Here is a 72,089-nt window from a genome sequence, read left to right on the forward strand (position 1 = left end):
CAAGACGTGAATCTCCACTTGACTATCAAGAAGCTGAGAAACCATTGAAGCCAACAATGGCATGGAAGAGTTGAATAAGTCTCCGCCATGATCTTCCTTCGAAGACTTATGCCCGAAGCATTACCAACGAAAATACCTCATGAATAACGATTCCATGTCTCTTTGGTTCACTCTTACGCACTGTTTAATCATGAAAGACATTGCCTGAAGCACACCATGATTGCGTCTATGAATGAGTAAAATTCTGAAGTTTATAAATCCAATTGAATTTTGACTGGAGAATACTTTTATCGTCCTTCCATGTTTCTAACTCGCCCCTAAAGCAGTAGTGTAGAAAGCAGAAGTTTACCAAAATCTTGAATCTGATAACTACCACAAACATAGGGTAGAATCAGGGCCTGCCAAGGTGTGACATCGTGCTCGAAGTGTGATCCTTGGTACCTAAGACCTAAAACTTCAAGAATAAAGGATAGTATTCCCGAACCTCAACCCTACAAAATCTACTTCCGTATTGATGGAATAGATCATTGGTTATGCACATGTTCATGCCCCTACCAATGTTGTTGAGGAGTACCATTCTAGTAGTCATTATGTGAGACTAATTTTGCTCCACCAAACATCGTTGGAAGAGCAGAATTTTGACATGGATGACCTTGTTTGCCGAATCCTCTTAGTAAACCATTTACTTTGTGAACATTTTTCCATGTTCTTGGATTCAAGCTTGGTGTATGTTTTACTTATGGATAATCTTATTGATGTTGTCCTCGAATATGAGTTAATTGAATCATGTTTCTTAATACATGTGATTAGGTTGGAATGTGGGAAAGTTAGTTGTCTGGATGAATGCGTATTATGCACACTAACTTTACACATAAATCACATCTCAAACAACGACTTCAGGTCTATCCAACCTGATTAAGAGCATTTGGCACGCTCCTCGTTGTATGGTACTGAATTACCATTTAAGGGACCTTAAATTCACCCTGACGTTGAGTTTTTAAGGATATTCGAGATGACAATGATCATAATGAAACCATTAAAGAAAATAGAGTGAAATATCTTTGCACCACCTCCAAAAATGAGCATGAAGCTTTTATTTGGGGCCAATGTGTTGTATTCTAACTGGGAATACACCACATGTGGCCGGCCTGAAGCCTGGTGATTGACTAGTTTACTTGCTTTGGCATGACCTTTTGGGACACTTAGGTCGAATAATGATACTACAACGTATCTCCTTATCTGAAGTAAGGATATTCTGCCTACAAGCACACTTTGCCAAGCATGCTCATTAAGGAAATTGATTTTCTATATCATTCATCGCAAAGATACGACACGACTCTATTTTCATAGTGGATTCAAGGGAATATATGTGGACTAATCCAACCAAAATGCAGACCATATAAATACTTATGGTTTTGGTTTATGAATTGACAAACTGGTCACATGTTTGTCCACACACATTACTGCTAAACCTCTTAGCCGATTATGGGTTCACCACCCTACTTATCCCTTAAAGTCCCAGAGACTGGATAATGCCGGAAAGTTTATATCAACGGTTTTCGATAAAGTATTGCATGTCGTTTTGGGTTTCTAATTGAACCATCGAATTCCCATGTTCACCCCAAATAGTCTCGCCTAACGATCATACAGCGCAATTTAAATGATCGCCCAAATTTTGGTAAAAGTATCAAGTTTTCGGTTTTTGCCTAGGGCTATGCAATCTTGTACGCAGTTATGTTGGTCCGCCTTGAGGCCCATTGCCAACCAACCTATATGACGTTACAATTGGTTACTAGGTACGAACCTGACGATTTTCGTATTTACGCATTTAGGTGTGCATTCCATGTGCCAAGTTGAGCCGCCGCAACGTACCACCATGGATCATCAAAGAAGGATGTGTATCTTTTGTTAATCATGATTCTCCTTCACATTAGCTCTTTTTGAGCCTTTGCATGCGATCTCTTTACCGCTCATTTGCAGGTTGTTACTTTAATGAGACAGTATTCCTTCCGTTAGGGGGAAATAAGAACGTCAATGTTCTTGTAGAACGGTGCGAAGTTGCATGGACGTTGCCTATTAGGTCTCATCTCGATCCATGTACCACACAAGTGTGATAAGCAAGTGTGATGAATTCTAGTTTTCAGAATGTTGCTCCAAACGCATTACTCTGATCTAGCTAAAGTGACGAGATCATATACCAGCTGCAAACATGCTTGCAAGGATAGACATACTTAACGGACATCGAGTCAATATCCCTAGAGGGTGTGCCGCCTTTGTTGGAATGTCCGGTACACTAGCGGATAACCAATCAATATGTCTTGGCCTAGAGCACGACATATCACTCGATTCGTAGGATTCACTTCCCTAGAAGAGGCAGACACGGCACCAAATGAATCTACACTTGATGGCTGTCTCAAATCATTTCCATCTCATGAGATTAATCCGGATTTCTCTCGAGACTCAAAGTTCTTGGTCCAATATACTAGTTTGGATGAGCTAAATGGAATTGAAATGAGATTATCATCGATGATATTTTCACTTATATGGTAGCTACAGACATAAATGAAAAGTGACGATATTGAACCGTGTTCCATTGATTAAGTGACAACGTGTAACTAATTGGACAACTAAAGTTACAATCCAGGTCAAATTCCTTACCAAAGTGTGTATTGGACCTGTCGTTCTTACACAACCTAAGGTAACCATGTTGTGTTACAAGTGGGAAAGGAAGCGTTATGAGATGAATGAAATAGTGCGATATGATGCACGCCTTATAGCGTAAGGTTTATCTCAAAACGTCCTGTGATTGATAGCAGCATTATGAAATGTGGTTAGTGTTTTCTCCATGGGGATATAGATACGGAGATTTACATGTAAGTTCTCGAAAAATTACATGGACTGGTTCAATTAGTTCCAAAACCATGGAACACCCTCTTAAACTTGTTTTGAGGCGTTCACTTATGGATTAAAAAATCCGACGGATGTGGTATACCCATCTACGTGATTATTTGATCAGTCAGGGATATGAATTATGCCCTTGCGTGTTAAACTATGAAGTTTTATTCCAAATTGCTAGAGTTACAGTTTATGTTGTTGACACGAATCTCACTAAGACTCTAGAAGAGCTTGAGAAAACTGCCTCGCACCTAACGATGGAATTTAAGATGAAGGATCTTGGGAAACTTGTTTATGCCTTGACTTGAAGTTGAAGCATTGTTCTGATGGTATTTTGGTCTACCAGTCAAAATACACCCGGAATGTGTTACCTTTGAGTATACCTTTGATCGTCCACACGTTATATGCAAATGAGACCCTTGAAGAGGTTATGGAATCTGAAATTCTATATCTGAGTTTAACTTTGAGATTCGTTGTACTTAGCTCATTGTATTTAGACAGGACATCTCTTTCGCTGTTGATCTTGGTAAAGATGCAGCATTGCGCCTACACGCAACCACTGAATTGGTATTAAAGACGTACCCTGAAAGTACCACGAGGGCAAATCCCAATGCATCTCGAGCAGATCCAACCCTTCTGATCCTCAGAAAGATGCTTGTTTTGTTTGTTATGATGACGCTGGTTACTTATCAAACCCGCATAAGGCAAAATCCCCAAATGGTTATGTCTTTACCGTTAGGGATATCGCAATATCTTAGAGGTCCACGATATGACCTTAGTTGCGAAATCTTCGAATCGTTCCAAGATTCACCTCACTTCACTATGCCACAAGTGAGACATAGTTAGGAGTTCTTAATGAGCATATTTGAAGTAGTTGATGTGTTTTCATCCATCGTTGAGTCCTAACGACAATCCATAAAGATTATGCCGCATGTATCGACCCGACCAAGCCATGATACATCAACAAAGTCAACGCCAAGACATACTGCGTCTACATCTACATTAGCAAAGCATCAGGAGATTGAAGTCATTCAAGCCGATCCCAGACAACCTTGTTGACCTCTACACAACGTCACTGCCGAAGTCAACCTTCTAGAAGCTTGTCCGAGGAATTGGTATGCCTAACTATTCATATGCAATGCTTGTAGTTCTCATTTGGAAGTTATGTCCAACTCAGGGGGAGTATCCAGAAGTATACTCACTTGATCTTAATGCAATCTTTTCCTACTGGGTTTTTGCTACCTAACTAGGTTTTAATGAGGCACCCATCTTGGGCTGATCATACCCTTGAGAGCTCTTCTACTTACATCCAAAAGACGTATAGTTTTGACTTAATGCAACTGCTCACTTTTTTCCTTAAACTATGGGGTTTTCCCCACCTTGGATTTTACCAAAGCGAGGTTTTGTGAGTTTTACTTTTTATACATTCTTCCATTGATTTGAGACTCGCATTTGCCTATTGTGTCAACGACTTTATCAATTGTACTTATTTCATCACTGAAGACCTGATGCGTCATTTACTTGAGTATTTATATATTCAAGGGGGAGTGTTGCAGTCCTATTAGATTAGGAATGTGATTGTGTAAATCCTAGTAGATATGAGAATGTATCTTATATTCTTATTAGGAGTAGATTACCTATTAAATGTTGTAATCCTAAAGGAAAAGTTTTACCTATCCTACTACTATAAATAAAGGCACAATGGGTGGAATAGAACACACCCACAATTACACATCTCTCTATTCTTCTTCTCTATTGCCGCACATTTCTCTCTCTATGGCCTCCATAATTGTTTAGTAAATTATGCCTACAACAAATTATTATTTTTCTTTTTGTTTTTTTGTTTATTGTACTTGAAGAAACTACTAGAACAAATGAAGTGTTGGAAATAAAATATGAGCTTATAAATAGGCAAAAGTGAGAAGGAGAACATTTGTTAGAAATCGAAGTGGAACATGAGCAACAAATACAGGTAAAGAGAGAGGAGGCAGATTGATATTATCACTTTCACTTTTGATCTTGTATGTTGTGCTAAAGATACAAACATACCTTTTATATATAGAGGTATTGATCCGACAATACTTTACATGCATGAAGAAAATTTTATATACTACGATAGTGAAAATCAAACTTATACCATTTAAGTCTACAATCTTATCCTACAAACTTGACTAAGTTGACTTCAGTTGCTTCCAATTTTAGTCCAATTATGTGGGCATTCACATTTTTACAACACTCCCCCTTGAATGCCCATATCAATATCAGTTGCGTCATTAAAAACTTACTAGAAAAACCAAGTGTGAAAAAATTGTAGCTAAGGAAAAAGAGTACAACTTTGCTTATATTATTGATATAATGTTAAGTACGCTGATGTTGTCTTGTTAAAACCTTGATAGGAAAAACCTAGTGGGGAAAAATCATAGTCCAAGGAAAAAAAGTACATCATGCATATGTCCTGGATGCTCCCCTTGATGTGTATTTCCCATTGATTATGCATTCTTCAATTTGACTCATTAATAAGTAGGCGTAGCCAACACCATGCAAGAGCTTCTAAAATGTACACTTTGGTAGATTTAGTGAACAGGTCTGCCAGATTGTCACTGGAACGCATTTGCCTGACTTCAATAACCTTAACTTTCTAAAGCTCAGGTGCACTGAAAAACTTTGGAGATATGTGATTGGTTTTATCCCTTTGATGGATCATTCCTTTGTTTGAGCAATACATGTAGCATTATCTTCATGAACGATAGTTGGAGTGTCTGTTTTTAAAGATAGACAACATGAATTTTGGATATGGTGGATCATTGATCTTAACAAAAAAAAGTTCACAATTGGCTTCATGGAGAGCAAGTATTGAAAGATGTAGCAACTAATGTTTGCTTCGTTTAGCGCCATGAGATCGCTGTATTTTCATCTGTGAACACATATCTAGTTTTTGAGAGCGCTTTCTGTGAATCAAAGAGAAAACCAACCTTTATATATCCAACAATATTTTGGTCATTTGTGGGTTTCTTGGAATAGAGGAGGCCTATGTCTATTTCCCCACAAAGTAATCGTAAAACATCTTCGACTCCTTTTCAATGTCAAAGTAGAGATATATGTTGCTAACAAGTTGACTGCATAAGGTTATATCTGGTCTTGTACATTGTGTTAAATACAATAAAGCACCTATTGCACTTAGCTATAGTACTTCTGGACCATTCCTTTTTATCATCTTCTTTTAGGTGAAATGGAAATTTCTTAATCTCAAGAGATCGATCAACCATTGGCGTGCTGATTGGATAAGCTTTTTCCATACCAAATCACTTTAGGACATTTCAATGTAAGTTGATTGATGGACCAAAATTCCATTAGCACAATGCTCAATTTGCAGGTTAGGACAATATTTTGTTTTCCCAAGGTCTTTCATTTCAAATTCACTTTTCAAATATTCAACAGTTTTGTTGAGCTATTTAGGAGTTCCAGCTAAGTTCATATCATCGACATATACTACTACTATAATTGAGACAATTATACCAATTCATCCAGATTATTTTAGCCTATATAATAATCACCTTAATTTGATTGAGAGCATATATGGTGGTCTGTTCGCCGTTTCAGGCAACTTAAGTCCTTCTGGACTTTCATGTAGATATTAGTATCTAATTCTTCATACAAATATGCAGTGATGATGACACACCTCGATCTCAATGTTCGAGGGACAACGGGATAGCCACGTGTTGGGCAACACCCAAGGGTGATGCAAGCCATTTAATGAATGCATATGCTGAGAACATGTGAAACATGCATATAAATTTCACGCGAACTACACAATGTAATATTCATAAATCCGTTAATGTGAAAATACACTAAATTTGGGATGGGGTTTCACAATCTACCTCCTATAAAAGAATTTCGTCCCCAAAATTATAAATAAGTACAAATACTGACTCCTCATCAGTTTTTCCATTTCCCAAGTCACTTCCTCGATTGCATGGTTCCTCCACAACACCTTTACTAACGGAATTGACTTTGTTCCTTAGAGTTTTATCCTGTCGGTCGATGATCGCCATTGGTTCCTCAACATAACTCACGTCTTGACTCACCTCTAACGGTTCTGGCTGAATAACGTGATTCGACAGGGACCAACGTATTGAGGGCTCAACTTCCTTGGCTTACCAAAACGAACCACACCCTTCCAGGGTGATAGCTTCAGAAAGACAAAGTCACCAACCTTATACTTATGATCCTTGGAATGTCGGTCCGCAATGCTCTTCTGTCGATCTTATGATGCCTTTAGATTCCTCTTAATCAACTGGATGTTAGTATTAGTGGTGTCAACAATTTCTGGCCCCACTAACACTCATTCACCTACCTCAGTCCAACACAATGGTGTCCGACACTGCTTCCTATATAATGCCTCAAATGGTGTCATGCTGATACTTGAGTGGTAGCTGTTGTTGTAGGCAAACTTGATCAATGGCAAATAGCTATCCTAACTACCCTTCCACTGGAGAACAGACACTTTCAACATGTCATCCAAAGTCTGAATCGTCCTCTCAGATTGACCATTAGTCTATGGATGATAGGCAGTGCTGTACAACAACTTAGTATTTATAGCATCATGGAACGCTCTATAAAATCTAGAGGTGAATCTTGGATCTCTGTTCGAAACAATGGTGATGGGTACACCATGAAGTTTAATGATATTATCAATGAACACTTGTGCCAACTTCTCCAATTTGTAGGTTTGTCGAACAGGCAAGAAATGAGCAGTCTTGGTGAGTCGATCCACAATCACCCAAATGCCATTAAACCTCGATCGCATGCTCGGTAAACCATACACGAAATCCATGGTGATGTCTTCCCACTTCACCAGCTGGCAAATTATACATCTCTTCACAGAATCTGCCACATCCCGTTTCATTTCATACCAGTAGTAGAAGGGACGGATCGTGTGATACAATTTTGTACTCCTTAGATGCATGGCATACGCCGAAATATGGGCTTCACCAAGCATTTAAAACGGATTGACTAACAGATGTATGAAATTGAAATAAATAATAAATAAATGTATTAGGTAGAAATGTTTTAAAGTTGTTGTATGAAGTTGCAATTATACTCATACTTGAGGGGGTAAACAGTAATTTACCCAAATAAAAACTTGAGGCTACATTGCGTTTTCGACTCGAGCGTCTCCTCTCCTGCTTCCTTGTGGTGCTGCCTCCACTTCTCCCTCAGTCGGTCAGTCCCTCTCCCTCTAGTCTTCCTCCTCCTCTTTGAGCTTCCTTGGACGGCTGGAATTTTCCATCTCCATCTGCAAGACTCTAATTTTTGTTTTCTTCTTTCTTTTTCTTTTCCTCTTCTTCGTCTCATAATTCAATTTTCAAATTCTAATTTAGGGATTTAGGAGTTGGGCATTTTTTAGAATGGATAGGTGTGCTTTATTTGTAATTTGTAAAGAATCTGATTTTTAATTCACATGATAACTGATGGGATTGTTATCTAATTGATGTATCATGTTTGAATTCTGTTGGCAGCTCAGTAATCTTTTTCTTGAATTCTAATTGATTATCAGACTAAGCTTGCAGATTTGGGGTTTTCAGGTCAGTAAGCTCTCTATTCAAAATTATTGTGATAGTCAATTACTAGTAGTAATCGAAATCAAAATCCCAAGCCAAGAAAAGAGTGATGGTCAATCATCAACTCAACAGTCTTCTCCGTGTGTCTATAAGTTTTTGTCTATAAGTTTGTATGCTTTTTGAGGGGTATAGCTCATTATGCCCCCCCTGACTAGTTGTATGTTCTTTTGCTGGTCATTGAAATTTACTCATACTGTCGAATTTTGTTCTTGTACAATTGGGGAAGTATGTTGGCTTAAAAGTTAGCCCTGTGAAGTTTTGAATCCTGGGTCTGTGATCATGTTATATGCATATGGAATGTCTTACTGAGACATAAAATTCTTTTCGTGGATTTAAATTTGCTGATAAGGATATGATATACTTGCATTTTTCGCAAGTAGTAAAGATGGTTAGCTCTTTTAAGAAAATATCTTATTAAACTGATGCGCAAAACAATTCTGATTTACATCATAGCTATCCTTCTTCTTTTTCAGGCGATCGGTCCTCAAGCTTTAGATCCTAACTCATCTGAATCAAGTTTTAAATGCAATTTGAGGATATTGTGTTACTCTTGGAAATAGAGTAGTCATATGTTTGTTAAAGGAACCACGGTTGAGATTTGATGAATGGTGCTTCAGCATCTAGTAGCTTAAGATCAGCTTTCTCATACTGTGTGCAGCAAGTCCGTAGTTATGATTACCATAACTACCTTTGCCTCCTCGAACTCCCGCCTCACATGCGGAAGGTTGCATTTGCAGTCCGTGCCTTAAATGTTGAAACAGCTCGTGCTATGGATGTTGCTTCTGATCCCAGGGTTGGTCTTATGCGCCTTGTCTGGTGGCAAGAAGCCATAGATAAGATCTATGCTAACAAGTTAATTGAGCACCCAACAGCTCAAGCCCTGTTGTCAGTGGTACGCGAGTACAAAATTAGCAAGGGATGGCTAAAACGGTCTGTAGAAGCTCGGATCAATGATGCAAGAAAGGAGGTTGGTGACACCCCAGAGAAAATTGAAGACTTGGAGAAATATGCTGAAGATACAGTATCGACTATTCTTTACATGACACTTCAAGCTGGTGGTGTCAACTCCACTGCAGCCGATCATGCAGCATCGCATATTGGTAAAGCAAATGGGCTTCTTTTGCTGATTAAGTCACTGCCATACCATGGTAGCCGCAACCGGCATTTTTCTTACATACCAATCGAAGTGGCAGCCAAGCATGGATTGTTGGTTAAGCATGGAGGTCAATCGGAGATTCATTTGGACTCTCGCGAGGGCTTATGTGAAGCTGTTTTTGAGATGGCCTCAGTAGCTAATGTCCATTTGCAGAAGGCTCGTGACTTAGCTGGTACAGTACCTGTAGAGGCTCGCCCGGTGCTGCTGCCGGCGGTGCCTGCCCAGATTCTTTTGGACTCACTGAGACAAGTGAATTTTGATGTGTTTGATCCAAAGTTAGCAAGAGGGATTCATGGCATTCCTCCTTTGTGGTATCAGTTGAAATTAAAGTGGCATTCGTGGAGGGGAAAATACTGAAAAGAAATTGCATTTCGCGTACGAGAGTTCTGCTACGGATTATATTCCTTTGCAAGAAGAAACTAGTATACTCATGAGTCCTTGCTAACCAACCTTTCAAGGTACCTTTGACTCCACGTTTTGCTAATAACTGGGAACGCACTGTGATTATTTTTTCTTAAATTGTTGATTTTGTTTTTTATTCTTCGAAATCCTATCATTTTTACTCGGTTAAAATTGCTGGTTGATTTATTTTTTATACAAGCTATGGTTGGGGAGGTGGGTGTTGTATTTTTATGCTGGAATTTCAACGTCGTAGGTGAAAGCGAAGAAACAAACAATCTCAAATTAAGAATACAAGAGATTAATGTGATTCGGCATAAAGTCTGTGTTCACGGGCGAAAGACGGCGAAGAATTTCACTAGACAAACGAATCACAATCCAAATTCCACAAATTACAAACCCTAAATCAAACGAGTAGAGAACCCAAAACAAATTGAGAAGAGTCTCCCATATTGCTCTTTAATTCACAAACTCACAAGTTGATTCTCACCAAAATACTAAACAAAAGGGCCATGAATTTGCCACAATCTCGTGACTTTAAATGGTGACCTCCACCAAAAATCTTTTGGAATTGTGTTCTAAAGCCAATCATATGATGATATTTTACGAACATTATACATGTTAAACTAATCTAGTTTAATGTAAAGGGAAAAAATTATTGTTTAAAGCCGTCTCATATAAATGTTATATGTTTAAACAGTAAGTTCAAGGAATATGTAATTGGAAGAATGTGATTTGAAGAAGTTAGATTCATGAGACCATTCTTTTTCGTATACATATCCTAAACGTTCATGATCATAGAATTGCCAATTAGACATTAACAGTCCGTTAAAATCAGTACGTGCTATGTCTTCTCTTAGAGAGAGTGACTGGTCTCGAGTCATTGGTGTGATTGACACCAAGACAAGCATGTAGGTGCTCAATAGAGAAAGAGTCCACTGAACGCGATCAACAAGGAGTTCTCATACTCATGTCACATGAAAACTCATGGTTGAGATAATGCAAAGTAGTCATTTGACTTGAGGCATTATAGTTGTCTTGTGGTTAGGTCTTTGATATTTGACTATGTAAAAGTCACTTCGTCAAAGGGTGTCCATGACATAATTGGGGTTAAGCCACTTAGCCATGGAGGCAAGTGAATGCACAACAAGGGATCTTTAACCTTCAAACCGTTTGAGGGAGAATATTCTATGATATGATTAAGAATATCTGGCCAGAGTATGAATGAGATTTATGAATTCGTTCCAAATCACATTCAAGGTAATCATATAAGTAAGAGAATCACATTGGATAGTAGACATGAATAAACTATCAAATCAAACAATGTGGTCAAGAGTATTGTATTAGAGAAAGACCGTATTGCATTGTAATCCCAAACTGAATAGGTTCTCACCTCTTCTGATTAGCTTGGGTAGCCATGACATATTGTTAGGTGTCACTCATGGTTTGTGGAAGCCCTAAAGGTGTATAATTACTAAAGGGAGAATTGAAAAGTAAGTTTCAATTCACAATTGATTTGAAGAGTTCTAATCATCCACTGCCTCGCTAAAAGGAAGCTAATAAATCGTACACTGTGTACGGTAGAGATTGAAGAAACAATGGAGATGAGTAAGGATAATTAAATGGTTTAATTATTTATGGCTAGGATTAATTAATATGTTAATTAATCAAACAAATAAGTTCGTTTTAGACCTCGAGTTAGTTTTGGGCCTCAAGGCCCAATGGGCTTCAAATGTTAAGTCTAATAACTCAAGTTGTATGACAACTTGAAAACACAAAGGGCATGAAAGCCCAAAGAACCCACATGGCCAGCCATAGAGAGTGTGAGGGAGAATTGGTTTTAATTTCAATTATGCCACTCAATGTAAGTGGCTATAGAAAGGAAATTATAACCCATTCCCTCATAAGGGTTTTCTAGAGAGAAGAGAAAAACACAAAAGCTCTCCTCTTAGGAGGCCGGCCGCCCTAGGAAGAATGGACTAGCATCGATTTCTTCCTAGGTCACTCATCTCTTCCTTAATGCTCTCCTTGGTATGGAAACTTAGAGGTTCCCTTTCTTGGGAACTTGGAGAATCCATTCCTTCATCCATATCCAAGAAGTCATGGAGCCAAGAAGCAAAGGTCCTCTATCCACATCCATGGAGCCAAGGAGTAAGGAGACTAAGGAAAGAAGGCCCTCACATGGGTGAATATCCTTTGCTAAGCAAAGAGGTGCTTCAAAGGTATAAAAGTTTCTCAACTCTTTTCTTTAATATTTGAGTTGAGTCTTGGTTCACCATAATAGGCCTTGAATTTCATGGGTAAAGTTTTGTTTTTGAGTGCATACAAGCATGATTTCGCCTTTAATTGTTAATTGTATGCATAGATGTTGCTCAAATGAACTTGTTTTCAAAAATTATTCCTTCAAAATCCAATTAGAGAAAACTCTCTAAATCAATGGTGATGGCACACAAAATAAACTAATCCTAAGGTCCTACTTATAGTGCATAGGACTTAGGTTACAATGAGAATCCTAATCCTAATTGGAAGCAAATCAAAATCCCAATAAAATAGGTAATTAACAAAATCCCTCTACTAAGCAAGGAATCCAACCAAGAAGTCAAATTCAAACTCAAATAGGTAACACAAACTTTATCCATCATCCTAATTTTGAGCCGTAAATTACAACAATGAAAACCGCAATTAGAACTTCGTGTGGAGGGGTAACTTCTCTTACAAGCCACTTTCAAATTGTTTGTTCACTTTTATTCTTAGCAAAACTCACTTGGAACAGTGTGCTCTTCCTTCTAAACTTAACAAACTTAGAAGTTTAAATTTCTATCTATGTAGTTTTCCTTTTGTCCTCATAGTTTGAATATCTTTCGTAGTTTTTCTTTCGTCGTCATTGTCATAAAATACTAAAACTAAAACTAAAACTACAACTAAAAAGCATTAATCCATCCTGTTATGTGCAATCAAATCATGACCCTACAAGAGCTCAAATAAAAGTTTATTAAATGCACAAGCTAGATTAATCATTGAAAAAAAATATTGCCTGCCTAATTTATTATATTGTTTTTATTTGTTGGTCAAAAGATATATATTTAAACCAACAGGTGGAAAAAAAAAAAATATTGCCTGCCTAATATAATATTAAAAGAAAATATTGCCTGCCCTATAATTCATGCACATCCTCCAAGTACCTTCTTTCTTCTTTACTAAAAGCACTGGAGATGAGAAAGGGCTATGACTTGGCCTTATAAAACAAGATTCCAGAAGCTCCTTGACACACTTCTCTATTTCAGTTTTCTGAAAAGGGCCATACTTATAAGGTCTAGCACTTGGAGGTTTGCTCCCTTCCAACAATGGTATCCTGTGATCATGGGATCTTGATGGAGGTAGTCCAAATGGGGTATGAACAATAAGCTGATATGTTGAACTTGCAGATCAATGGTTTCAATGGTTTCAATGGTTTCAATGGGTTAATTGCGTCTAGAATTATCCTAAATGGGAAGATTTTACAAAGATTTTCTGTAGGGAATTTGGTTCATTTGATTACTTTGATATCATCGGCCAGAATATCAAAGTAATCAAAATAATGCTCCGCCTTGTAAATCCACCCTAAGGGGTCATCTCCTTCCCGGAAGTGAGGAAAATCAAGTTTAACCATGGGAGGTCGTGGTTGAAACCCTGAATCGTGGAGGTGGAATTGTTGGGTTCTTAAATCGCCATGCAGATTGGTTTCCGATTGAGTGGTATCTGATGAATCTCCAAGAAAACCTATCTCACATTTTTCCAAAAAATCACGATGAAGCTTCTTAATTCGAGCGTTTGATGAATCTTGACGCGCATCCATAGCGTCGAACCTTTGGAGAAGGGTGTTAAGAGTGATGTTTATCGCAGCAAGATGATTCTGCAATTCCATGGCTTTCTTCGTCAATGCACGAGTCATACGGCAATCGAGAAGGGATTAAAGAGATCCAGATTGGCTTGATACCAATGATAGATCTTTAAATCGACCTTGACTCAAGAAGCATAGAGAGAGAGACTATTGAGACAGAAAGGTAATTGCAATTCAATATTATTTTTATCATATCCTTTATGTTACTTACAAAATAGACTATATAGCAACTATCCTAACTACCTTTTATCTAATACAACTGCTACTAACAACTCTATTACAGTATTACAGTTCACACACATTCAAATGATGACATCTAGCATAATCCCAACTGCTATATAACAACCTTTACTACTAATATTCCTATGAGATTCTTATCACATCACATCTCTTATATTTTCTCCGATGTACCCAACCCAACTACGATGAGTGGCAACATGTTCTCTCGGTGTTGTCGAAGGTCACTATCCTCTCCACTATGTTTTTATCGTTCTCCTCCACCTCCCCATAATCTATTTTTGGCAGCCCACCCAGTCGCAATTGTGGCCCTCGCGGCCGTTTCGACGACCCATTCGCTAATTAATATCTTTTTACACTCATTTTTTTAGTACAACGATATATTTTATATTAATGAGAGAGGAGATTTTGACTAAGACGTAACCTAAAATATCTCACTTACAAAGTGATGAGGAATACCATCTTTCTTTGAGGCATAATTAGAATATAAATTTAACAAAAAAGTTTAACAGACGTAGAGGATAAATTTACTGGGTCCAAATAAAATTTCTCAATTTTTATTCATCAAATCATTGACTATACATTTAATAATTCGGTTCGATCTATTCGGTTTCGGTTTGGTGTTCGATTTGATTTTTTTTCTTTCAGTTTTTTGTTTTTTGAACCCACCCCTACCTATAAAATCCCAAATGAGATTTTTAATAACACTTTTTTTTGAAGCTCACTTCATAAAGGATTTCAATAATAATCTGAATCATCTATATTTTTAATTCATCATTCATACATGATCAAAACAAAATATTATGCAAAAATAAATAAACATTTATTTGAGAAGAAAATGAACGAATACGTTTTTGCAAATAAACTCTAACATGATTGTCATTTAATCGAACAGTCATATGGTTTCCGACCTGGAGGATTTTTGGTACATTTGAGGGAAGAGTAAAGAGATAGGCAATCAGACTTGGTGAACTAGAATTGCCAAGGATCTTATGAGTTTTGATATGACATGTGAATTATTTTGAACATACAATTATCTACACTAAAAGGGTGGGGGAGTGGGCTAACCTTACAATGGGTTAGCAATAATGTAGTTCAAATTTTCCTTTGGTGAGAATCGAATATAAGATCTCTCACTTATAAGTGTAGATGAATACCACTAGAGCGTACACTAGTACAAAAACATGTTTGCGCGACGGAAACTTGCACGATGCAGGAAATTTCATTGCGCAAAGTATGTTTGCACAACGATAAGCACAAAACGTCGCGCAAATGGCCTTTGCGTGACGAAGAATGCGTCGCGCAAAGCTGTTTAGTGCGACGTAAGTCAACAATTGTCACCAAAAACAGCTTTGCGCGACGCATACCTTCGTCGCGCAAAGTGCCAAACATCGTGCAAGATTTTGGGGTCAAACAAAGAATGATTTACCGTTTTTTTTCCCAACTTTGCGCAACGCAGGTGTACCTCCGTCGTGCAAAACCGCTTTGTGCGACGCATGACTTCGTCGAGCAAGGTATCGTCACGCAAAGGAGGTTTACGCGACGTTTTATGCGTCGTGCAAGATTTTGGTGCCAAACCAAGAATTTTTTCCTGCTTTTTTTCCTAACTTTGCGCGACGCAGGTGCACCTACATCGCGCAAAGCTGTTTTGCGCGACGTAGGTGGCGTCGTGCAAAGTCGATGACTTTTTTTTTCTGAAATAACCACACATAAGCCTTTTTCTTCACACTCAACCTCTCTCTTTCAGATTCTCTATCTCTCTCAACCCTCACCATCTTCACCTTCATGTATTGTATTTATTTGATTAATTAATTAACTATTTGTTGATTACATTTATGTTTGGATTTTTTTATTTTTGTGTATTTATGTTTTTCTTTAATTATCTTTGTCAATGCTTATTTTTAACAAGTTGAGTTTTGGTTTTGAACAATTGAATGAGTAGAATGAATGAGTACGAGTATGAAGGATTTTGATAGGTTTAGGGAAACAAAAGCTAAGAAACTGCAAACTACTGAGTTAACTTGATCTAATTTTAGGGATAGGTTGATGTGTGCTAAAAAATGGATAGATTTCATTTCTCACCAAATTGGGAGGAGGAAACTAGAATGTTAGAGATTTAGAGAAGAAGCCTGTTTACAGCTTTGTCAAACCACTGTTCTATTACATGGTTAGTAATAATTTTAGGTTTAGTCTCTACCCTTTACGATTTAGAATATGTGGTCTCATCATACAGGTCCTTAAAAAATAATTTTAAGACAGGAGTGGAAGGGGTAAACAAGAAGTTAAAACTATGGAACATAGAAATTTTGGGTGATGTCAATATGGAATTGTCCCATTTTTTGGTTTAGAAGGATTAATAGTTTGTAGCTATTTTATTTAGTTTCATTAATTATTGTGATTTAATTTATTTGTATGCACATATTTTTGTACATCAAGTACAAAATTGTTTTGTGTTTTACATAGTTAATACTACTTAACTTCGTACACTTATTTCAAGAAAAGCTTAGTTTTCCGTTTGAGAATTAGTTGGATTTCGTGTAGTATGATCGACAGGAGGATGGTGAGTCTTTTCTTTTCTGTTTGTAGGATTCTTGAAACTATGTATCAGTTTTGGGTTGGTTGATTCTCCCAACTCCTATTAGAATATTGGCCTCACTAGCTGAAATGATATGTACCAATAGACACATTCTTGTGAATCTTGGGTCAGTACAGGATTTGTTTATGTGGCAATATAGTTTGCCTGCTAGAGAAGTTAGAATGCCATAACTCACATGTCTTTCACTTCGATCTCTTAGTGATTTTGTGGAAAATTACTTGATATCTAATTTTTTGTGGTTTGGCCTTGTCAATTGCATCCATAATTTTCCCAACTAGTCTAAGGATACCTTATAATTAAGTGAACCAAATCTCATGCATTTGCTTGATTTTTGGACAAGGGATGTATGGTTATCCAATTGAGATTCAAACACTCTTCTACTTTGCATTGAGGTGTGCCCGGCAGCTGTTGAATCCAGAACGTGGTGGCAAGGAGTTCCTTAAGCGGATAGATAAGCGCATCTCAGCTCTCAACTTTCACATCCAGACGTAATACTGGTTTGATTTTACACAGCTAAACAATGTGTAACGCTACAAAACTGAGGAGTATTCCCATACTGCCTACGTCCCTTTGTGATGTTGATGAACGAATTATCGGTGCTATGTATGCACTATGCAATGGTCCTAGATTCCACTCCGAAAAGGTGGTATGTTTGTGAGAAAGTTTGAATGCTACTATTATTCAGGGTGTATATTAAGGCTCTAGTCCATATGATAATGTGGGAGAAGAAGAGATATGCTGGGGGATGTCGTTAAGTTGTCTGTTGAATTACTTGGTAAAACGAGACAAAATGATTTGGTTAAGTCCTCACACCAAAATAACTGGATTGCTTTCAACAATGTTGCATGCGAGCGCAAACTTATTGTTCATGATAGTCAAAACTCTTAACATCTTATGGCTTTGCTTCACCTGGCTTTTTCTTTTTGGTCCCTTACAGTTTGTGCTCGTCTCTTTAGCTGGATGGGGGGGGGGGGGGGGCGGTTATATATGGGGGTTACAAGCTCTTCACAAAAGGCAAAGAGGACAAAAAGGAAGAGGTACTATGTCTATTTCATTTTCATGTTATAATCTCATCAAACTAAATAATCAATGTGTTTAGTGTCTTGGGGCCGCATCTGAACTGTCAATTCTTAACCCTTGCATTATAAGTTAGGGGTGTGATATCCGCACACCTCTTTTTACTTCTCTCACACCTTTTTAATTTTCAGCCGTCGGATAGGATGAATTAAAGAAGATCAAAGGACATAAATTAGTAAGGGGTGTGAGAGAAGTAAAAAGGGGTGTGTGGATAGCACACCCCATAAGTTATAGTATGAATGCAATGTAGGAAGCTCTGTTTGTTGTTGAGAACTTGGCCGCATAAAATGATTTGAGTTGCGTGAGTTGGGTGGATTGTTTGTATGCTGTTTATGCGATGTCTTGACGCACGTTTCACCTGCTAGAGGTGTTTTCTTTTGTTCATCAAAGCATTTGATTAGTTGTAGCTCTTGTTGGATGACTTGCATATTTTTGAAACTTTGAAATAAGTGTGCATTAGATGAAGTCTTCCTTATCTGCTTCGTTTTTCTTGCAGAGAGTTGAAGAATGGCCACACTAACTTTCAAGGGACTTGAATATATGTGCAAATAAATAAACCGTGTTTTGGCGTAGGAATATTTGACAATGAGGATGTAATTTCTGATGTTACAGGACACCGTACTTTTTTAGGCAGTTTTTGTTGTACATGGCAACTTTGTAACTACACAGTGCCTATTCACTTTATCAAATGTTGGTTTTGCTTATAGTGGATATGTTCCGCCCAACGCACCCAAATTTGAATCCTCCTCCACACCTCATAACACTAAATGGGCAAAAATGGCTGGTTAATTTCTCACCTGCGCAAGCATGCATAAGCTCTGGTTCTAAAGTATAATTTATACACTGGAATTAGCAAATTAAACTGTTTTATTTATGCTTTGACTATAGACTATTGTCTATTTGTCCGTCCTAAATCAATATTTTGTTATACATATGATAATTTTTTTTTTCTTCTCAAAACTGTTACGTATGTGATCAATTCAAAAAATCACTACAATTTAGCTTGTCAAATGAAAAGTTTGATGCGGTAGGTGTTAAGTTCGAGTTATATAAACGATGAGTTTGATATCTAATTATTATAGCTGAATTATTTTGTGATTTAACCGATTCTGTAAACCATTAGGGTTTATTGTTTATGAAGAAAAAAGGTTGTTGTTGGGCTACTTAGTGAACTTGCTATATCATCATGTTCATGTGCCATATTTTGTTATTGCCTAATCACCTGTTCTTGTAACAGTCGTCTTGTTTATCCAATGATGGACCCTGAATTTCAAAGTTGTCTGAGTTAAATGTACCTTACGTACAATCAAGATATAAAGGAGAGAAAATTACTTTGTCACGGCTTGAACTGAAGGTTTCTCTATTAAGTTACTTCTCTTTATTTAGTTAAGTTACTTTCCAACCATCTGCGTTTCAAAACCTCTTCCTCCTCTTAGTCTAGTTTAAAGCAATGTCACTTGTAATAAAGAACAATATAAAACCCAATTAGTCAATATTTATGACATGTTTACTTCAAATAAAGATACATAAATCGTTGGAGCAAGGGAATAAGCAAAATAAATCTGTTCAACTATGAATAAGCAAAATAAATCTGTTCAACTATGAATAAGCAAAATAAATCTGTTCAACTAGCCACCTAGTTTATATAATTCTTAATTTTGAGATATTAAATTATAAGCTTTCAGGTAGTAGTTGTCCACACCTAGACGGATTTCATTTGCATTAAAACAACAAAATTTAAAAAATTAGAATGACTTGAATTCCCATATACATGTCATTAACTCCAAGGGGTTAAAGAGAGAGATTTGGTTTCTGGTTGTAGTGAGTTATCTCATAACCTTATATGAAATAAAGTTGAGTGAGCAATTTGCAAAAACTTAGAACAAACACAATTGGTTCCGTATGCTTCATCAAGCACAAGGGCAATGCAAAAGAAAGCAAAAGGAAAAGAAAAAAAAAAAAAAAAAAAAAGCTGCTTTGCGCGACGCATGCCTACGTCGCGCAAAGCTGCTTTTTTTTCTTTTCCTTTTGCTTTTCTTTTGGGGTTCTTGCATTGCCTTTTTCTTTTATGGTATCTACTTGTGTAAATGTTTTAAATTGAAGATCGAATTAGTTCATTGTATTCATATAGAGTCAAGCAGTGTAGCTTTGAAAAATCATCAAAATCGGAGTTAAAACTACTATTAAATCGTGCTTTTTCATTTATAATTGTCGAAAAGTTTTGTCCCGTTACTTGATATCTGAATGTTTGTTTTTTGCGATTTTTGGCGTACACGACCTTGAAGCATGTACAAACAAATTTAACGGTTCGATCATTGAAACTAGTTTTGTACAATGCGTTTCCCATCAAAACAATACATTCACCGACATTTAAGAGTTTATTTATACTTTCATCAATTATAACATAAGATTTTGTGGTATCCATTAGTGTAAATGTTTTAAATTGAAGATAGAATTTGTTCATTGTATTCAAATAGGGTCAAGGAGTGTAGCTCTAAAAAATCATCAAAATTGGAGTTAAAACTACCGTTAAATCGTGCTTTTTTGTTTATAACCGTCTAAAAGTTTTGTCCCGTTACTTGATCTCTGAATGTTTGTTTTTTGCAATTTTTGGTGTACACAATCTCAAAGCATGTACAAACAAGTTTGATGGTTGGATCGTTGAAATTAGTTTTGTACAATGCGTTTCCCATCAAAACGATATATTCATTAACATTTAAGAGTTTATTTATACTTTCATCAATTATAACATAAGATTTTGTGGTATCCACTAGTGTAAATATTTTAAATTGAAGATCGAATTGGTTCATTGTATTCATATAGGGTCAAGGAGTGTAGCTCTAAAAAATCATCAAAATCGGAGTTAAAACTACCGTTAAATTGTGTTTTTTTGTTTATAACCGTCGAAAAGTTTTGTCCCGTTACTTGATATCTGAATGTTTGTTTTTCGCGATTTTTGGTGTACGCAATCTCGAAGTATGTACAAACAAGTTTGATAGTTGGATCGTTGAAACTAGTTTCGTACAATGCGTTTCCCATCAAGTTCAATAGTATATATATTTACTAAGTAGATTTTAATTTATTTATTATGTACTTATAACACTTAAGAAATTGAATGATATATATGTAAAAAAAAATTATTGCGGGTTTTTGTTAGATAAATATATAACTGTGGGGTTGATGTAAAAAAAATTGAATTTGAAATGAGTGAAGTCACATTTTCAGTTATTTTTATAATAATTTATTAAAAAAAAAAAAAAAACCTTGCGCGACGTCTTAACGTGGTCGTCGCGCAAAACCATTTTGCGCAACGTCAAATTGTATACCTACCTTGCACAAGTTGTGATAATTTTGGCGGTACCATAGTGAAAAATAGGCGCTTTTTTTTTTTTTTTTTTTAATTTCCAAGAGTTTCCCGTAGACCTCTCTTCCCTCTCGTGCGCTCATCTCTCCCTCTCCATTTCCCGTAGACCTCTCTTCCTTCTCGCAAGCTTTCGTCTTCACAATCTCAAATCCAACGCGAATCTCGAAGTGGACGCGAATCAAGTTCCAAAATCAAGGTAAGGGTTTTTGATTTTCAATGGGTTTTTGTTATTTAGGCTCAAATTGCATGTTATTTAGGGTTTCTGATAAAATTAGATGTTGGTTTTGGCTTGCAGAGGGGTTGATGGGTTACAGGTAGAGAGACGGATCACACTCTCAGTCACTACCAGTGCAGCGCCTCAACTGAAGGTCCTTCTTCTTCTTCGTCTTCATTCTTTGGCCGTAAACTTCTCAAAATCCCCAATTTTTGTTTTGTTATATGTAAACAAGGTTTCTGTAAACAGGGTTTAGTTGAAATCGGGTATTTGGATATGAATTTTTTTTTGCCTTTATTCTTCTTCTCTTCCCCTATACTTCCCAAAATCCTAATTTTTGTTTTTTTATACGTAATTTTTTTTTTTATGGGATTTCTCATAATGTCAAATTTCAATGTAATTTTTGTGTGAAAATTTTATTGCTTTTTTATGATGTCGTCTTGGTTGATTGACATTTGCTTATTTGAAATGGGTATGACATTTGCTTATTTGAAATTAGTATAACATAAAAGCCTCAAATTGGTTGTTGCAAATGCGAGGAAGATGGAGTGTTGTTAACTTTGTAGCAAGTGACTTCTTTTGTTTGAAATTTAATCTCATGTTTCTTGTATTTTCAGGTCAACATTAACAAACAGAAGAAAGAAGCATTCCAGATTCTTAAACCTGAATTGGATGTGGATCCTGAAAAGAATCCTCATTTTGATTCGGATGTGGGCATGAGTAAAAAAAATTTTGGGCCAAAGAGGATGGAAAATGGACAAGAGATGCTGAGCTTTTAAAATAAAGGTATTTATGGACGTCTAAACCATCCCTCAATTACAAAAAATCCCATACTGTATGTTTGCGTATTTCTAAGGGAACTACTTGCATGCCTACAATTTCAATCACGTATATTGAAGAATTTGATGATACTGATTTATGAATAAAGAACAAGATATTAAATCCATGCAACCAAATCCTAAAAATAGTCCCAGTTTTCCCTTACTTTAGGAATTCCAATGAAGATATGTACTTTACGAATTCCAATGAAGATATGTTGGGGCTGCACGCTTTTGTGTCGTTCTCAACACAACCACTTCAACATATTTCCCTTTACTTTTTTAACCCATTTGATCATTTTTTGAGTTATGTACCTGTCCTTTTGTAAAAAAAATTCCCACCTCTGTACAGAGTAAATTTGGAGAAGCACAAGCCAAAGAGCAAAGCAGTGCTGGATATAAATCCAATATGATAGAAGTAGGAGAGAGAGTTATCACCAAAGAAAAATCAAAGGATCCAATTCCAGAAATCAAGTAGTGGTAAGTAGATTGCCTTTTCATTTGTTGTGGCATCTGTCTGGTTGAATGGCTTGTATGAAGTAAATTGTTTTTGTACGGTACTTTGATCATATCAATTAGTCTAATGAAGTTTTGATACCTTTGATTGATTACAATGTTTGGTAATCCTAGTGTCGGATTACCCTTTTTTCTTTTTTTGTTTCACTTGATGTACTTGTTGGCTGTGAAAATGGATAGGTAGTTTCCTCATGTTTTGAAATTAAGAACGTTGGTAACCTACTTACTACTTTGGCTGCTAATTGATTAGTTTCAAATGCAAGAAAGGATTAGTTTCTAATGTTATAATTTTATGGTTCAAAAGGTGTATAGATGTCGCGGTTGATCACTCGTCGTCAGAGTGTGACCAATGAGCCTCCTGCATTATCAACATCTACTGCTCTAGGCGTGAGTGCTCCATTGATTGGGGAGCCTACACCCCTTACTGAGGCTATTCCTATGGCGTCCCAGGTGCCTGTCTCAGTGACATCATCAGTGTCGGTTCAGCCGCTTAGTGCACGACTGCCTCACTGACGCCGCCACGAGCCGGAGCCTTCTGATCACACTTCCTTGGCATCTAGAGTCGAGGGTAAGGCCTCCCAGCCAGGTAGTTTTTTCTAATTTTCAATCACTACGTTGTATTTTTCTTTTATCATTTAAAAATTATTATTTTTATGATGGTGAAAATTTACTGGAATGTGAAAATGTGATGGGGGTTATGAATTACTGTTATTTTACTGTTTTAAGGTTTTGGGAAATGCTATACTATTAGGGGAGGTTATGTCGAATTTTCTGTACAAATTTAAGCTCAGGGATTTCACCATTTAATTATTTTTGGCCAGCTAAAAAAGACGCCAGAGGGCCTAGTCGAATGTTGAAGGAGGCACAGAGCGTACGTCTAACCGGCTCCAGGATCAAGATTGAGTATGACCCGTGACATCATGGAACGGCTACCTCACAACAGCATAACAACGTCGCTAGTAGTTGTGGTGTTGTTATTAAACAAAATTGTCCTATGCAGTGGGAGTCTTGGGCAGAAATTCCCGAGAGGACGAAGAAACTAGTGCGAGAAACCTTGTCGGTTAGTGTATTAATTTTTAGCCTTTATCAATTTTTAAATTTTGTTTACAAATATTAAAAACCAAAATATATTATCTTAATATTATTAAATTTCTTACTATTATTTTATTATTTTTCATATTCGTAGGTCGATTTTGATCTTGACGACATATCCCCTGAGGTCATGGCCTACTTAGAGGAGACCTTAGCAAAATGGTACAAACATTGGAAGAACTATCTTCACACGCATTTTAAGCTATGGGATGATCCGGAGTTTGCTCGCCTACATGGTTGCCCAATCGAGTTGCAGGACCGGCCGGAGGATTGGAAGTGGCTCTGCAAACATTTTACAGACCCAAAATTTGCGGTATTTACATAATATTTTAATAATAATTTATTATTGTTTTAGTTATTTTTTTTAAGCTTCCTTTATTAATTTATTTTAAATAATCGCACTAACATGTATATTGTGTGTTTAACAGAAGAAATCTATTGATGTCAAGATAGCTCGGAACTCAAAAACACTTCTCCACCATTCTGGTTCGAAGCCTTTTTCGTATAGGCTTGAGGCACGACATCAGGTAAAAGTATATTAATTTTGAAAATTTATACAATTTACTTATTATTATTGATTAATAAAATTTTCTTAATGTTTTTTTCTTCAGGAGGGTTCTAAGTTCCCAGAGATCGACATGTTCGAGGATGTTTACGTTCGACCTGGTGATGAGACAGCTAAGCAGCTTCATGTAAGTATATGTAATTGTTATTATTCTTATATGTATGAATCGTTCAAATATTATTTATATTATGTTATTAAACATTATATGTTTTTTCCTTTATTATTACAGGATGCTATAGTGGAACAGCGCACTACTGTTCTTCAAGAAGCAACATCGCAACTTCCCCCGGAGACCTCGATCGAGGACGTCACGGTACTCGAGGATGCAGGTTTTCAGATCTTGACTAATATCATGGATCAAAACTTCGGTCGTCGTCATGGCAAAGTTGTTCGGTGTATGGGGAAAGCGCGAGTTCGTGAGACAGGTGCCTTTTCTTCCAGATCAAACACAGGAGGGGTGAGTGTATTGAAGGAGGAAATAACAACCCTAAAGGGTCAGCTTGCAGTCCAGAGCGAGCAGATGAGGGCCCGGGACGAGCAGATGAGGGCCCAGGGCGAGCAGATTAAGGCCCAGGGCGAGCAGGTGAAGGCATATGTCGGACATGTGAGAGACCTTGTACGAGCCATATAGACGTCCAGCCTCCAAATCTCACTACCAGTACCTGATCTTCCTACATCTTCGACCTCCAAGCCACTTTGCCCTACTGATACCTAGTAGCTTGATGTATCAAACTTAGAAGACTACTTGTAGTTTTTTCTTTTTTTTGTTTGGATACCTTGTTTGTATATTTTTATATATTTTATAACTAAATACTTTTCCTTGGTTAATTAATTATTGTTTAGAGTTTAATTAAGATATTTATTAAAAATTAAAAAATAATATTTTTGACCAAAACAAAAAAAAGAGGTTTGCGTGACAAAGATTCTACCTACGTCGTGCAAAGTGGCTTTGCGCGATGTAGGGGGATGCGTCGCACAAAGCCCTTTGCACGACGTCGGTAGAATCTTCGTCGCGCCAACCTTTTTGCGCGACGCATGCCTTGTGTCGCGCTAAGTGGCTTTGCGCAACGTATGACCTGCGTCGCGCTAAGTGGCTTTGTGCGACACATTGCGCGACGAAGATTCTACCTATGTCACGCCAACCTCTTTGCGCGACGTAGGTAGAATCTTCGTCACACAAACCCCTTCTGTCACTGCCTTGTCGCAACGGTTAGTGCGGGACGAAGGTGCGTTAAGTTAAGTTTTGCGCGACGTTTTTTGACTTTGTGCAACGAAGGACTTGCGTCGCGCAAAGTGTTTTTTGTACTAGACTAAGTGGTGAGATGTGAATTATTTTAATAATCATAATTCATGCTTGATCAATAAGGATGAATAAGTGCATAAAGGGACTAGGTTCAAAATCCTGGTTCAAATCAAAGAGGCAAGACTGGATAATGGTTGAGTTTCTGCTAAGGAAGGGATTAAAATGACAGAGAGAATATCCAAGTAAATGCCGAGAAGGCACAGTCTTATCACAATTCTACCGTAACAGATATGTTTAATTATCATGGGGTCCATCTTCGTAAATAGAAAAGGCTTTGCAACGTGAAAGCCTTTCAACTCAACAAATAACTCAAACGCTCTACGCGAAAACCCTTGTTATAAGTGAAACCCTTCTCACAGCTCTAAGAAAAATACTAACAATCCTAACCCTCATGTCAACACATCTTCAGTTTGGAGAAGTAAACAACACTGTATTGACAACCAATGACATCTTCATTTTAGATAAGTAAACATCACTGGAGCTGTAAAATCAAGTGATTCAAGAGCATCTTCAATTTGGAAATGTAAACAACACTGCTTCGGGTTGGTTGGTTATTTATCAAAGTCTCGACCGACAAAGAGTTCTCAATTCTTTCGTCCAAAAAGGGTACTTCATTATTGATTACCAAAAAAAAAGAGGTTACTTTATTAAATCCCCTAACGAAGTGAGGTGTTCTATAATTAGTTACACTGGTGCACTTCACAGTTTGGCATTCAAACAGCCGAACTCAAGGCCACATATTCGTTCCTCAACCATACGTAGTTGCTTAAGTGTAGAAGTCAGCAGCGTATTTGACACCACCACCACCATCATATCTATTCTACTCATCTGATCAAGCTAGAATTCAAGTTGGCACGTCCGCATTAACCAAAAAAACAAAAAAACAAAAAAACAAAAAAAACAAACGTAGTTAGTTCATAATCGGTTTTACATTACGTTTGCTTTATAATTTTTTTAATCAACAATATTTACAAATTATATATATATATATATATATATATTTTATATATATATATATATTTTATTTTTATTTATTTATTTATTTTTGATACAATGAAGCCAAAGCTTCTTAATCACATCCGCTAGCGGGTAGTCTCCCTCCGGCCGAGGAAAAGGAAAGAAAGAAAGAGTATTGAGTAAAAAGCCAAAATATCTTAACCACCGCCACAGTCGACAACTCCAAACATCAAACGTAGATCACACTTGTCCCTTCCCAGTCACGCTGGACCCACCAACTCATAAATCTTCCGCACACGTGTCAAATCCTTGTCATGGTTTGCATGGCACCACACCGCACCGCTAGTCCCCCCTCACTTTTATACACTGACCAACCTCTCCCTCGCCCCGCTGCTCTTTCTCTCCTCCTCTTCCTCCACCGTTTCTTAACTAAATCTAGCACTGTCGGTTTTGTTGAACCGGTTCTCTACCCTTCATGGCGGTCCAACATCAGTCCAGGTTGATGATTGGTAACTATACTGTGTCGTGGATATCGTTGTTTTTGTTTGTACTGGTCATCCAAGCTATAGGTGGAGGCCGAGCCGCCCGGTTGGAGCGGTGGGACTCTGGAATCCGGTTGCCATCCGAGAAGGATAAACCGGAAGATGTTCATCACAAAGAACCGGGTACAAGATGGGCGGTTCTTGTAGCCGGTTCAAACGGGTATGGAAACTACAGGCATCAGGTAAATATAATATTTGTGCTAACCAAGGAAAGTTTATTTCATATTTATTTATTTTATTTATTTTTTATGTTTTATAAATATAACAACTGAAATTTCTTTGTTCTTGGGGATTTACACTTTAATATTATCGTGTATATTCAGGCGGATATTTGCCACGCATATCAGTTACTGAAAAAAGGTGGGCTGAAGGAGGAGAACATAGTGGTATTTATGTACGACGACATAGCCAAGCACTCAATGAATCCGAGGCCGGGAGTTATCATCAACCATCCTCAGGGTGGTGATGTTTATGCCGGCGTGCCTAAGGTACAATTTTTATTTTTTATTTTTTGAAATCAATATATAACTATTTGTATATGCAGATAGATCATATATATCTAATATAGTGTGTGAATTCTACATTTAATATTGTATACTTTGGTGTGACATGGATATGGATAGATTTTTTTTTAATATGCTTTCTTAATTTTGAACCGTTCATTCATTTTGTAAGTAATTAACAGTGGGTAGGGGAGCTTAGGTTTTTTTCTAACCACAGAGTGGTGAGCTAGTAGATTGGTAAGGACAAATCAAAAGCTAACACAAAATTAAGATGAGGACATTCAAACTTTCATTTGGCCCTACTTATGCTTTTCTTTTAGTATTTCTTTGTTCTTAAACTAATTAAAAGGATTTGACGTTCTTTCAGAAGATAAAAGAATATTAACAAGTCTGTCGTGCATATCCAAATCAAATTTTGCAGATGCCGAACCAAAAAAGAAAAAGATAAAAGCCTAACATATTCCATGGTTTAAAGGGGATTCCTGTGGGCTGAGCTTAAAAAGCAGTATCACTGCGGCAGTGTTTCATGTTTGACATTTTGGTTTAAACAACCTTTTAGGGAGTTTTTGATTAGACGTGTAAACAGGTCGGGTTTATTGGGTTTGGATTGGATACCTGATCCGTTAAGTTAGCGGGTCGTCCAAATTCGACCCGTTAAGCTAACTGGTTATCCATTTCACCCGTTAACAATTATTATTATTTTATTTTTTTTGCATAGAGTTTATGTTTTGTTGTTAAGACTTGACTGAAATTACTAAAACATCCTCAACTAACGGATGCTAACGGGTTGACCCAAAGTGACCCGTTATTTAACGGGTTGTTAACGGGTTCACCCGTTAGCGACCCAACCCGTTAAGCATCCACTCAAATACTAATATTAACGGGTCGAGTTAACGGGTCGGGTCCAAAATGCCAGGTCTACTTTTGATAACCATTTTATTACTTAGGCAGTGTTTCAATTTCTGTGCTTAAGATACGGGGAAATGACTCAAATGGGAAATGAAGAGCGGGGAAGGATTAGTTTTTCAAGATTTCATTTTCAATCATCCTTCTTTATTTTTTTCCTCATCCTGATCACCATCCCTCTTTACTCTTTTTCTCCATATACTTTTTGCATATCAAGATAAGATGGAATCAAACTCTTCCTTTTTAACCCAAAACAGTCCTTTTCTTTTGGGTGGTGCTATTCACACACTAATTTTTACCTCCCACATACCTCTTGTTAATTTTTGTCCTTTGATTTTCTTCAATTCATTCGATCCAATAGTAGGAAATTGAGAAGGGTGTGTGTCAAGTAAAAGAGGTGTGCAGATAGGATAACCTTTTCTTTAAAGCAACTCCAAAATGCTGCTAAGAACATTCTTTCATTTTGTTTGGAAAACTAAGATCTATATATCCATGATAAGTTAGATTATATATTTGTCATGTCAGTTGTGTGTACAAGGTTTCGCTTCTCTTACTTTCTTCCCTTCCCTTCTTGTTCTTTATACGATACAACCATAAGAGTAAGAGAGGATCAAATTGCCATGATGGCGTCTCGACACAATAATTTAATAACATGTGGAATAAGATCCATCAAAGTCCTTTTCCAGGATGTTCTTAATCATTGGAGTTGCAAGTTGCTTTTTGCCTTTAGTCTCATTCACATTTTTGCACCAATGGTTCTAGTAGGAGAAGACGATTAGTGCAAGAAAACAAGGTGGTATTGCAGCATCCCTATTAATGTGTGACCTATGTTTCTTGTGTAATTTAAGCTTTGCTTTTTGAATGCTTTGTGGATGCTTGAGAAGGGGATTTTTTTAACCCTGAAAAAGGGAGTTGTTTGGCACTTCGAATAAAATTATCATTTTACCCTTTATGTTCTACTTTGTTTTTTCTAAATGTTTTCATGATTCAATTTTATTTATGGTGGCCCTTTGCATTCATAAACTAAATTCGGAAGTTTGACAAAATAATTGGTTATTTGAAGAGTATTTTCTGAGTTATTACCCTTATTGAATTTTTGTGTTTAATTTAATTAATCTCCAATCCCCAAAATCTTTGGGTTGAAAAAAGAAAAATTTTATTCTTGTGATTACAAACTTGTCTTGTATTTTTTTTATAGTTTTGGGTTTTTTGGTGAAGCATGAGGCCCAAGCTAAAGTAACAGAAAATAGCCTGGACCAAAAACACCAAGATGGTTCTCAAACAAGGTATTTAATGAAGAGCCCAAGGCCTAATTTTTGAGAGCTACTAGACCCATCCCATTGTCCTATTTATCCACCCACATTATAATTCCACCCACCATAAAAAGTTAAAAATTTAAAATGCTATTTTCCCACCCACTTTTATTCCTAAAGTATCCTCATTAGCACTATTGCTCCGCGCTTGTCTTTAAAATTATTGTACCAGTGGAGAAATAATTTTAGAGCATTCAGTGACATACTTTGCACCATTTTTTTTCTACTGAACAAACTCGAAACCCTTTACAGAAGATTATCCTTCCTTGGTTCTTCCACATTTGTGTATAAAAATATCAGCATCTGATATCCATTGTTGAAATATCAATTCATTCTGATATCCATTCATTCTGATATCCATTGTTGAAATATCCAACCGAAACAAAATCATTAAACTTGAACCAGAGAGTGGCGGGAGAAAGTGGAGAAGAAGCAAACTCTGGTTGCTTGGTTTTTGGGTTTGTCTTCTTCTTCGCGATTTTTATGAGAATTAATTTGCAGTAAACGTAGAAAATAGTGTGGAACCAGAACAATTTCAAGTTGAGTCGCACTGGGATTTTATGGGGTGAGTTAAGGCTTAAGGAAAGATAAATCGTTTGTGAACAGAAGGTTATCTTTGCAAGTGGTCCCTTACCACATAGCGGTGGAAAGGTGTTGAGCCTTTTGCATGACGGCATAGGTTCAGACACTGTCGATGGTTAATCTAACAAAATTTATTGTTTATCAAAAAAAAAAAAAAAAAAAAAAAAAAAAAAAAACAAACAGAGGGTTATCTTTTAAGGTCTTTATCGGTCATTTTACAAATGAGCAAACTTGTAATTAGAAATTTTATTAAAAGTGGATGGGGAAATAAGAAACTGGGGTGGGAATAACAGCACTTAGAACAGTTGTTAGCGTACGCTGTACAAAGATTCTACCGGGAACAAATCTCAGTACTTCACGCAGAAGATTTTTGTGCAATTCTAGTGTTAACTTAAAGCTGCTTGAGAACTACGCCCTTTTTGCATTTTAACATAAGTCTTAATTTAGAACATTGCGTGCATTAACAAATGTAGTTTGCATATTATTGTAGTCATAGTCGGTCACTTAATTGGTAATAGTTGAGCTACGTCTACTTCGAATTCCATATGTTTGTGAATAATTTATTTTGGATCAACTGCTTTAGGATTACACTGGTGAGCAAGTAACTGCCGCCAATCTGTATGCAGTCCTCCTTGGGGACAAAAAGGCCGTGAAAGGCGGAAGTGGGAAGGTTGTGGATAGCAAACCTAATGATAGGATCTTTTTATACTACTCAGATCATGGGGGTCCTGGTGTCCTTGGTGAGTTCACTACCTCTTCTTTGACATCCATGGTACCATTGTTTTATTTATTTTTGGTTACATATATATTACATAGGAGAGACCGAACACTTCCCAACCTCCCACCGTAGCTCACCACTTGTGCTAACTCAACTTATATTGTGAACACTACTTCATCATGGGTTGTTTCATACGCATACATAGTATAGGGTTAGATCTTGTCCTATTTTCTTGTTTTGGTTTGCAAGTGGTTAGGTTTGTCACATAGCATGTTAATTCATGTGATCTGAAGTTGGAATCCGATTGAGTGGAGATGTTGCCGTCATCTTGCCAACCTTACTGCTCACTTGAGAAAAGCTGTAAAATGAGAGTAAGACTTACCAATTTACAATATGATTGTAGGGATGCCAAACATGCCTTTCCTTTATGCCGTGGATTTTATTGAGGTTTTGAAGAAGAAACATGCATCGGGGAGCTATAAAGAGATGGTAAGTAGATCACTTTTTATTCTCACTTCCTTTGGTATTCAAGGTTAAGACAGTTAAGCGCATGAGCACAATTGCATTATGTGCAGGTTATATATGTAGAAGCTTGTGAGAGTGGGAGCATATTCGAAGGCATAATGCCGAAAGACCTGAACATTTATGTGACTACAGCATCAAATGCACAAGAGAACAGCTTTGGAACTTATTGTCCTGGGATGGACCCCCCACCACCACCTGAATATATCACTTGCTTGGGCGACTTGTACAGTATTTCTTGGATGGAAGATAGGTATGCATTCTTGGTCTTTCGAAGATGGGAAATAAATCTGTACCGTCAAATTTCTAAATAATTAAGAAACTAATTTGACTATAAGTTATTCGAAAAATAAAAACAAACATATGTACATGGTATAGTGGATATTGTTTGGGGCATATGTTGAACAAAGTATGCAGGATTTGTAACTTCTATATGACCTTGTATAAGTCTATTTTATTAAATCTCCTTTTTCTTGAACATTCAGCGAGAGGCACAATCTGAAAAAAGAAACAATTGAACAACAGTATCAGGCGGTGAGCTTACAATATCTGAACTCAACTTTTTGATTCTGGACCTAATGTACAAGCCGACCATTAAATTAAATTGAATTCCAATATGCATGCGTGAGTTGTTGCAGGTAAAGCAACGGACTTCCAATTCAAACAATTACGATGTGGGATCGCATGTGATGGAATATGGGAGCAAAAACATTACACAAGAAAAGCTGTATTTGTACCTAGGTTTTGATCCTGCCTCTGTGAACTTGCCTCCTAACAACGGCCAATTAGAAAAGCCTATGGAAGTTGTCAACCAGAGAGATGCAGAGATTTTCTACATGTGGCAAATGGTGAGCTTCTTCCCACAATTTCTTTTCCACTATCACATATACAAGTACAAGTACAAAAAAAATTGTTCTACATTTAGATTTATGGTGAGGTTACCGTTCAATAATTACTTGTGTTTTACAGTACAAAAGATCAGAACGTGGATCTGGAAAAAGTAGAGAAATCCTCAATGAGATCAAAGAAACAATGAGGCATAGGACTCACTTGGATGCAAGCATTCAGTTCATTGGAACATTTCTCTATGGACCCGGAAAAGGTCCCTCTACACTCAATTCTGTGAGAGCTCTTGGTCAACCCCTTGTGGACGATTGGGGATGCTTAAAATCTATGGTAATGACTTATCCTAACCCTTTTGATTAATCAATTGTACAGTTTCAAGATTTAATTCCAAGGTTAAATTTTGAATTACAGGTTCGTGTGTTCGAAACACACTGCGGGTCATTGACTCAGTATGGCATGAAACATATGCGCGCATTTGCCAGCATCTGCAACAGCGGAGTATCTGAAACCGAAATGGCGGAAGCTTGTTCTGCTGCCTGCAACGGTTATGAAGTTGGCCAGTTGCATCCTTCGAACAAAGGCTATAGTGCCTGAACGTTGAAAATATGCAAATCATAAAGATGTCACACACATGCTATCGTAATAGTGTCAATATGCTTGTTGCTAAATGTAGAATCTAAGTCTAAAATTGTAAGGATATTATGTATTGCAAGAATGTTATGTTTTAATTTTGCGTTTAGTGGGTACAAGAAGAGATGCGGATCAAGTGGTAATGATATGGTGGCCGAGTTGAGATTCTAATTTTCTCAGAACGCACGAATGTAGCGATGCTGGATCAGCATCTGCGAACAGTTCTATTGGTTTATTTCCATTTGGTGAAGGAATCGAAACAACTACAATCGTATCAGAGGTTGAGTTGCCTCGGATTTGTGGCACTCCTACGTTGCTTTCTCCTTACCTCTCGTTCGTAGGGGTTCCATTTTTTGTTCTGTGTAATATCCTTTCGTTAAGGTATTTTGAGGGAACCAAACGTTCACCATCAAGGGTAGGATCTAACTTTAGGTCTTCAAAAACAATTAGTGTGGGGACGAAAGGGCCATTACCCAACTTGCATCTTGAGATAAACCAGTGCATATTTCTTGTTCTTGGTATGGTCATTTTTTGGCTCTATGGATATTTCTCTTTGGTTAGAAACCCCTATTTTCTTTACAGAGAACTTTCTTGCCCCTGTTTACATGAAAATACCATCTTACCTTGTAATGTTACAAGGGCTGTGGATTTTCTTGAACTATTTCAAATATTGAGAAATATTGCTTGGTCATTGTTGTGGGATACAAATGTGATTAGTTGCGAGTAAAAAACGGATTCTGGGTCATAATAACCATTTTGTTTTTACATTTTTTTTTCTTTTTTTAAAACTGAAATCTTGTTTGGTAATTACGTTAACAAATTGCGTGTGAGTTAATATCCTAATGGATAGGTGTTAGGTTTTTATCTACATGTCCTGGGTTAAAAACTCCTCCTCTTCGGTAAGTTATTGTAATATATAGTTTCAAACTCTATTTCCTCCCCTTACGAATAGGAAAAAAAAAAAATTAAAAAAAAAATTACTTTATGGAAAATGAAAACCAAAATGCTATTTTATGGAAAATTAAAAACCAAAAAGTGAAAACTTAAGGAAAATTTTAATAAAACTGAAAGTAATTATTAACCAAGATATCAGTTTTCAGTTTTCTAATAAGTAAAAACTAAAAATAAAATGATTATTAAATGCTTCTAATAATTTACAATGGCAAAGCCACACAGAGGCGCAAGAAAGTGCTATAGCACCTTCGGTTGTCGGAAATTAACCCTAAGAACGAGAATCTGTCCCTCTGGTTCCTCTAAACCTGAATGGAAACCTGCAATTCTGTTTATTGTTGCGTTGTTCAGCAGCCGCTGCTACCCGCATCAACCTGCTCTACTCATAATCATTGTTACGAGTTGAATATGTCGTAGCTTGCTTGATGTCTCCTTCTACAATTTGTCCTTGCATTGGAGTTGTTTTGTTTGCTGTAATTTGTTTTGCGAATTGAAGAAATGCTAGACTTGGCATTTGTGTCGTGTTAGTTAAATATCAGAGTGTGTCATAACCAAGACTACAAAATAATAAGAATATTATTAAACAAACTAAAAAGCCGAAACGGCTACATAACCCTAGGCTAAATTGTGACTAACTTGTTCTAATAACAAGCATACTATTTATAATAAACTAACCCTAACCCTAAAAGGTAAGAAACTGAAACCCTAATGCTAATGGGCTAAGCCTACAAAACGAAACATTCAAATAAACCAAAATACTAATATTTTCCAACATCCCCGTCAAACTCATGACGGTATACGACATGAGTTTGTAAACAAGCAGATGCGAACTGGCTCTGTTAGATGGATTGGCATGCAACTTGATTGGACTTGACTTGACTAGCGAACTGGCAAACTTGACTTGATTAGATTGGCAAACTGATTCTCATTCAGATTGGCTAGTGTTGAGACTATGGAAAGAACCCGTCACTAAACAGACGAGATTTCCATATCTCAAGTGTAGCAATGAACAAACACAAACACTATCACTTGAGTGGTCATAATTCCAAGCACTCGAGTGTACGAGAACTCCAATACAATTAAAAAAAAAAAAAAAAAAAAAAAAGGGGGGGTGCGGGGGGTGGGGGGGGGGGGGGCAAAGACAATAATTACTAACAGCAGTTGCAAACAGTTCTATGGGCGCGACTTTTGGTTGCAGCGGCAGGATGACGACATCGTGTGATGGCGATGGGATTCTGGTGCAGCGGTGAGTGATCGGGTTTGTGCAGGTGTGCAGCAACATATCAGCTTCTGGGTTGGGTTACAGCTGGTGAGACGGCACAGGTTGTTGAGGCAGAATCTGGTGCGTGGACTCGACTGGTTTGGCCGCAAGCGGTGACTACAGCTCCAACTTCAGTTTTTTATTGTTGGTTTTTTTGCTAATTAAACCAACGACGAAAACTAGCATACAAACTGACAAATAAAATACCAACCCGACCAAGCAGATTAAATAAAAGACCAACTAGATTGAATATAGTGTGTTATAACCAAGACTACAAACTAATAATAATATTATTAAACAAACAAAAATGCCAAAACGACTATATAACCGTAGCTTACATTGTGACTAACTTGTTATTGACCGAATAACAAACATGCTATTTATAATAAACTAACCATAATCCTAAAAGGTAAGAAATTGAAACCCTAATGCTAACGGGCTAAGCCTATAAAACCAAATATTCAAATAAACCAAAATACTAATATTTTCCAACAGTGTTTTCCATGTTGATATTGTTTTCGTGTCATACTTGATACCTTAATGGGTCGTGTCGTGTAACACCTGTTAAAATGAACGTGTAATATGACCTGACCCAACTCGACTCGCTAATATTAACAAATAATCTGACCTGCTAATTTAAACCAACAAATAATTAAATGAAAAACATAATACTAAATTCGTATATACATACCACACTGTCACATAAATATTACTTCAGAATATAAAAATACATTTGTCTTTCAAGTATCACATAAATATTAATTAATGTAGAAGTGTGAATATATATATATATATAGTTTTATAGTGGCGAATGTCAAAGTTGAGTGTAAATATATATATGCTCGTAATGACAAGCTTTGCAACATTTATGAAGGGCTCAACTTTGACATTCGCCACTATAATCACATAAACTATAGATCGAAATTTAACGGTTGATTGTCATTTACATTTACGATCCATTCTTCTCACCAAACCTTTTTTTTTTTTTTTTTTCTTTTCAAAACATGATCTTTTAAAGGGTGCAGGAAGATGAACAGTTCGCATCGTTGTTATTACATTCAAAGTTTTACTGTTAGTGAAAATATTGTTAGGAGTTTATAAAATCTCTAGACACTATACAAAATCAACTTATATTTTAGTTAACCATAAATATCAGAATATGATATTAACGATCCGAACCGTTCACTTATGTATATTCGTTAAAAGGTCATGTTGTCAAAATGAAAATTTGAAAAATGAATGTGAGAAGAGTAAGGCGCAAACGACAATTGATCCGAATCGTTCAACTTTCTTACATTCGTCACACTTCTACAATAGTTATTATGAATTTTATTAATTTTTCACTAAAAAAAAAACACTATTCATCAGGGTTTAGATGGTTTTAAAAAAGGGAGTTTTAACGAAAAGCTCATGATACTATTCACTTTAACGAAAAACCACATTTTTACACTAAAAAGTTAATCTGGTACTATTCACTTTACCCTTTATTTTGTCCTTATCATTAAAACTCAAAGTTTTCAAACCATTTTCATTAGTTTTCCTTTAAAAAAAATCTAAATGACGATGTGTGACAGCCCGTTCCGGATTTTCGAACCGTAGGGGTGAAATGACGATTTTGCCCCTATTATGGTTGTTTCGTTGTGTGGTTGTTTTTGGGTGTTGCTTGGCTGGTTTTGGACCACACACACTCTTCCACACCCCCTCACCCTTTTCCCTGTCCCGTATCACTGTCCATTTCCCTCTCTCTCTCCCATTTCTATCCCCATATGTACGGACACACCCAAAAACCATTGAAACCTTCACACATCAAGAAAACAAATTACATATTCGTGCTCGTGAGGTCCTTGGGATTTCAACCATACCCATTTCAGGTAAAGATACCTTCGTTTTCACGTCGAACTTGGGATATCCCGATTTGGTCACTGTTCATGCACACGTTAATTCTTGTGTTTTTGGGAATTTCAAGCTTATAGGAAGCTTGGTGAGGTCCTTAGGAGGCTCGGGGTGGTTCATTTGAAGGTTTTGGACGTCGGGATCGTGAGTTACAAGCTTGGCCGGAGTTGGTTTTATTTTCTCGGCGAGATTCCATGGGTTTTAGTGCTTGAAAGGGTATGGATTTGTTCCTCTTGTTGTAAGCTTCATTTTGGTACCAATTTTGTGAAATTTGGTTGTAAAACGAAGAAGATATGAAGCTTTGAAATTTTCCTGGTTTTCCAGCGCCGTCGACGGCGCCGGAGTTTGGCCGGAGAAGACGACGGAATATTCCGTCAGTTTGGACGGAATATTCCTAACGGCGTTAACAGAATCTTTTAGAGTTAACGGAATATTCCTGACGGCGTTAATTGACGCCGTCAGTGTGACAGGCACGTGCCTGCGCATGGGCGGTGCGTGTGGCCGTGCCTTGGCTGGTGCGTGGGGGCGTGTGCGGCGTCAGAAAATTTTTCTAAAAATATGGGGATGTTCCTGAGGTTGAGTAGATCACGTTGGTGTATTCATACACCCCATTTGAGCATTGTATGAGAAGTTATTTCGTGATGTTGGTTATGTGTTTTAAAATTAATGATTTTATAGTTGTTTCGCATATATGTGAGACCTATCCCGAGGACAAGCGCGGTCACTCGAGGCAAGGGGGTTACGACCCTTCTACATACCAGTGAGTGGGCTTTTGGTTTTCCGTATATACCTATATACTTATACTTTTCCCAGAAAGTGAAATGAAACGTTTATACGTTTATATGCCATGCTTATTGTTTGCCATTTATTTACGCATTATTAGTTGCATATGTATATATGTTTGGTGTTGCGGACGCACAGGTAAGTACCAGGTGAGTTATGATTTATGTTTATGTTCAGTAGTGATTTGAGATGCATAGAGAGCCCATAACCTGCACCCCCGGTGTTAGTGCTCCCGCCCAGAGTTGGTACAGTCCTTCACGTGATGTTCACCTCCCGCACCACACGCTCATCTTGGATCCAAGTTAGGTGCACAGTCCTGTCGTACATACCACTTTAGGTGGTTCCGACTCGTAGGTGACCCGCGATTATTCGCCCAGCCTTCACGTGATCGTAGCACTTGAGCGTACTTATATTACACCCAGTCCTGTTGTACAGACCACTTTAGGTGGTTCCGACTCGTGTGCAGGTATAGTTAATGAGATGGAGATTTGAGCTCTAGATTCAGCCGTACAGGTCACGTTAGGTGACTCCGGCTGACAGATTACATGGCATTGATTTGACATTCCTGAGCACTTGCATTCTATTTAGAGACATTTGACATGGCATATTTCCGAGCATGATTTATATATATATATATATATATATATATGTATATTATGTTTTCTGTGAAGTATACAGGTTTTACGGCGAGGGGTTAGAATCTTGTTTATGAAATGGTTTTTGAAAAGCTTTGTTTTTGCCCACTCACACTTTTTGTTTTGCGCCCCTCCAGGTTCTAGTTGGCTAGCACTTTTGGTGGCTCCCCAGAGGATTTCCCCGGCATATCTGACAGATTATCACCAGTGTAGGACCACCTTTAGGTGTGTTTATGTAGTGTTGTTTCTCCTGGACTGCAAGGTCTTCGTGCTCTGAACTTTGTTTTTCACACTTACGTTTGCACATGTATGTTCTTACTTTGTGTAAAGCTGATTTTTATTTATTCGTACTTTTATTATTATTTTATTAGCTTCCGCACTGTGCACATGGTTACGTCACTTCCACGTGACGCCCAGCATGCCCTGATCTCGATCGGGGTGTGTCACGATGTAACCATCATATACGCGTGGAGGATTCAATCACGAGTGTTTATATATTCTTTCATATTTTTCACATTTGTATATTAATTATTGTGAATTTTTATTTATTTTGAACTCCCCTAAAATTCCTATTAACGAGGGTTTGTAGGGTTTTAAAAATTCAAACGACAATTTACCCATCTCAAAATGTCGAGAATGCAATCACGAGCATTTACATATTGTTTTCATATTTTTCGCACTTGTAAATTAATTATTTTAAATTTTTAATGTGTTTGGTATTTTTAAATTACTTTGATATTTTTATTTTTTAATGTGTTTTATAATGTTTTAATCTCACTTGTAAAAGGGTAACATTTGTGTATATGATTGTATGAGAGAGAGTAAAAAACTTTATTAGGTCGTTGACTCTAAAATTAAAAGTCTGTCCTTTTGCCTATATTAGTAGATTTGAATTTATCCCAATAATGATAATAAGAAACTCTCATAATAAAGATAAATAAATAAATAAATAAAACTTAAAATTTTTAACTTATATAGAATAATAATACAATAATACATATTTAATATAGGGTGATTTTGTGTAAAATCAATAAAAAGTTACAATATTAACAATACATCAACAATATTTATGTTAATTATAAATATGTCAATTATGTCTAGTAATACTTAAATGCACTTAAAATAAACAAAAAATTACAAAATTTGCCACTACAGTTGACACCCACGTCAGCTGATACTCCATTTCTCATAGTTTTTTCTATTTTGCAATAAGTCAATACGGATTTTGTTTTTTTAATTTGGATTTAGACACTGTGTTGCAGTGACCATTTACTGGTTTCGTTTTCTCCATCACTCACATGCCTCTTACATGTTCCTTTTTACATTTGGATTCAGACACTGCAATGCAGTGTCCGTTTCCTGGTTCAGTTTTTTTACTTTTGGATTCAGGTGCTGCGTTATAATGTATTTCATGGTTTTATTTTTTCCATCACTCACACATCTCCTACGCCCCATATCTCGTGCGACTCCTGATTTTTACATTTAGATTCAAACACTGTAATGTGCAGTGTTTGTTTCCTACTCTATTTTTTACATTTGTATTTAGACACTGTAATGCAGTGTCCATTTCCTAGTTCTATTTTTTACATTTGGATTTGAACATTGCATTGCAGTTTCAATGTCCTGGTTTCTTTTATTTATTTATTTTGTTGAGCAAACTCCTCCATATAAACCAAGGGTGAGAGAGTGATAGAATATACATGTTTTAACTATTTAATTATTTATAAGATTAAGATCATCTCTAAATCAATTATATATTGGGGATAGAAATTCAACGGCCAAAACCTTTTCCTATTCTGCTCTTTCTTCTTCTTCATCTTTGAGATTTCTTTTTACTGTAACTTTATTTATCTCTTTATAATTCTTCCATAGTTATGAAAAAGAACTCTGTAACCAATAGACATCGGTTTGGACGGCCCTTCTCTTTGTTGTTTTGTTAAGGTCAGCTGATATTTTAGGGTTAATGGACCTGCAATTTAGGGATGTGGCGGTGCTGGGGCTGATTTTAGGGAGTGTAAGGTGAGGAACCTACAATGGGGGTTGTGGGTTGTGGCTGTGTTGTGGCTGATTGTGAGGTGAGGTTGAATTTGATCTGGAATTTGGGGGGCAAGTGGTTCGAGGTTGAGAGCTTCGAAGTGAGGGAGAAAGAGAAGAGTTTAAGGGAATAGAGGAAAAAGAAGAGATTTTGGCCGTTAGATTTGTATCAATTGATGAGATCCATCGGTTTGGAGGATCCCTACGAAACTAATCCGGAGAGGATCTAAATCCTTATTTATAATAGTTTAAAGCCCATATGACATTTATAAAGAGAGTGTCACGCCCCAGACCCAAGGTCGGTGAAAAAAATAACCCCTCGCCTGGCGCGCGAGTAAAAGGAAAAAGAAATACGAAAAACTAAATTTCTCTTATAACAATAATCTCGATAATCCTTACATGATGTACAAAATACATAAAATCCTTAAATTCCCTCATCTAACACTATCGTAAATCGTCTACAACATGTCCGCTTCACCCCAACCTATCCATGAGCCTGCAAGTCACCCAGCAGAAAATCCACTAATCCAACACCCAGCTGAGTTGACAACAGGCTGATGTTAGCCATATGCACTAATTTTTTTTCTTGTCAGGTGTGGGGGAAACACATGTGAGTGGGCACATATTACTCGACAACGTGCAAAAGAGGGGCCCGGGTTGGCAATGCACTAAAGGGACGAGGGACAAACACAACGTGGTGCGGCGATGACCATTGGATTTCCAGCGATCAAAAAATTTTGAAATTCAAAACCAATGGCTAGTGACGTGACAAAATCTGGACCATTCGATTTCCAAATTAACAGTCTAGGTTTTTTTACCCAAAAAAAAAAGTCAAAAATCTTACCGTTGACCATGTGTCCAATTTTAGCTGTTGGATTTCAATCTTTTTGAAATCCAAGGATCCAAATTAATTAACTTAATAAAAAAAAATTTAAAAATACAGAAAAAATAAAATGAAAAATTATTATTATTTTTTTTTTTCATTTTTCTATAAATACCTAATCATCTTCATCCACTTTACACTATATTTCAGTATTTTCAATACTTTCAACCAAAGTTTTCATGTGCTTTTATTTTCATAGTAGTATAGGTCGGCCAAAAGACTCGGTGCTACGTAAAACAATAATAAAATAATTTGAATGAAGATTAACTCTGCAGATATAACTAAGCATTTGAATGCATGGAGATGTGTCAAGTATATACGTGAAGAGTGGCTTAAGAGCTGTCAAACCTTCATGCCTGTAGCTAACACCTCATGCAAGTAGACTTCTATCCCCAGGGCTCATAACCACACACATATGAGGGCTATGAATAATTAGGCCACATGGTGGCGTTTCATAAGATAGGAATGCAATTGATGATAGAGAGGTTGACAAGTGGAAGATGATATGGAATTAAATAAACCAATAAATCTTAACTGGTAAATATTCACCATTGTTGGAGATGTCAAATTGTCAATGGCATGTAATATGATGTGGCTACTGAAGTATAAAATGCAATGAGTGGCCATTTGGATAATAACGTATTATTACCAAATAAATATAAATAACAAACTTAAATAAAATATACTAGTAAATGAGACTATGACATGTATGTAAAATATCACAAAACTTTTAAATTAAAAACTCAAAAATAGTACGGGATTTGACAGAAAGAAAGAGACAGAAGGATATAACAGTTAAGTTTTAATTATTTATAATGATTTAAAGTTTATATGACATTTATCATTGACCTATACCTAATTAATAAAAATATATTATTGATTAAGTAAAAAAAAAAAAAGTCATTGATATATGACTTACTAGTAAGGCTTTTATTGATTTTTGGCTAAATTACCTTTTAATATACAATATATACACTATAGCTATTTTATTATAGTAAGTTTTTTTAGTAGTTTAACTTTAAAAATCATCAAAATATTTTTTTTTAATGAGTCGAAACGAGTCACCTACGTGTAAACCCGACAATGACTCATTTTTTACGGGTTCTTAACGAGTGACCTAATTAGTTATTGCGTTGATTTTAAATCCATTATTTTGTATCGTATTAACGGATCGTGTATTTATCATATCTAAAAAATGCCCAATAGGAAAGAAAGAAAAGAAGGTAAAAAAAAAAAAAAAAAAAAAGAAAGGAAAAGGAAAAAAAAAAGAAAAAAGTTAGCTGTTTGTTTGTGAGGTCCACACGGGTAAGGAGGAAAAATTTGTTGGTTTTTTTAGTTTTTAAGGCCCACGCAAAAGTTATATTGTTTGGGTGTTGTTGGCCACTCGAAAGTAAGGATGATAATTCTAATCGTTAAATTCGATAATTGTTGATAAATGCTTGATTGGAATGAATTTTGGTATGAAAATTAGGGTATATTTTGGATATGGGGAAAACCATGAATATTATTTGGTTATGGATATGGTTATTAGGGTTTCGAATTCGTATTCATCCTAAAATCTGACCGGAATAATATATTAAATAATTTAAATAATATTGATACACCCCGACCTAAAATGTCCACTAGGACCCCGAATCGAGCTGTGCTGGCCGACACCTGGATGGTGATGAAACCACATAAAGTGCGATAGTGTATAAAATGTGAATAAATTAAAACCTAAAAGTGCTTAAGTACACGAGTGCGCGATGAGCGGGTCTAGACTCATTTCACGCGTGATACAGAGCAGACACCTGGAAGGTGATGAAGCCATAAAGTGTGATAGTGTATAAAATGTGAATAAATTAAAACCTAAAAGTGCTTAAGTACACGAATGCGCGATGAGTGGGTCTGGACCCATTTCACGCGTGATACAGAACATAGGTATAGTACAGTAAGGTAAGATAATGATTATACCATCAAAGAAGACATATGTACTGAAAAGTGTCACGAATCCCTCGTCGATATAAAACTTTGCTGTTATTGTGAGATCCCACATCGCCTAGGGGAGTGATCCTTATATGTATATTCTCATTCCTACCTAGCAGGAGGCCTTTTGGGAGCTCACTAGCTTCGGGTTTCGTAGGAACTCCGAAGTTAAGTGAGTAGCGCGAGAGCACTCCCATGATGGGTGACACATTGGGAAGTTCTTGTGTGAGTTCCTAGAAACAAAACCGTGAGGACGTGGTTGGGACCCAAAGCAGACAATATCGTGCTACGGTGGTAGAGCGGGCTCGGGATGGGAGTGATCCTTATATGTATATTCCCATCCCTACCTAGCACGAGGCCTTTTGGGAGCTCACTGGCTTCGGGTTTCATAGGAACTCTGAAGTTAAGCGAGTAGCGTGTGAAAACATTCCCATGATGGGTGGCCCATTGGGAAGTTCTCGTGTGAGTTCCCAGAAACAAAACCGTGAGGGCGTGGTCGGGGCCTAAAGTAGACAATATCATGCTACGGCGGTGAAGCGGGCCCAGGATGTGGTGGACCCTGGGCTGGGATGTGACAATTTTGTATTAAAGTCTAACCTTGATTTTGTGTGTGCCGACGAGGACGTCGGGCCCCTAAGAGGGATGGATTGTGAGATCCCACATCGCCCAGGGGAGTGATCCTTATATGTATATTCCCATCCCTACCTAGCACGAGGCCTTTTGGGAGCTCACTGGCTTTGGGTTTCGTAGGAACTCCGAAGTTAAGCGAGTAGCGCGCGAGAGCACTCCTATGATGGGTGACCCACTGGGAAGTTCTCGTGTGAGTTCCCAGAAACAAAACCGTGAGGGCGTGGTCGGGGCCCAAAGTGGATAATATCGTGTTACGATGGTAGATTGGGCCCGAGATGTGGTGGAACTCGGGCCGGGATGTGACAAATATAATAATATAATTTGTATATAAATATAATTGTATTATATAACTGTATATATATATATATATATATATATATATATGTATGTATGTATGTATATTCATCAAACCATGACCTTGAGAATACAAAAGTTGCATTTTGTGAGAAAGTTCAAAAGTTTTGAATCAAAATCAATAAGAATTCAATGGTGCTTATGGGAGATATCAAAGATCAGCCAACATCATCAATGTTTTAAATTCAATGCTTTTATGTTTACACTCTATAAGATTCGCTCATTGAATCATTTTATACATCAAATATTTGGTAACGAAATTAATATCTACTAAATTATAATGCATCAATCGAACGAATATATTTTTTGTATTGACGAAGATGGATATAACCGTTAACTGTTGGTGCATCCATTACCCAGTGGGTATGGTTGCGGATAATCCCCGATGATTAATTTGTAGTAATGGATATTGTTAATTTTTGTGGTTATGGGATGAATATAGCATTTCCGTCCCTAAACCGAACTGTTGCCATTCCTACTTGAGGGGCGTTTTGTACGTGGTGAATTGAACTTTTTTGTTCGTCTCGCCGAATTTTATCCTCAATATTTTGATGGTGTGGACATTATGAATCTTCCAGTTCAACTTGACAATTATATTCATGATATGAAGATACATAGTGAGTTCATCATTAAAAGAAATTAGTGATATTTCAAAGGAATTGGTGAAGACCAAGATGTAAGAAAGCTACAAGTTAGTGTATAAGCTTCTTACATTGGATTTGGTGTTACCAGCTATAACCGCTTTGGTGGAGAGAGCATTTTCTGCTATGAATATTGTGAAAATACACTGCGTAACAAAATGGGAGATCAATAGTTGTTGACATTCAGAGAGATGTTTTTACTTTTATTGATAATGAGCCTATTATGCGACGTTTCATGGCATGAAACCTCACTGGCAACAATGGTGACTTGCTTGCAACGATAAATTACGAGCGACATTAATATTTATCTAAAGTGATTTGGGTGTCTATTTTTTGGGATCTTTTACCCTTTTAAGTTTTGCCCCTCCCTCTATAATTCCTAGCTTTGCCACTAAGGATGTAGATATATGAGAAATATTATGGTGTCCTCAACACCTCGTTTTACCAGCCTTCTTGTGTTATAAGTGTGTTTTGTATATTAATATTATGTGGTAAATGAAAATACGTTATTTGCTTATAACATGTGAATTTGTAGAGTCAAGTAGAAGCGCAACAATGTGACACTCAAAGGAGTAATGTTAGGAGTACCATATTAATGAACCACACTGAAAACCGATAATGCTAGTCAAATGCAAGAGGTGTTGCACAATGTGGTACAACTAATGTGATATCATTATCCCTCCACCATTCAAAATCTACTGAGAGCAGTGGTCAGGGTAACAACAGCATGAAAGCTCAAGGCAAAAGCACCAATTTGTTCTTCACAACTCACATGCCTTGTCGCCATCGGTTGTAATTTTACTTTTTTTTTGGGTACGAGTTCGTCACCATTTATTTTCACACTTCAGATGTATGTGCAAGTTTTATTATACATGCATGCATTATCTTCTATCTCTACCTCCTTTTCACATTCATGCATCGATAAACTGGCGTTGCAGTTGCACATTTCAGTTCAATCTGTCCATATCAATGGCACAAGGTTGATATAAAATGATATCATACCTCAAATAGTAGCATATCCAGGAATATTTCCTCGTGGGAGCTTTGCAGTACTAACTGCCTTAAGCTAGCTTAGACTTTTGAGGGATTCATCGAACACCTTGACCTCATTTAAAAAAAAAAAAAAAAAAAAAAAAAAAAGGAAAAATTAATATCTGGTCCTTAGTTACCAATGTTCTTTGCTTGAAACCTTATTAGTTTTCAGATTTTGATCAAGGTCCATAACATTAATGCAATAATGAATTTACATATTAGTTACATAATTTTTAAAATAAAAATAAATAATTGATTTAGGATTTTAATACTCATACCTTTATTAAACTCCTAACTAACTTTCAATTCAAAACATTTCCAAAAAAAAAAAAAAAAAAAAAAAAAAAATTAGAATAAGTTTGTACCCCTTAATTTTTTTATAAAAAGGTTTGGGTAAAGTACAAAAAACTACTTCAACTATTGGTGTCATGACACTTTCATACCTCATCTTTTAAAATTCATAATGTCATACCTCATCTTTAGAATTTGGTCATGTTTTACCTTCCGTTATTTGGCCGTTTACTTTTCAGTTAAATGTTGACGTGACTTAATTCGGGGTCCACTTTCTATTAAAAAATTAATAAAATAATATTAAAAAGTAAAAAAAATTATTTAATATTTTTTTAAAATAATAAAGAAAAGTTAAAAAAAATTAAAAAAAATCCCTCCGTTCGTCCCTTCCCCCTTCTCTTTCTCCCCATCTTCATCTTCTTCCCTACTTAATCTTCAACCAAAAAAAAAAAAAAAATTTGAAAACCCATCAACCCCCCAAACACCACATCCTCTTCCGCACCCATCCTCCATTTTCTCTGCGCACCCATCTTCCCGCCGACGGGATCTAGGTTTTTTTTTTTTTTTTTTTTTTTTTTTTTTTTTTTTTCTTATGTTGCAGGAGGGAGAAGAGGAGGTGGGGAGGGGGGGGGGGTGGGGAGGGGGGGGGGGAAGACAAATTGGAATTTTATTTTATTTATTTATTTATTTTTTTGGGGTTTGCAGGTGGGGGGAAGAAGATGAAGATGGGGAGAAGAGAGAGGAGGGGGAGGGGGAGGGACGAAATAAGGGTTGTTTTATTTATTTACTTTTTTTTTTATTATTTTAATATTTAAAAAATAATAATAATTTTTTTTTACTTTTTAATAATATTTTAATAATTTTTTTAATAGAAAGTGGGCTCCGAATCAAGCTACAACAACATTTAACTGAAAAGTAAACGGTCAAGTAACAGAAGGTATAATATTGGACAAAATTCTAAAGATGAGGTATGAAAGTGTCGTGACACCAATAGTTGAGGTAGTTTTTTGTACTTTACCCAAAAGGTTTCCAATTTTTAAATCTTATATGTGACAACCCGCCTCGAAATATAATATATTTTATCCTCGATAGCGTGGAATGACTATTTTACCCTTGATCGTTGGGTTGTGAATTTCTTTGGACCCAATTGAAACTTGGGATTGTTTTGGATGAATCTTAGCCTACAATTGGTAGCCCAATTAGGGCTTAAGGATTTTATATGGATACCCAATCCGGACACACACACGTGCGCACACACGTATAGACTTCTCTTTCTTCCTTTCTCGAGTCTTCCTCGTTCGTACAATCCGTACGTCCAATCTCTCTACCATCTTTATCTCTCATAGATCGAGTTAGTAGAGGTTGTTTTTGAACTCCTCGCAAGCCTTGGAGTCGAGCCATGCCTTTGGTTTGAGGAAAAGACTAGTAGAACTCGAGATGCCTGAGCTCCGGCAAGGAGTGGAATTTTCTTCTGTGTGATCGAGAAGATATTAGCTGGATTTAAGACTTAAGAAGGTAAGAATTCATCTTCTCTAGCATGTTAGGCTAGTTTTGGTTAAGTTTGGACGTCGAAATGAGCTTGGTGGTGGGATTGCAGGAATAGTAGGTTTTTCAAGGATTTTTCTGGCCATTTTCTGTTGGGTTTAGGACATAAAAGTGTAAGAACTAGTTCTACTCGTTTAGAGCTTCATTTTGGTACAAATTTCATGAAATTTGGTTGAGAAATGGTGAAGATATTCAAGTTTTAAGTTTTTCCAGAAACCGAGAGCAACGATGGCCGGCGCCGGAATCCAGCGAATCATCGGAGAAGAAGGAGAATATTTCGTCAATTTTGACGGAATATGCTAATTGACACACCCCGACCGAAGTCAAGGCATGCTGGCCGTCACGTGAGCGTGACGTAGCCATGTGCGCTGTGCGGAAGCGATATTTTATAAGAAAAGTACGACTAATTAAAACCAAATACGATAAGTTCTAAAGAAAGTTTAAGTGTGATTACACAACCAGAGCACAAAGTCTAAGTGCAGTCAAACATAAGATGTACATATTTAACAACACTCGACGATGATCCTACATGAGTGGTGGTTTGTCAGAACTTTCAGCTGGACACCTCGAGACTCACCGATATACGCTACCTAGAACCTGGAGGGGCGCAAAACAAAGTTGAGTGGGTCAGTAAAACGAACGTATTCAAAACCTTCTTTTCTCTTTTGAATATACTAACCCCTCGCCGTAAAACAAGTATAGTTTTCCAGAAGTAAAGTATATAATCATATACGTAATATATATCAAATCATGCTGAACAATATGAATGTATGTCATGCCAAATATCATAACTGAATGCTCAACATTCCTATGTGAATATGAGGGAATAACATATAATCAATTCAACGCTCGGCTATAAACATAATTCATACTCTATCATCATAATCAACTCAGCCCTTGGCTGCATATATAGCTCATAATCATCTCATCTCATCATGTATATATATGTATAACCTGCACACAATCAATACCACCTCACGTGGTTTGCAATTCATCATCGTATATATCATAGTATGCTCTAGTGCTACAATCACGTGAAGCTGTGCGATAAATCGCGGGTCACCTACAAGTCGAACCCACATAAGTGGTCTATACGACAGGATGTGCACCTAACTTGGATCCAAGGCGAGCATGCGGTGCGGGAGGTGAACATACACATGAAGGCTGTGCCTCTATCTCTAGGCGGGAGCACTAATATACGTGTGCAAGTAAATGAGCTTTCAATCACATCTCTATCATATCATTCTTCATATCTCAATCATATCTCATGATCGTTATCAACATAATATCTCAATCGTATCTCAATTATATCTCAATCATATCACAAACATATCTCGATCATGTCACAATCGCACCCCAATTATATCTCAATCATATTTCAATCATATCTCAATCATATTTCATTTGTATTTCCATAGTATTCCAAACGTATTTCATACGTATATCAAATGTATTTCGTACGTATATCAAATGTATTTCAAAGGTATTTCATACGTATATCAAATGTATTTTGTACGTATATCAAATGTATTTCAAAGGTATTTCATACGTATATCAAATGTATTTCAAAGGTATTTCGTACATATATCAAATGTATTTCAAAGGTATTTCATACGTATATCAAATGTATTTTGTACGTATATCAAATGTATTTCAAAGGTATTTCATACGTATATCAAATGTATTTCAAAGGTATTTCGTACATATATCAAATGTATTTCAAAGGTATTTCGTACATATATCAAATGTATTTCAAAGGTATTTCATACGTATATCTAATGTATTTCGTACGTATATTATAGGTATATCAATCATATGTACTCACATGTAACTTACCTGGGCCTTCTCAGCACCATGCAACAATATACACAATTATAGTAATGCACATTCTAAAATATGATGCATACATGATAAGTTACTTAAATCGTATTTCTTTTAAAATATGTTTTCTGGGAAATACGTCAAGTATACGTATATATATACTGAAAAATAACTGCCCACTCACTGATAAGTAGCCGGTTCATAACCTCCTCGCCTAGATTGGTTACGTTCTTCGCCTGTATAATTTTCACCTATAAAAGAATAATTATAAAATCATCATTTAAACGCACACACAAACATTCGTCAATAACTTTCTCATACGTTGCTCAAATTGGGTGTGTGAATATACCACGATGATCTACACGACGTCACGAACACGTGACAATTTTCAGAACTCAATTTGGAGCTCTCACGCGCCCCCACGCGCCATGTTCACGCGCTGCCCACGCGCGCGTCTTCTTCCTCGCGTCGCCGGACTGGTTTCGCCGGAGGTGGGTGTTTTGCCGAAATTTCTGGGTAAACTTCAAAGTGTTATAACTTCTTCATTTCTTAACCATTTTCGACGTACTTTATATCAAAATGAAGGTATTGACGAGACGAACACATCCATACCTTCCTTGACCCCTAACTCGGCGTGTATTCACCAGAAAAAGCCCCGAAAGCTCCGGCCAAACTTTGAACTTGTCGTTCTCTGTGTTCTTTCGTCCAAACACTTCCAACGAACTACTCCAAGCCTCCTTAGGACCTCAAGAAGCTTCCTATAAGCTTGAAAAGTCCTAAAAATCAACCAATAAAAAGTTGATGAATAGTACCTAAACCGGAGTTCGTATTTTCGACGTGAAAACGTTATAGTTCTTACCTGAAATTGGTATGGTTGGACTCGTATCGTCGAAACGAAGAAGATGGTGATTTTATTTTCGTCGATCCGTGAAGTTTTGAAGAATTGGTGTTGTTGCCGTGTGTTTGAGAGTGAGGGAGAGAAAAAGAGCTTGATGGGAGAGATGAGAGTTGAGTGAGTTTGAGGGAGCTGAGGGAAAAAGAGAGAGTGAGGGACAGATGAGAGGAAATCACGGAAAAGAAAAAAAAAGAAAAGGTAAGGTTTCCTATGCAATCCGTGTGTGCACAGTGAAACTTAATCATTCTTAATCATCATAAACGGCCGAAAACGTCTCTTCCATCTAACTTTAATAAGGATTTAGGGTAATTAAACACACTTCACACATATGAAAATGTTATTTCGGGACGGGTCGTCACACTAATGGCGTCAGGTAAAATTAACGGTATATGCTGTTATTTAACAGAATATTCCTTAACGTCATTAGGGAATCCGTCAGTGTGCTAGGCATGTGCTTGCACGTGGGAACTTAGAAAATTATTTTTAAAATATGGGGATGTTCGTGGGGTTGAGTAGGCCACGATGATATATTCAAATACCCCAATTGAGCAATGTATTTATTACCTAGTTTTGGTTATGTGCTTAACGTTAAAATAGTTGTTTCACATATAGGTGAGACGTTTCCAGAGGACGAGCGCAGTCAGGCGAGGCTCGAGGGTTACGACCCTGCCACATATCAGTGAATGCCATGCCAAATATTTTATACTTAGACTATGCATTTAGTAGTTGCACATATTTATGTTTGACGCTGCAGAAGCTCAGGTAAGTGCCAGGTGAGTTTATAGATTGTGGATGTGAGTTGCATGATTATGTTGAGATGTATTATAGCTTAGAAACCTGCACCTCGGTGTTAGTGCTCCTGCCCGTGGTCAGGGCACAGTCCTTCACATGGTGTCACCTCTCGCACCATACGCTCACCTTGGATCCAAGTTGGGTGCACAGTCCTGTCGTACAGACCATTATAGGTGTATCCGACTCATAGGTGACCCGTGATCATTCGCACAGTCTTCACGTGATCATAGCACTTGAGCGTAATTATTTACACCCAGTCTTGTCGTACAGACCACTTTAAGTGGTTCCGACTCGTGTGTAGACATACTTGTTGAGCTATTGGTTGAGCCATACAGGTTATATTAGGTGACTCTAGCTTGATGGATGAGCTATAGATTCAGCCGTACAAGTCATATTAAGTGACTCCGGCTGACATATCATTTACATTGATTTATATCACCTGGCTAACATATTTTATGCTGAGATATTTAACATGGCATATATGTGGATTTTGCTATTCTGAGCATGGTTCTGATATATGTATGTATTCTCATTTTCTGGGAAATTATATAGGTTTTATAGCAAGGGGTTATTACTTTTGACAAGTGAAATGGTTTTAAAAAGCTTTGTTTTTGCCCACTCACACTTTCTGTTTTGTGCCCCTCCAGGTTTTAGGTAGGAGTGCTTGTTGGTGGCTTACGAGGAATTGACGGCGGTTCTAACATATTATCACTAATGTAGGACCACCTTTGGTATTGTATAATTAGTACTTGTCCTGCTGGACTGCACTTTGGCTACCTATGCTCTGATTATTGTGTAACCACACTTAAATATCGAGATTGCACTTTTATTTGCTTAGTGTAAATTAGTTAGCTTGGTTCTTAGTTATTCACATTTCTTTATATCATTATCATTTCTGCACTGCGCACATGGCTGTGTCACCCTCACGTGACGGCCAGCACACCTTGATTTTGGTCGGGGTGTGTCATTATATGTACCCATTCATGTAATTTTTCAAATTTTTAATCTTAAAATGTACCCATTCTTAAATATACCAATTTGTTGTAGTAAACTGTACCTTTTTTTTAAATTTTTTTTATTATTTTTAATTTTATTTTATATAAAACCTATTCAATTTTTTTCTAATTAATTTTTAAACTGATATGGGTACATTCTTTTTCTTGATTTGAGAATGTATCCATGTCAAGTTTAATCAAAGAATTTTGCTGAATTACCCATATTTTGGTACAATAATTTTTTTGTTAATTTTGATGAATGTACCCATGTTTACACACACACACACACGCGCTTGTGCACACACACACAATATATTGGAGAGTATAGTTTATATTTTAATAATTTTCATCCACAAATTATGGATTTTTTTATTTAAAATCTCATTAATACAAACAACTATAAATTTCAATTTTTAATTTTAAAAATATAGTAACCTATATAGAAATACATTATCACATTAATTTTAGGGACTTCGATCAAATATTGAAAACCAATAAGGTTTCAGTAAAAGAATATTGATAGTTAGGGACCGCATTCAAAGTGTCCCAAAAAAAAAAATTCAGTAATAAATTTAAGTCGAAACTAATGTTTTATCCTTGAGACGATGTAACTTGTAACCTCCTACATCTACATGCACCGGCGGAGGCACATGAGGACTAGAGTAGTCCTAGGCCTACCTTGACTTGAAAAAACAAGATTAATATTACACCTATTTCTATTGCTTTGCGGCCCTTCTCAACACTTGACACAAATCCAATCATTTATCTATCCTTTCATCCAAATCCTCCCAAAATTAAGTATAGTACATGCTCTATTCCCCCTATTCTTCTTGAATTTCATATATTTAGCCATTCCGAATTCCAAATTTATTGAATAAAGAACAATAAGGTTTGTGAAACTCTATTATTCTCTATAAAATATTTGTTTCTATTCTACCCTACCTCTTACTTGAGTTTTAGGGTTTGCAAAATTTTTAGTAATTCTCTCTATTGAGTTTAATAATGCTTTCAATAGTATAGATCATCATGCAATGGTTTCAAAATATGAAATTTGTTGACAATAATTATGATTACTATAAATAGATAAAATTATCTATGCATATGTTAATTTTGACTACTTAATTATTTGGATATATATTATGATGTTTTGCATTAGTAATTTTATAATCACTATTCGTTTTGTCTTCTTCTATACTTATGTGAGGACCTCCTCACAAAAAATTCTGGCTCCACTTCCATCTACATGTACCTCAAGTAAAACTTGCACTCACTCTTGCCTAGTTATTTGAAGATCTTTCTATTTTCTCTCGATGCATCAAATCCCAGACTATCAAAATTTGTAAAGCTCGCTTAATACAATGAATATCCCACATAATTGTATTAATCACGGACGCAATACGTCAAGGATAAACATGAACAAACAAACAAAAGTTATGTTTGGATGGCTTGTATCGCTCACTAATTTGGACCAAACGTTCCTAAAAAGTGGTAGCGTAAAGTAAAATTCAACGCAACTCAATAAAAAAGAAAACCCCTAAGGATAGGATTAGATGATAGATAAGTATTGACTTCAATTTGCACATTATTAAGTGAGATAAACAATAATTAATTGGGTAAAAATAACCCTCTAATTTTTTTATTTTTTTTTATTTTTTGAACAAACATGAGTTTAGTTTCACAATGAGTTAGCAATAATGTGGTTCAAAGTCGTATTTGGCTAGAATTGAACCTTAAACTTCTCATTTACAAATGAATATAAATACTACTAAACTACTATACCATACTACTAAGTGGCAACTCTATATTTTCAAACGAAAAAAATAAAAAAATAAAAAAACATGAAAACCACTGTCATGAATTTGGACCGTTGTGGCATTTTACCCTAATTGCCACCAGCTGTGGGTCAAGTCACCAATAACGACGGTTTTTTCTTCTCCGCCGTGGGCACTGGTCCCCTGCAGCAATCTTCATCTGCACTTTCTCAAACTCCGAAACCCCACAAGGTATCACGATCCGACCCGGATGATTGTATCCGTAAACCTTCTCAGCCTCCTTCAACAGCTCCCCAAACAGAGGGTGATTGAAGTACAAGACCGGCACTAAATACCTATGCGTGTCAGCGTCTGATTCGCCGACGTACACAGCCATGTGCCCCTTCGGCACACCAACCGGTTTCGTGGCTTTTGTTTCCTCCGGGGCTCCACGGATCCGAATATAACCCGAGTTTGGGGAGCAGAGTTCCTTGGCTCCGCGTTGAAGAGAGCGAGCCAAGGTGAAGAATTTCGAAATCGGGTTGTAGGTTCGGGCTGGAGGATCCAGTCTTTGGCACTGAGTTTCGTCTTTTCTGGATCGGATCATCCATTTGAAGATCCTCACTAGCTTGTGTTTTAGCCTGAAACCTCTGTTTCTTCTCATCCTGAATTTAGTTAACGATAAGAACCCAGAAAATAAAATGGACAAATGGGTATTTTTAAAAATGTGTTTTCTGAATTGGGTTTGTGTTTTGAAAATACAGAGAAGAAAACTGTGAACTTGGTAGGGTTTGTGTAGAAGAGTGCATGATGAGTGTTGTTTTATAGTGCGGTGGTGGTGGTTGCCGTGGTGGCGCTGGTGGTGGGAATATTTGGATATGGAGATGAGAATATATGAGAATATGGTTCCTTTGGGAGTTCAGAGAACATGTATCTGTAGGTGGTCGGCACACGGTACAGAATTTTTTACTGTAGGAGATGTGAAGGAAATGGAGATTATATATGGAAGAGAGAGAATAAGAAAATGGTAGGAGATGGAGAAGTAAATTAGTATAATCATGTACTTGTAAACATACGGATGCATGTACATATTGGGCTTTTTAAGAGTAATGATAGGATACAAACTTTCTAAGTTACTTTTCAAATTATGTGATTTGTCATTAATAAAAAAATAAGTATGCTAATTAAAATATAATAGTTTAATAATCAACAATCATTATCATGTCATGTGATTTACAAAAAAAAATGCTAAGGGACTCTCTTAAAGTGAGATTCTTTCCCACCTCAATTTTAATGTTAATTATTGTATCAATATTATAAAATATTATGTAAAAAATATAAGATGACAAAGAATCCATAAAAAATCCAATGTTTAAAATAGTCTCTTAGTATTCCTCTATAAAATATCATTTAAATAGCTAATCTCCCTTCATATGACGAGAGATTGATGATCTGTCATCTTGTGTTAATCACTAGGAATTAGAATCGTAAAGGTCATACATCAATAATTAAGAAAAAATTTGTGTGTAGCCAAAATTTGGTGGACTTCCCTTCAGTATGGTCATTTGCTTTTAGCTTCTAACATGATCTTCAATGTAAGGAGTCCAAGGACTCAAATCTTATATTTGAGACCAAATATAAAGCAAAACATTTTCAATGCACATGAGACTTAAAACTCATATTTGGATGTTTGAGGCAAAGTGAGACACAAATTTAAGTTTCAATATGAGATTTGTCTTTAAGGTGGAGCTTATGCCAATTAGAAAAAAAAATTATTCAACCAAGAAAAATTGGACCAAACCCCACCAAACCCAAAATCTGGAATGGATTTGGACTCTAGTTGAGTTAGAACAGCGGGTTGCAGGCTTTGTTCTCATTGTCGAAAAAAATCAACGGTGTTGCTTCATGTGGCCTTGTTCTAGGTCGGGTCCATAGGGGTGAACCGCGTGTTCGACTGAAACCCTAGGTTTTCGACTATAAATCGATGTTGATGTCGGGGGTGTGGAGAACTGTAGGGACTTGAACTCTGCAAAAATCGACAAAATTCTTCTGCAGTTTCTAAGAACATTGTCGAAGACAGTGAATTCAGTCAAAGAACACGGTTGCATGTCATGATTTTCTAGGAAACGGCGAGGCTGTGGGCTCGGCTCGCGGCTTGACTCAGTTGTGTACACTAGTAGGAAAAACTATTTGCGCGACAGATGTTTAGATGACAAAGAAAAATTCGTCGCGCAAGTGCGTTTTGAGCAACGAAACAATAGATTCGTCGCGCAAGAATGGTGCTACTTTGTACGACGCATACTTTTGTCACGCAATACAGTTTGCACGACGAAAAAAAGATACTTGTCGAGCAAAGTCAATAAGAAAACCACGGGTAATTTTTTTTTTTTTTTGGTGCGAAAAAAATGCCTGATGAAGTTTTTCCTGCGGAAACCTTGGGCGACAAAGGCTTTGTTGCGCAAAGTTCGTTGAGTTTTGGGGTTAGAGCATTCAGTGCATGCGAATCAACGGAACACTTGCACAACAAAGGCTTCATCGCGCAAAGTCCAGTCAGTTTTTGAGTCAGAGCATTCAGTGCATGTGAATAAGAGGAATCAATACTGTATTTAGTGCAGACGTTTATGCGACAAAGGCTTCGTCGCGTAAAGTCCCTAACCTTCCTATAAATATGCACTTCTACTCTCCTGATTCGTCACAATTTTGTTCGTGCTTGAATGGAGGATATAAATCAGGAGCAGAGCATGCCCTCCGGGCCTTATGATATGAGGCAATATGTGGAGTTTGCGCATGCAATTGGTGTAGCAATGCAGAATAATTGTCCTACTGCTAAGTGGCATTCTTGGAAATATGTGCCCGGGAATGTGAAGAATGCGGTATGGATCAATTATTAGTAAGTGTGACAAATGTTGAAAATAATTAGTTTTGTGAAATTTTTTGTTATATGTTGGAATTAATTATTTGCATATATGTGTAACAGTGTAACTATATTCTTGATGATACGAATGAAGAGTTGATGAAGTTAATGGAGGAGGCATTGAAGGGGGGTTACAAGCAGTGGCGTTATGACGTGGAGCCGAATGGAGAACCAGTGAAACAGTAGTTTTAAATTAATGTTTTTGAGGACAATATTTAGTTTTAAGGTTTTTTTTATAGGTTATGTATTTGGACTTAATTAGGCTTTAATTCATGTTTTGTTGTTTAAATAATTGCATGGATTAATTCAATTTATTTCAGTTTTTAATTATTTTTAGAATAAATATTATATTTGTTTGTAATTATGAAGTTTACGTAAATATAGATACTAAAGATCTATGTTTACGTAAACTTCATAATTACAATCAATTACATTCGTCGCTCAAAATTTGTAGAGATGAAAGTTTTGTCGCATAAAGGGCGTAAAAAACGCGGATAACTTTACTTCCATATTTTGAATCTATATGTTTTCCGCGACGAACATTTGTTGCATTAGGTGATAAAACCTTGCGCGACAAAGGCTTCATCGTGCAAAGGTCGTTCATTTTTTAGGTCAGAGCACTCAGTGCATGTGAATCAGAGGTATCAAAATCGTTTAGATGTTTGCGCGACGAAGCTCCTAACCTTCCTATAAATATGCGCTTCTGCTCTCCTTATTCTTCAGAATGCGTTTCGGAAACGCTTTATAATTTTGCAGATTATAATCAATTTGTTCTTTGATTGTTGGTGCGATGGACGACGATGGTACGCATTCGTCACAGACAATGGATGGCGAAGGTTTTGAAAAAGGTTTGCGTTGTAAATTTTGATTTTGTATAAAGTTCTTTTTTAGCTTCAGTATTATGAATATATTTTGTTGATAGACAAGAAGAAAAAGCTGCAGTATGGGTCCGACACACTTATGGTGGGAGCCGTTACCAAATTACTACTAACGAATTATTAAGGGTTGTGAAGTCAGATATGCACGCCAGCTTTTGGTCCAACATTGGAGTATTGGTGTGACAAATGTGATGTGGATTAGGAGTCTTGGAGAGCCATCCTCAAGGAGCAGAAGATGCACTTGATTGATGAGTTAGCTGTATGTGTTAAGTTATTAGTTAAATAATAATTATGTTTGTCAAATTTAATATAATAGTGAGATTTTAATTTATTAATTTTCGCATGACAGCCTAGTTGGGACATTGACAAAAGTAACCCAAATTAAGGCAATCAACAACATGTTCAAGTCTCATTTCCGGGTGTGGAAGTTTGATAACCAATGTGTGGCATAACTACAACGAGAACCAGAACTACTGGCGAAGAAGTAGAATAGTATTTTTTTTAATTTTAATTTTAGTGCTTATTAAATAATGAGATCTGAATTAGAAGTTTGTTATTATGAATGGTTTACTTAAATATGTTTATTTTGAATAAAATTAATGCATTTTATTAAATATTTATATTAATTAATTATGCACAAATGGTTTAATGAAATAAGTTCTTGATTTATTAAGTATTTATGTGTTTTGAAAAACATTGAAGACTGAATGGAAAAATTCAATTTTTTTATTTTTATTTTTAAAAAAGGTAATGTGTGACGAACCGCAAAGTGTTATAAAAAACACAACAAAGCGTAGTTGGGTGGCGCCAAAAGTGGAAGCACCATGTTTTGCACGGCGTTGCTTTTGATGCGCAAAGTCTTTTCACTTTACTGAATTTAACCAGAATGCAAGAAGGCAGAAGCTGGAAAACAATTGCAGCAGTTGCCTTCATGCTGGAATTTCCAGCTGTTCTAGCTATGTTGCATTTAATCTCGGAGGTATATTTTCTTAACTAACTTATTAAATTTTCATTCATTTAAATTGTGTTGTATGTAGTTTATAATTATTGTGAGTTTATGTATTTGTATGCAAACAGTTACATATTGTATTTTACGGTTCACGCATTAGAGTTTGAACATGAGAAATTTGGTAGCATATCTTTGCATTCTTTGGGTGCATCGTAGTTTTTTGTATCTACGTCGTGCACTTGAAGAATTGCAGGGAGATGCTATCGAAATTTTCCCATGATTTTAATTTGATGTATTGGAACCGTAAATTGCAGCACGTAACTGTGCATTCTCGAATAAGATAGGACCTATGGTGGAGGCATAAGGTGGCATGTCATAATTGAAGTTGTTGTAACCCTTGTAATTTTTTTTATGTTTGCAGGTGATATCGACAAGCAGTGGATACATAATCCTAACAGATATGCTGATGATTATTTGGATGGAATAAATTAGTTCATTGATTTTGCAATTGCAAACAACTGTTGAATTCAAGTTGACTAATCTTGTTCTGGTACCAAATGTTGGACCTAATAGAGTTGATTCCTTAAAATCCTCCACGTTGACTGAATTATAAACCATAGTTCTGTAATGTAACCACTATTGTCCTATAATCAAGGGATGTCAATTTCCTTACGGTTTTGAGATTAACCAAATTAATTCCAAGTTGATATCCTTATGACACTTAGTGATGATTCAAATAGAGTCCTTACACAACCATGTAAGGGAAATCTTCCAATTTAATTGCTTCAAAAAACCCAATTCTTTTCACACCAGCGGCAATGGAAATTCAAATTCCCATGAGAATTTGAGAGAGCCAAATGTGAATGTCAATGGAAGTAGAGCCAGCTTTGGAACTAGTTTCGAGCAAGGATTTGCTGTTGAAGCTTAATGGGGAAGAAAATGTGGAAATGTTAGAGACTGATGAGGCTGCGCAATCCGGCTGGCCCACCAAGGTTTTTGTTCGCAATCAAGGAGGAAGAAAAGGAGGATTTGGAATCAGAAGATGGGAAATCTAGAAGTAGAAGAAAAGGGTCATGAACGAGAAGTTTGGGTGATTCGATTTTGGCAGTGGACACACCTTTTCTCTCCCCTATGCCTTCCCCGTGGACGGGGTAATCGGATCCTAGCTAGTGCATATAATCAACTTTTGGATACCTTAAGTACAGTCTAACGGAGGAAGAGTTTTAGTTTGGGCATTAAACCTAACAAATTTTACCACAAGGGTTGAATCTGAATTTTTTTTTTACGCGAGGGCTATTTTCCGAATACCTTACGACCACAGGAACCATTTATCCTTTTCGGCTTTTTATATATTCAATGTGCGACCCGATTTGCTTGTACTTTTTTCCTATTTTATGATTGGTCATTTTTTTCCTTTTACCATTTATTGTATAAGCATCACATTGATGAGTTTAATATATTAAAATAAAAAATAAGAATCGTTTTTCGTTGCACTTAAAATTTTCGACTCACTCCAGGCGTAACAAACTAAAGAAGGAAAAAGAAAAAGAGGATTGTATTTGGGACAAATTAAAGCTTTTTGAAATGTCTAAGGGCTGGTTTGGTATTGCTGTGCTTTGAAAAAAAGCTGATTCTACTGTGCTGTAAGAATAAGCAGCTGTGAAATAAAGCAGCAGAGTGTTTAGTAAACTTTTTTGTAAAAGTGCTTTTGAAAAAAAAAAACAGTATTATAGTGTTTGGTAAACTTTTATGTAAAATAGATGTGAAAAAAAACCGATTTTTCAAAGCTGGGTTTTGCAGCTTCTTGTTTTTGGCTTTTTTCATCCAAAACTATGAAAAAAAACTGAAGCTGAATGTTTACCAAACACAAAAATAGCTCCCAGTTTTTTTTGATACCAGCTTTTTTCAGAATCACCTCAATACCAAATGAGGTCTAAAATACAAGTTGAAAGAGTCGCTTGGTCAAATCTTTTGAAAAAAAGGCAGACGGGTCACATTTGAAATGTTAATGGAGGGGCACTTCATATTGTTAGAAGTCTGAGATCGCATTCGCATTCAATAATTATGGTAAGATTTTTATTTGTAGCCTGAGAAATGCTAACATTATAAAGTTTATGAAGAATTTTTGGGATTCTTTTTCACCTCACAATTTAACGTTAATTTTCGTACCAATATTATAAAGTATTATGCTAAAAACATAAAGTGACAAAAAAATTATGAAAAATTTCACTTTTAATAAAGTCTCCTTAACATTTCTCTTGGCTCGAAGTCCCCCATCTCGGACACAGCCCTCATATTTTTCTTTAGGTTTATTCAAGATTCCTCAACTATAAAATTCATTTGTAGAGCCATAAGCCTTATTGGGTTCTGTTTGTTTTCAGGATAAATATTTCTTTTCTTGTTGGACTATTCCATATTATGACCTTATTATATTTGCCACGGTTGTTAAAAAATGATATGCGTACATGCTTAATTTCTTGATTTGTCAAATAGCACAAGAAACTGGAAACTCCAAACCGAACTTAATTTTTGTCACACAAATAAGTCATCTACTATATAATTCAGGGAGACTAGGTCTGAGGGTTAGAAATCAGACGAGTATCAAGAATTATAGAGGAAGAGAAATGAATAAAGTTGTAGAGTTTAGAGTCAAATGTGACTCTAAGTGTTATATCATCCCCAATGCACATCATCAAATGTAACTTTGCATTGATTCTAAATTCATATATAAGTTCAACTTTTTTCATGCATCGAAGAAAATCGAGTCAAACTTAATGTCAAAAGTTAAATTTTGACTTCAACCATGCATGTGCTAGAGATAGCTAGGCCTAGGCCTAGCCCAATGCCAGTTGTACGACCATTCGAGACCTCAAAAAATCGGAGGCACAAAATTTTTTAAGGTAGTGTATTCATATATGTTTCTATAAGCATATAAATTAAAGAAAAAAAAAAATTTGACTGACTCATAAATATCAATGGTCGCTAGTTTCTTTCTTTGCTAATAACAACGAGGTCTTGTCTTCGAACTGGGCCTTGCCCTCCTCCCTTTCTTTTTTTTTTTTTCTTTTTTTTTACTAATTTTTGTTTGATTCTTAATTTCTTTTTACCTTTGATTTTTTTACTAATTTTTTCTTTATGATCAACTGACCAAGTATTACGATGTAACTTTGTTTTTTAACTATGACAACATATTCTCAGACAAAAAAAATACTTATTCAAATTATTGACAATCTTTCAAATACCTAGTTGAAAAAGAGAAAAAAAATTCAAATAAAAAAGGTAAATTGTTGTGGCTTACTTTAACTGATAGGGAGAGAGAGGGCTGGTAGCACAGAGATAGAATAGAGAGAGAGATGTGTTTGTAGGGTTGTGTAGAGGATATGTTATTCCCCCTATGCAGTGCCTTTATCTATAGTAATGAGGGAAGAATCCTTCTCATCCAAGGAATACAAGTCCTAATAGGGTAGAATAAGTAGAATAAAATATAATATAGAATTTACACAATCACACTTCAATACAAAGTTTATAACACTTCCCCTTGAGTGTATAAATACTCAAATAGATTTGGTATCATGTAGAGTTGAGGAAGTCGACTAGTCGGCAGTTCTTCTGGGAACACGCTAGTCTCAAATAAGGTAGAAACTTGCATATGGAACTAAGTCTCACAAAACACTCTATGGCTATGGTAAAAACCTGAGTAGGGGCAAAATCCATAGTCTAAGAAAAATGTGTGAGAAATCCAAAGTCAAATGAAACGTCTATGGGACGTCATCAAGGATATGATCAACCCAAGGTGGGTGCTTCGTCAAAACCACGTTAGGTAGCAAAAACCCAGTGGGAAAAATAGTACATTAAGATCAAGCAAGTATACTTAAGGATACTACCTCTGAGTTCGACATAATTCCAAAGAGAACTAACAATATTACAACTCAGAAAGTTTACGCATACCAATTCCTTGAACAAGCTTCTAAAACATCGCATTCGGTAGTGATTTGGTGAAGAGGTCGGCCAGATTGTCTTGTGAACGGATTTGCATAACTTCAATTTTCTGATGCTTTTACTGTTCATGTGAGAAGAAAACCTTAGGTGCAATGTGCTTGGTGTTGTCTCCTTTGATGAAACCTTTTTTGAGCCGTTTGATGCATGCTACGTTATCTTCATAGATCATCATCGGGACGTCAACAATGGGGTAAAGATCACAGAAGCTTCAAATATGGCCCACAATTGCTCTCAACTAGAAGCATTCCCGAGTTGCTTCAAATAGGACGAGAATTTCAGCATGGTTAGACAAAGTTGCAACTAAGGTCTATTTGTTGATCTCCAAGAGATTGTGGTGCCTCTAATGGTAAAGACATAACTCGTTTGAGAACATGCCTTGTGCTAATCAGATAAGTATCATGCGTCTGCATAACCAACAAGATGAGAATCGACTTGAGATAAGGGGGTGCGGCATCACTCAAGGACCCGTAATGATAGAATAAACCTAGATCCATAGTACCCTTAAGGTAACAGAAGATGTCTTTAACACCAGTCTAATGTATGCGTGTTGGTGCATTACTGTATCTTGCCAAAAGATTAACAACGAAAGAGATGTCGGGTCCAATGCATTGAGCTAAGTACAATAAAGCACCTATCGCACTTAGATAAGGAACTTTAGGTTCCAAAATCTCTTAATCGTCCTCTTTTAGACAAAATGGATCTCGTTTTGCATCTAGCGATCGAACGACCATAGGAGTACTCGAAGGCTTCACTTTATCCTCGTTAAAGTGGTGCAATATCTTATGGGTGTAGTTCAATTGATGTACTAGGATTCCATCCAAACTGTACTTTATCTCGAGACCAAGATAGTATCGAGTCTTTCCTAGATCTTTCATCTCAAACTCCGACTTTAAGTGCGCGGCAGTTTTCGCGAACTCTTCAGGAGTTCCGATGAGGTTCATGTCGTTGACATAAACTGCAACAATCACAAAACCATAATGTGATGTTTTAATGATTGGTTCAAAAGGTTACCATATTTTTCCGAATTGCTTTAAACCGTAGAGTGAACGTCTCAACCAAATTGAGAGTGTGTGTTGGGGTTTGGAAATATTTGATCCAGTCAATGTAAGTTTTTCGGGAACTTTCATATAAATTTCTATACCAAGATCCCTATAGAGATACACATTTGCTACGTCCATCAACTGCATACTCAGTTTTTTGGAAACTACCAAACTAATAAGGTAGCGAAAAGTAATCACATCCATAATGGCTGAACAAGTTTTGTCATAGTCAATAAGACGAGATTTCTACGCCAAAGATCATCCAAGCTAGCATAATGGATTGAAGTCTCATGATTCTCGATTCTCGGGAGGTGGATTCGTCTCTTCAAGGACGTTTTTGTAATCTAGAATTTCCTCATAAGTTGGATAGATTGAGTAGGCAACAATTGGATTCACGGTAGGCTCAGCAGAAGCCTGTGTCGTGGGTTTCCTCTTCTGGGGGTGTGAATCCTTTGAACTAAGAGGTTTGCCACACTGTTGTGTTGGGGAAGATGATTGGCTAGCCGTTAATGTACATGGATCTGCCAAAGCTGCGTCTCGGGTCTCCTGGAGGGAAGTCCATCGTACATTTGGTACATGCATCTTTGCAGGCATATTCGCAGTTGGAATATGTGATCTTGTCACTCGTGCTAGATCAATAAAAGCATATGGCATGCTCTGAGCTACGCTCTGAAGATCTAATATGCACTGCATTTCAATTTCAGACTAAGTGGTGCGGGGATCTAAATGAGACAAAGTGAAAGTCGTCCACGTAATTCGTGCCATTCTTCAGGAACGGTAACGTTCATATCTTGCCGTAATGACAGAAAGACTGTCTCCTAGAAGTGACAATCCACAAAACGAGCAGTAAACTGATCGCCTGTCAAAGGTTCTAAGTAACGAATGGTTAAAGGAGAATCATATGCAACATAGATTCTCATCCTTTGCTAAGGCCCTATTTTTTGTACGTAAGGGCGGTAAAATCGGCGCATAGATCGCACAACCAAAAACGCACATATGTGATATGTGGAGTTCATATCTGGTAACCAACTGAAGGGCGCTATATGGTTGGGTCGCAACAGGCCTCAAGCAGACTAACATGGTTATGTGCAATATTGCATGGCTCCAAGCAGCAATCGGGAGCTTGGTATCTATGACCAACAATTGAGCAATTGTTTGAAAACACTTAATGAACACCTCAGCCAGGCCATTCTAGTGTGAATATGGGGTACTTGTTATTCAACTTCAACCCCAACCGACATGCAATAGTCATTAATAGTTTTAGATGTGAATTCTCTAGCCATTACTACAACACAGGCTATCCCCGGCGAAGCTAAAACTGACAAGAAATCCAATTTCTATCGGAAATTTGGCAAAAATCTGACATAAAACAATGTAATGTCGGATTGGAATAGGGACACTAATGCTAACATCACGAAAGGGCTTTAGTGTCGGTTTGTACGCTTAATCCACCACTACTCAACGTCGGTTAAAAGCGACACTCAAGCTGACGTCGGTTTAAAGCGACGTATGCTTCAACCTAGTGTCAGTTCAAAGCGATGTGAACTAATAAAATAAACTATACAATATCCAACTTAGTGTCGGTTTTATCCGACATCATGATAAAATAAACTAATAAAATATCCTTTAACCAACGTCAGATAACAATTAAATAAATAAAATATTCAAACTAGTAACACTCTTAACCGACACCACCTTTGTTAATAATAATAAAAAATTTTGAAAATTTGCACTCGTTTCCAATTAATTGTAACTAAAAAAAAAAAATTATATAACCAAAATAATAAATTTAAGTATAGGCCAAAACAAACATTAATAAAAATAATTAACAAGAAAAATAGTGCCAAAATATACAAATATTTTACATCTAACATTCCACATAATATACAAAAGCTGACTGTTGGGTTCCCGGGCTATTTAATGGTTGTGGCTGAAATGTCACATCCCGGCCCGGGGCGGATCACTTTCTGGGCCCGCTCCACCACCGTAGCACGAAATTGTCCGCTTTGGGCTTACCATTCCCTCACGGTTTTGTTTTTGGGAACTCACGAGCAACTTCCCAGTGGGTCACCCATCATGGGATTGCTTTAGCCCCCTTCTCGCTTAACTTCGGAGTTCCTACGGAACCCGAAGCCAGTGAGCTCCCAAAAGGCCTCGTGCTAGGTAGGGATGGGAATATACATTTAAGGATCACTCCCCTGGGCGATGTGGGATGTCACATGAAATCTTTGCCGTAACATCGCAATCAACTGATTTTGCCGCTACTCTGATTGTTCCATCTTAACCTCTAGGTCCGCCATCCGTTTATTAGTATTTTCTTCCCTCATTCTCAACTTATTATTTTGAGTCATTAGCCATTGAACTCTTAGATGACCTCCTAGAGGAATTTGATGTAGAAGATGAAGAAGATGCATAGGACACCATATCAGGAGTCACCCCATGACCATATCCTCTAACTCTATTATGAGTCTCAGGACCCATTGTATCAACATAAACTCGATTCCTAAGTTCTTCATTATCCTCTTGGCCCGACTCAATCAAAGTTTGCAAACTGCTTTCCATTGTTGCCTTGCATTACAATTTTTAAAAATAAAAATTCAAACAATCGTAAAACAAAAGAATTTTTTTTTTTTTGAACCGGTTATGTGGTTCATAGTTTTCAATTGCCGATTATACTTTCTTTTTTTTTTGGCAATCTCCTGAAAAATAAAAGAATTTATTAGACAAATTTCAAGGTATAATAAAATAAATCATGAAATGTTTACCTTTGTTTTATTAGGCAATCTCCTGAAAAATAAAAGAATTTATTAGACAAATTTCGAGGGTCCACGTCACCATTGAGTTGATCCTTATAAATACAGAAAAAATAATTAAAAACCAAGAAACAAATATAAAATTTCAATTTAAGCATAAAACTAGTTAAAATACAAAACAGAAACTAAAATTAATAATCATAATAATTTAAAAATGAACCACCTTCGAGCTCTTCCTTCCTCTTCGAATTGGAGTTCCTCAGAATGTTAATCTTCAAAATGGTGATCCATAGCCAATCGGGAAGAAGAAGAGGAAAAACTAAAAGGGAGGAAGAAAGGGACGCACAGATGAAATGAGGAAAGAGAAGAAGAAAGACTGAAATTGGGGGAGAAATGAAAGCACGGACGAAATGGGAAAGAGAGCGGTTTAAATATGGGTACCTAGTTGGCGTTGGTTTAAACTGACATGGATTGACTGACATCAAATTAAAAGCCAATGGTGTCGAATTAAATGTACATGGCATCGGTTAAAACTGACGCCAACCTGACACACTTTACTGATATTCATGTCACATTCTTACACTCTTTATTGAAAATACGGCGTCGGTTTAAATTAATATTGGTGTCGGTTAAACCGACACCAACTTCTGACACACTTTTTGAAGTTCACATAGCGTCGATTTAATGAAACTTGCGTCGAATTAAAAGATTATAGCGTCGGTTAAAACCGACACTAAGTTTAACCCAAATTTCCCGTGCAAAACAAGCGGGAAGTTTCCCGCCTAATATTTCAAGAGTTTCATCCATTTCCTACCTAATGTTTGGGAAATTTTGCAACCTACATCCATCCATTTCACACCCCGCCTAATAGTTCAAAAGTTTCATCCATTTCCCGCCTAATGTTTGGAAAATTTTGCAGCCTATATCCATCCATTTCCCGCCTAATATTTAACCCAAAGGAAAAAAATAACCAGCTTTTTTTTTTTTTTTTGTTATCTCTTATAACATTTTAAGATTTTAATAAATAAAATTTAAGTTGAATAAAATACGTAATAAAAAACATAAATATAATTTTATTATTAAATTTCATCACATACTAATTGAAACATAGTCTAATTAACACTTTAAATATATAAAATAATTAATATATTTATTCCAAGTCATCAAAATGATAAGATTCACTAATATTTGGAGTTTATTTATACTTTCATTAAGTATAACATAAGATTCACTAGTGTAAATATTTTAAATTGAAGATCAAATTCATTCATTGTATTCATATAGAGTCAAGGAGTGTAGCTGTAAAAAAATCATCAAAATTGGAGTTAAAATAACCGTTAAATCGTGATTTTCGTTTATAACCGTTGAAAAGTTTTGTCCCGTTACTTGATCTTTGAATTTTTGTTTTTTGCAATTTTTGGCGTATGCGGTCTTAAAGTATATACAAACATGTTTGACGGTTGGATCGTCAAAACTAGTTTAGTAGAATAAGTATCTCATCAAAACTATCGATTCACTAACACTTATGAGTTTATTCATACTTTCATTAAGAATAACATAAGATTTTGTGGTATCCACTAGTGTAAATATTTTAAATTGAAGATCAAGTTCATTCATTGTATTCATATAAGGTCAAGGAGTATAGCTCGAAAAAATCATCAAAAACGGAGTTAAACCAACCGTTAAATTGTGATTTTTCGTTTATAACCGTTGAAAAGTTTTGTCCCATTACTTGATCTCTGAATGTTTTTTTTTTGTAATTTTGGGCATATGCGATCTCAAAGCATATATAAACAAGTCTGACGGTTGGATTGTTGAAATTAGTTTCGTAGAATGCGTATCCCATCAAAAACAAGTTTGGCGTATATATATTTAACGGTTATTTTAACTCTGATTTTGATGATTTTTTACAGCTACACTCCTTGACCTTATATGAATACAATGAATGAATTCGATCTTCAATTTAAAATATTTACACTAGTGGATACCACAACATCTTATGTTATACTTGATGAAAGTATAAATAAAGGGAATTGTTATTGGCACTCCAAAATTCTCATTCTACACTCCAAACTTTCTATATTTAGAAAGAAAAATACACTTGTGAGAAGTGTAGAATGAGATTTTTGGAGTGTCAATAATACTTCCCTAAATAAACTCTTAAGTGTTAGTGAATCTATCATTTTGATGGGATATGCATCCTATGAAACTAATTTCAACGATCCAACCGTCAAACTTGTTTATATATGCTTCAAGATTACATATGCCAAAAATTGCAAAAAACAAACATTCAAAGATCAAGCAACGAGACAAAACTTTTCGATGGTTATAAACGAAAAATCACGATTTAACGGTTATTTTAACTCCGATTTTGATGATTTTTTACAGCTGCACTCCTTGACCCTATATGAATACAATAAATGAATTCGATCTTCAATTTAAAATATTTCCACTAGTGGATATCACAAAATCTTATATTATACTTAATGAAAGTATAAATAAACTCTAAGTGTTAGTGAATCTATCGTTTTAATGGGATACGCATCCTATGCAACTAATTTCAATGATCCAACCGTCAAACTTGTTTATATATGCTTCGAGATCGCATACACCAAAAATTGCAAAAAACAACATTTAGAGATCAAGTAACGAGATAAAACTTTTTGACGGTTATAAACGAAAAATCACGATTTAACGGTTATTTTAACTCTGATTTTGATGATTTTTTACAGCTACACTCATTGATCCTATTTGAATACAATGAACTAATTTGATCGTCAATTTAAAATATTTACAGAAGTGGATACCACAAAATCTTTTGTCATGATGATCTAAGAAAATTGAGGATTTTGTAAAAGGAATATCATGCAAGCTTTGAGTTCCACTGGCAAACTTTGAGTTAGACTAGCAAGGTTTAAACTTTTGAGAAAGACTTCACAACCTTGATAACAAAAACTCTTTCACTTTGCATATCCTTGCACATTTAACATTTTGTAATAGAGTAGTAGTGTATGGATGTTTGTTTATTAAGCTCTTATTTTCGAGTGTAGATGTAGTACTTAAACGACAAATGTGTTTTAATGTTTTGAAGTAATATTTATGTGGCAATGTGTGATATGTGCAAATTTAAGGAAAAAAAATATTTTTCTTAACAGGTCATAACGGGTTGCCTGTTAAGGACCCGTTAAGATAATGGGTGAAAGACGACACGACCCATTAAGATAACATGTGTTAGACGAAAACGATTAACACGACCCGTTTGCCAGGTCTAGTTGCGTGCCACCTCATAAACTCATCCTTAAGAAAGATGCAAGAAAGGAAGAAGAAAACACGGGGGATAGTATATAAAGACCATCAATCTGTCGCTTACAACTGACACCGGGTTTCAAAATATTAAAAAAATAAAATCAATGTCGCCCAAAACCGACGCAGGCTTTAAAATATTTTTAAAAACAATAATTGGTGTCGGATAGAAGCAACACCAATACTTTATGTTGCTTAAAAGCAACACTATTTTTTTTAAAGTGACACCATTATTTAAAAATTATTAAAATGTATGTCGGTTATAAGCGACATTAAATGTTTACGTCAGTTAAAAGCGATATAGACAGTTTATGACGCTTACAAGCGACAATAAATCCGACGTTATGTTGAGTAAGTGTTACAAATGTCTTGTCCACCACTATATTATATTAAAGTGACATCACCTAGTGACACAATAAGTCCATTTTTTAGTAGTGAGCATTATCCAACCGAATATATTTGATTAGATAATCAGGGTGGTGAGCCTTGAGCTTGATAGCCTAAGGCCAACAGTTTGGAGAATACAGCGTTCCTTGTGGACAACAAGCACATGTGTGACCAACGTGTGGAAGTATCAACCAAAACCATAAAATATCTAAATGGTCCGCAGGGAGAGTGAATCGGTCCACAAATGTCCCCCTGAATCCTTTGTAGAAAAGTAGAAGGATTCAAACGAATCTTGTCGTAAGAAGACTTAATAAGAAGCTTTCCCATAGAGTAGGCTTGACATGTAATTCCTTGAATCAAACCTAAACTTCGGGTTAGTGGATGCCCGTGTGAAGATTTGAGGATACGGAGCATCGATGTTCGTCTAGGATGTCCCAAATGATCATGCCAAAGTGTAATTTCCTACATGGTTTTAGAGGTAGAGCCAGCCACGTAGTGGCTCTCTATAGGGCGTATGGTTGTAGTATACAAACCACTCGGGATACACTCCATCTTCTATAGAATCTGGCCATATTTGTAAAAAGTTATGCACAGAAATTCAACTCCGTTTTCTACATAGGTTTTAGTGTAGCAATTATTATCTCTAATGTCCTTGAAACTCAACAACGTTCTTCCAAAACGTAGAGAATAAGTGTGGTAATTATTCTACATAGGTTTTAGTGTGGTAATTATTATACGTGCCTTATCGTATCCTTCGATCAGGTTGGATGGGCCTGAGAAGGTTGTTAGAGGTGCATTCTTAGGTACGAAGTTAGTGAAATAGATGTGTTCACACAAAACAGTATGCATAAAAGTTAATTTGAATCAGTCACATGCATAAAAGTTCTAAAAACAAATATCCATTCAAAATAATTTAAGTATTCAAGGATGGTAATGAAAAAAAAAAAAACTTAATATCCAAAATAAAAATCACCAACAAATAGTCCAAGCATAAAGGAAATTGTTCAAACTTAAACCAAAAACAAGGGGGTTTGGCCACTAGGTGGAATTCGGCCTCGTTATTCTAAAATGCAACTAAAAAAAATAGTTTATGTCTAAGATTCTAATCTTCCATAGGGGTAATAGCCTTCTGAAAGTCAAAAACCTTCTTCTTGGTACTCTTTGGTTCATCCACTTGCATAAAGTTTGATTCAAACTTCTTATGACAAGAATGATATTCAACTACAACCTTCTGGGGAGCATGGCAAGCAAGGAACCAATGGTCCTTTGAACCACAATGGTAACACAAGTTCACATCCATGGTTTTAGGTGTTTTTCTCTTATTCTTGAAGTTTGGGGCCCTGAGAGCGAGGTTAGGGCGTTTTTGGGCTCAGTTTGCTCCCTTAGATGAGCCTTGGCACTATTGACCTTGATGGTGGCTTCTAGCTGCCCCTACCATGCCTATGTTGGCGTTTTGGGCATT

At 36.4% G+C, this 72,089-nt stretch overlaps 3 protein-coding genes and 1 pseudogene across 7 annotated transcripts; 3 read left to right on the forward strand and 1 right to left on the reverse strand.

The window, feature by feature from the left end:
* The first annotated feature begins 8,019 nt into the window (after positions 1–8,019).
* LOC137723083 (Terpenoid synthases superfamily protein) lies at positions 8,020–10,245 on the forward strand. 3 transcript variants are annotated; one of them, XM_068462237.2, is made up of 3 exons: positions 8,020–8,118; positions 8,415–8,480; positions 8,990–10,245. In XM_068462237.2, the coding sequence occupies exon 3, from the start codon at positions 9,118–9,120 to the stop codon at positions 10,027–10,029; it is 912 nt and encodes a 303-aa protein (XP_068318338.1). In that variant the 5' UTR covers positions 8,020–8,118; positions 8,415–8,480; positions 8,990–9,117; the 3' UTR covers positions 10,030–10,245. The 3 variants fall into 3 exon arrangements, with proteins under 3 accessions (XP_068318338.1, XP_068318339.1, XP_088548561.1); XM_068462238.2 differs by having other exon boundaries at positions 8,060–8,311; XM_088692435.1 differs by lacking the exon at positions 8,415–8,480 and having other exon boundaries at positions 8,062–8,118.
* An 11,013-nt stretch (positions 10,246–21,258) lies between these two features.
* Positions 21,259–25,258, forward strand: LOC148697385 (uncharacterized). Of its 2 annotated transcripts, none has more exons than XM_088692437.1 (10): positions 21,259–21,421; positions 21,521–21,626; positions 22,057–22,225; positions 22,610–22,737; positions 23,078–23,359; positions 23,595–23,833; positions 23,960–24,178; positions 24,294–24,392; positions 24,477–24,557; positions 24,660–25,258. In XM_088692437.1, the coding sequence occupies exons 6-10, from the start codon at positions 23,768–23,770 to the stop codon at positions 25,059–25,061; spliced, it is 867 nt and encodes a 288-aa protein (XP_088548563.1). In that variant the 5' UTR covers positions 21,259–21,421; positions 21,521–21,626; positions 22,057–22,225; positions 22,610–22,737; positions 23,078–23,359; positions 23,595–23,767; the 3' UTR covers positions 25,062–25,258. The 2 variants fall into 2 exon arrangements, with proteins under 2 accessions (XP_088548563.1, XP_088548562.1); XM_088692436.1 differs by having other exon boundaries at positions 21,521–21,593.
* A 1,782-nt stretch (positions 25,259–27,040) lies between these two features.
* Positions 27,041–33,557, forward strand: BETA-VPE (beta vacuolar processing enzyme). The gene is made up of 9 exons (XM_068462330.2): positions 27,041–27,414; positions 27,556–27,720; positions 31,120–31,276; positions 31,658–31,743; positions 31,830–32,029; positions 32,262–32,310; positions 32,415–32,624; positions 32,746–32,952; positions 33,034–33,557. Exons 1-9 carry the CDS (start codon positions 27,166–27,168, stop codon positions 33,214–33,216), a joined length of 1,506 nt encoding a protein of 501 aa, XP_068318431.1. The 5' UTR covers positions 27,041–27,165; the 3' UTR covers positions 33,217–33,557.
* Positions 33,558–54,341: 20,784 nt separating this feature from the next.
* LOC137721955 (auxin-responsive protein SAUR36 pseudogene) lies at positions 54,342–55,419 on the reverse strand (annotated as a pseudogene). The gene has a single exon (XR_015961546.1). The product of XR_015961546.1 is annotated as an auxin-responsive protein SAUR36 pseudogene (transcript).
* Between the last annotated feature and the right edge of the window lie 16,670 nt (positions 55,420–72,089).

This window comes from Pyrus communis, chromosome 4, assembly GCF_041283825.1.
Source record: "Pyrus communis isolate YQ-2024b chromosome 4, ASM4128382v1, whole genome shotgun sequence".
In the NCBI taxonomy this organism is placed as follows: Eukaryota; Viridiplantae; Streptophyta; class Magnoliopsida; order Rosales; family Rosaceae; genus Pyrus; species Pyrus communis.

Coding starts and splice junctions, on each gene's coding strand:
- LOC137723083 (XM_068462237.2), top strand. CDS start 9,118: ATGAATGGTGCTTCAGCATCTAGTAGCTTAAGATCAGCTTTCTCATAC.
- LOC148697385 (XM_088692437.1), top strand. CDS start 23,768: ATGCAGTGGGAGTCTTGGGCAGAAATTCCCGAGAGGACGAAGAAACTA. Junction 23,834..23,959: donor TAGTGCGAGAAACCTTGTCG/GTTAGTGTATTA, acceptor TCATATTCGTAG/GTCGATTTTGATCTTGACGA. Junction 24,179..24,293: donor TTACAGACCCAAAATTTGCG/GTATTTACATAA, acceptor TGTGTTTAACAG/AAGAAATCTATTGATGTCAA.
- BETA-VPE (XM_068462330.2), top strand. CDS start 27,166: ATGGCGGTCCAACATCAGTCCAGGTTGATGATTGGTAACTATACTGTG. Junction 27,721..31,119: donor TTTATGCCGGCGTGCCTAAG/GTACAATTTTTA, acceptor CAACTGCTTTAG/GATTACACTGGTGAGCAAGT. Junction 31,277..31,657: donor TGGGGGTCCTGGTGTCCTTG/GTGAGTTCACTA, acceptor ATATGATTGTAG/GGATGCCAAACATGCCTTTC.